The 72,089-nt window shown below is 43.2% G+C and overlaps 1 protein-coding gene across 2 annotated transcripts; it reads right to left on the bottom strand.

Annotated features, from left to right (window-relative positions):
• Nucleotides 1–47,102: 47,102 nt before the first annotated feature.
• On the bottom strand, nucleotides 47,103–58,168 carry SMIM20 (small integral membrane protein 20; the record flags this gene model as incomplete). 2 transcript variants are annotated; one of them, XM_079707178.1, is made up of 3 exons in its annotated part: nucleotides 47,103–47,140; nucleotides 47,905–47,961; nucleotides 58,060–58,168. In XM_079707178.1, the coding sequence occupies 3 exons, from the start codon at nucleotides 58,166–58,168 to the stop codon at nucleotides 47,103–47,105; spliced, it is 204 nt and encodes a 67-aa protein (XP_079563304.1). The 2 variants fall into 2 exon arrangements, with proteins under 2 accessions (XP_079563304.1, XP_079563305.1); XM_079707179.1 differs by lacking the exon at nucleotides 47,905–47,961.
• Nucleotides 58,169–72,089: the final 13,921 nt, after the last annotated feature.

The following is a 72,089-nucleotide window of genomic DNA, read 5'->3' as shown; positions in this document are numbered from 1 at the left end:
GAAAATAGAAGGAGTCACTTCCCTTCTGCAGGACTCCACACCCTCCCCAGCTTCCTCTAAGGAAAGGACTGTCCTATATTGCCTAAGGTTTAGAAGCCATAAAAAATTAAGTTGCCTTGGATTGATTTTTAAGTAATAGAGTTTGGATTACTTACATAAACCCCCATTCCCTCCTCTAATTCCCAATCACCATGCTGAGAAATTATGAGAAATTATGCAGAAGTTCCTCAGGTATGGGTTGAGAAGCCCTAAAAGGCTTCTATGCCTGTTTGCTGTCAATGCCACCATCATGACCTCATTGGACAAACATAATGATGTCTACTGTTTGCCAGACACTGTACTTAGTAGACATGACAGGACCTCACAGTGTAGCTCAGGGTGGACACAGACACTCCAAATTCCCTCACAATGTGGCAAGTGTTAAAATGGAGCTGTGCTCACAATGGTGGGGATCACCAGGCAGAAGAGATGAATTCTGCTTATGGGAATTAAAAGAGACTTCACAGAGAAAGAGGCTTTTGGACTGGGTTTTGAGGGGTGAGTAGAAGTTCACTGGGAGGTAGGGAAGGGAGACCAATTCAGGCAGGGAGTGTGGCCAAGCAAAAGCACTGAGCTAGGGAAGAGCCCGGTTGGTTTGGAGAATGGAGACAGCAAAGGATAAATGGGAGAAAAGACTAGAAAGGCCCCCAGACTGATTGTGAAGCGCTTACATGTCAGGCTGAGTTTTGATTTTATTCAGCAAACACTGGGGACCCACAGAAGGTTGTCCATGGGAACTATTAAAACGCAGAAGCTCTGGGAGGGTAATAATCATCAGATCACTTTCCCACTGAAGAGCCAGATAAACCAGGGCACTGGGCAAATGTGAGAGCCAAGTTTATTTCTTAATACTTATTAATGTTAAAATATAAACTGAAGCATATTAAAAATGTTTACAGTTTATTTGAACAAAAATCAATTTGAATTGGGGAACATCCTATCTCATAGATAGAAAGGAGCTCTGAGGAGCTGTACAAAATGAAAGACTTTTATAGGCAGAAGGGAGTAGGAACAATAAAGTTACACTAGGCAAACAAGGGATTTGGTTATTGCAAAGTTACTTTCCTTTAGATAATGGCAGGGGTCTATCAGGCAGATGACCTAATTAGTGCTGGTCAGGTGATTCCTGATTGACTGGTTTAAGACTCCATTTCTGGGAGAGCTCAGTTTAGTGATGTGGGGCTTAGCATAAGCAACTCTATTGTGGGCCTGTTGTCTTGTTTTTAACAATTAGTACCTACTATGGGCATGGCACTGAGCTAGGGACTGTGGGAACGTACAGGGTCATCATATACAATCCCAGGTGAAATGTCACTTCAGAATAATTGGGGAAACAAAACTGGTAGCCCTAAGAAATTAAAGAATTATGGTAGTGAGGAGAAAAAATATATTATTTTTAGAGTGAAAAGAGGAGTTCCTTTTAGGGAGAGAACTAGTCTTTGCTCAGCAAAAAAACCCTTAAAAACCATTTGTACTGGATCGAATAGTGTCTCCCGAAAGTTCCTGTCCACTAATCAAGAAAAGACGAAGTCATACTGGGTTAGGGCAGGTCCTAAATCCAACATGACTGGTGTCCTTATCAGGAGAGGGAGATTTGGAAATACACAGATGCATACAGAGGGAACAGGGCCATGTGATGTTGGAAGCAGAGATTGGAATGATGCAGCTGACGGCCAAGGAGTGACAGGATTGCCAGCCACCACTGGAAGCTGGGAATAGGCAACGAGAGAGTCTTCCCCATCCTTCATAGAGAGTACAGCCCTACCAACACCTGGATTTTGGACTTTGAGTCTCCAGAACTGTGAGAGAATAAATATCTGTTGCTTTAAGTCACCCAGTTTGTGGAATTTGTTACAGCAGCTTTAGGAACTAATACACCATTTGAGTGAAGAAAGATTCTTGGACAAAATTGGAAAGAAGAGGGATGAATAAAGAGAAACCTGAACTTCTCCGCAGGAGGAAAGGAAAATAGGAAAGTGGAGAGGTGGTGTGGGGGGAGATAAGGAATCCAGGGGAGGAAAAGGCCAGCAGAAAGCAGCATATGAGGGGAAGACATGGCAAATGTGGAATTCCCACTGGCAGAGATGGCAAAGGGGCTTTGAGAAAAGCATGCTTAATGTGTTTGCTAAATTTTAGGGTGGCAGAATAAGTGACAGTGTCAATCTCTTCTTGTACCCAAATCAACCTCAAACAACAAGGAAGGTGAAAACAGATACATTTGTGATGCACCTTTGTAACCTTAAACTATAATATGTGAAAATGAAAAATGGATGAAGGAAATAGAAGGAGGAATGGCCAACCACTTGGCAGAACCAGGGTGGGTAAACTTGAGTATCTGAGACGGGGACACTGAAAAGGATCCCATCCATTTGCCCACTCTGAGGTGAGAGTCGTTGGATGCAGGAAGGGAGGGTGTGACTGTGGGTTAAAGTGGGAGACACCTTTGAAAGCCAGAATAAGGAGCAGTTAGAACTTCCAGGTCCCCACTTCTGCCTGACTTGTCAGGCAAACAAATCCAGTCTCCCCTCCAGCATATATATGAGATATAAATTCTAGAAAAAATTAATCAGAGAGGCCCAGGAAACCACCTCCAGCCCCACCTGAAGTGTAGACATGAGATATAAATTCTAGAAAAAATTAATCAGTGAAGCCCTGGATTCAAGGACACCAGGCATAGAGGGTGGGGCTGAGATGCTGAACTAAAAACAGGGAGAAAGTGAAAATCTGTTGAATGGTGATATCCACAGCCCCTTTTCTTGCTCAGTTTCAGAACAGGTCTACAGTTACTGACATTAGGGATTCTCCAGGAAATAATCAGCTAGCCCTTTAAATTACCCATGAGCTGAACCCACAAATAGACAAGTGCCCTTGCCTCGTTTCAGAAATTCTAATCATCTTTGAGCTTCCAATCAGCTTTGAGATTCTCAATCTTACGTAAAAACGGGTAGTCAAAGATCATCAGAACATTCAGAGGGAAAAAAAAGGAGCTCTAGGAAATTAAAACTATGAGAGCCAAAATATAAAATTAATTTTTAAAATTGTAAGAGAAAGTCAAATATGTTTATCAGAAAGTAGAGAAAAGGCAACATGATAAATAGAAGAAAAAAATTTTTTAATTAGGAAACTCACCCAGAATGATCATCTTCCAAAGAATAAGAATTCCAGATAAAGAGGAAATAGTGAATACAGTACAGTGACAATCACTAAAGCAATTATACAAGAAAATGTCCCCAAACTGAAGTGCATTCCCTAAACTAATAAGCTTCCTGATTAAAAGGACCCATGGAATGCCCAACAAAATGAATAAAAATAAATACCTCTTTGTGAAATGGCAAAACACCCCAAGACACTAAAAGCTTCCTGAGAGATGGAGGGGGGAAAAAGTCATACATTAAATATAAGGACTAACAAAGGCATCTGACAGCAACACTAGGAACTTAAACACAGTAGTATGGATACGTCTTCAGAATTGTGAGTTAAAAAAAGAATTTGCAACCTAGAATTCTATACCCAGCCAAACTGTCAAGTGTGAACATACATACATACATACATAAAGACATTTTCAGACATCCAAAATCTCAAAAAAGTTATCAGGAAACTATTGGAATATATTTCTTAGTCAAAATTAGGAAGTAAACAAAAAAGAGGAAAGTCAGGAAATGAGATTCACAGGAGAGAGTTAAAAGGAATCCCTGGGAGAATGGTGAAGAAAGATCCCAGATTTATATTTGGGCAGTTGGAAAATAGAGGATATCTGAGGGGAGAGGTGTGGTGTTATGGACCCAAAGTTTGTCCTACCAAAATTCATCCATTGGAATCCTAACCCCCAATGTGATGGCATTTGGAGGTGGAGCCTTTGGGAGGTAATTAAGTCATGAGGGTGAAGCCCCCATGAATGGGATTAGTGCCCTTACAAGCATACATGAGCGTTTGCTTTCATTATCTCTGTTTTCTGCCATGTGAGGATACAATGAGAAGACAGCCATCTGCAAACCAGGAATCAGAATCTCACCAGACCCAGATCTGCTGGCACCTTGATCGTGTACTTCCCAGCCTCCAGAGCTGTGATAAATAAATATTTGTTGTTTAAGACATCCAGTCTATGGTAATTTGTTATAGCAGTCCAAACCAGCTAAGACTGGTGGAAAATGACAACAATAAATTATCTGACTGCTATAACCAAGTGGAAGATTGTGTGAAAAGACATTTTGTACACAGCTGTGATAGGATGCAGGAAAGTTAATCATAGATTCAAAGAAAAGTGATCAAATGATGCAATTATTAACTACAGAAAAATTAAAATTTACACAAAAGTGAATATGTAATGTGGGGCACTGGATGTCTCTGCAGTGGGTAAGATTAATACAAAAATAATAAGATGAGTGAATAAACACTCCAGAGATGGAAGAAATAGAGAATTCAGTACAGAGGATGAAATTATTAAAGAAATAATATGAGAAAATTTGCCCAAACAGAAAGGCATATTCTTGATTGCAGGGATAACTTGAGTATTGAAAACACCAAATAATTGGTTTGACCAAAAATTGGGATAAAACTATATTTGGAAAATGGACAAAGGAATGGATTTTTAAAGAGCTAAATCCTCATGTATCAAAATAGGAAGCCAAGAGAAAAAGTTTAAAATGATTGAATTAAGAAATGGTGGTATATGGAGGTTTCCACCTGAAGAAAAACCTAGAAGAACGTTTGACTTGCCAGAGGGAAGTGGGGATGGAGGTGAACAGGGCTTTACTGTTTTTTAGTTTTGTTTTTGTACTTTTTAGTCTTCATTGACTTTTTGAACTCTGATGTGGTACTTTGATTAAAAATATAATTTAGGGAATTCCCTGGCAGTCCAGTGGTTAGGACTTGGTGCTTTTGCAGCGGCCCAGGTTCAATCCCTGGTTGGGGAACTAAGATCTTGCAAGGAATGTGGTGCAACCAAAAAATATATATATATATATATAAATAATTTAATATATATATTAATATAATATATAATAATTATATATAATATATAATAATTATATATATAATTTAATATATATAATTTAAAGTATAATTTTTTTTTTCTGTTCTGCCATGTAATAGCCCAGCCCTTCAGTAAAGGCTATATGTGCTGCCATGGGAAATTCAAGGAAGAGAGTGTGCTCTCAAGAATGGTAGAGCAGAAAGAGGACAGATGAGGCAGAGATTGAAAGTGTGAGATGAACTTCAATCCCATGCCCCAAAAGCACAATAATAGGAGGGCCATTCTCTGGGCACAGATGGTGAAGGCAGTTTCAGATGGTTGGCAAGGACCATGGGAGAGCAGTCAGAAGAGGAATCAGTCATGTAGGTCAGTGTCTCTCAAACTGCAACAGGCAAGTAAGTTACCTGGGGGATCTTATTAAAATTCAAATTCTGTTCAATAGGATTCTGCATTTCTAACAGGCTTTCAGGAGGTGCCAATGCTGCTGACCACAATTTGAGTGAAAACGCTGCAGGCTGAAGGGGTCTAAGTGGGGAGGAAGGACTTGGCCTGGGTACTTGATGGTTTGGGAGAGGAAGGAACAGGTTTGAGGCAGCCACGGCTGAGTTCATGGGACTAAGACCCTAGACTTGTGGGGCTAAAGACCAGGCAAGCTGGATATCGGTGCAGGGATTGGGGGGATACACATCAAAGATGAACCCACCTCCCATGGGGTTACCTCTGGCCAGGCCTGACAAAGTATTTTGTTCCGGACTAAGCTGCCCCGGATAGAGGCCAAATGAAAAGATGCTGGGAGTACCCTGGCCAGCTGGCCTCACCCACCCTTTACTGCCCGCACCAAGGAATGACACATACTTGATCTGTACTGATCCACGGCGAGGCATGGGGGCAAGTTCTCAGTCTGGCGTTCCATACCCCTCAAATCTGCCCCCCCAACTCTCAAACCTCAACCCAAGCTTGGTCTCCTATCTTCCCTACCCCATCAGCCCTTCAACAAGGGCTCCTGTGGGCAGGAAACAAGCTCCCTCCTGCCTTTCCCACAGAAACAGTCTGAAAGGTGGTGACACTGCTGCTCTAAGATTATTTAAAATAACAGACTGATAAGAACAATGACGAGGACTCCTATATAAAAGAGTACTTCCTGTGTGCAATCACTCACCTAAGCACTTTATGTATGTCAACTCATTTATTTCTCCTAAGGGTACTATTATTATTCCTATTTTATGGATGAGGAGACTGAGGCAAAGAGAAGTAACTTGGTCAAGGATACACAGAAAGTGGAGCTGGGATTCAGACCAGGCATACCAGTTCCAACATGTGTTCTCCTAAGAGGCTATGTTCCTTGCAAATAGTAAAATTACATCATATGTAAATTTTCATATCTATGTGATCAGAGAGAGAGAAAGAAAGAGAGAATAACAATTTAAATGTGTAGACAATTGCCTGCCATTCTTCTCAATTAGCCATGCCTCAGAGAGAGTGTGATACCCGTGAGACATAAATCTGGAGATCCCTTGGTCCATCTCAATTCCTTCTAGCTTCTTAGGCTAATGGTGCAAACATCTTGGTGCACTGAATTCCATTCTAGTTTAAAGACGTGTATTTTTTTTTTCATGCAGCACAAATCCTCAGACGCAAGCCAAATGTTTCATCTTGTGTTCCGCTAAAGAAATAGCTATCTGTTCACACTCTGGAAGAAAAACTGGTGCGTGGGACTCACTGAAAGATGCCGTGGATGCAACTCTACTATAGTATTATTGCTACTGTTATTCTTCATAAATGTATAGTATTTCAGGTCCATATTAAATTGCATGGGCTAGCCTGGGCACCTAATCTTCATGTAAAGCATCATCCTGCAGTCCCTCACCTTTCTGCCTTTCCCTGGCTGGTCTCTCTTCTTGGCTTGCCCTGAATACTTTTTTGACTAGCTAATATCTACTCATCTTTCAAAATCCAGCTCAGGCAGGCATTACCCCTCTTGGAAGCCTTCTTTTATCCACGCTGGTTGAATTGAACATCCTATCCTGTACCCCAGCGAATGCGTTGCTCTGTGTGGTCAAGGCCCCCTCACATGTCTGGTTCCTTCCCTGTTAGGGTCAATTCCTTGAGGGTAGGATAATGATTTTATCTCCATAATCCCTGAAAGCTAACCCATGCCTGGTTCCTAATAGACTTTGAACAAGTGTTTATTGAATGGATATGGAGAGTACCTGAGCATGTGCTGCCTCTCTACCTGGGATGATGTTCCCTTCTCCAATATACACAGGTTCTCGCTCTCACCCACCTCCCACGATCTAAATTATATTCATCCTTCAGTCTTCAGGTAGAGTCTCCACTCCAGGTCCTCCAGCTACAGTGCCCACACCCATACCTGTGCTTCTCTAAGACTCATCGCTCAAGTTACTATTTTCTCAACATTTATCTTCCTGGCCAGACTGTCAGCCCCATAGGGACCAAACTTCATCTGCTGCCCCTTCCAGCACCAACCACAACATTGGGCACCCAGTAGGCACCCAATCACTGTTTGTTTAATAAATGAACAAACAAAGGAGTCAGTGGACAATTATATTTTTTGAGTGCCCCAAAGTCAAGACTTCCGTTTGTGGCCAAATACTGGGATTTCTACCCAGGGCCAGGAAGAGTGAGGAAAAAGAAGTGCCAGGGGCACCAAATTTAAGAAGGGGCTCACATAAGATGCCAGCTGTGCAATTTCAGGAGCCAGAGCGAGGTCTCATTGCGCTGTGGGCCGGGGTGCCTCGCTCACTCACCCCAGCCCTGCGCTGTGCCCCTCCCTCCTTATATAGCTCAGGCCTCCCTTGATGTAGGCAACAGAAATCTAATATACTCATATCAAGCAAAATGCTGGAATTGATTGGCTCATATAATAAAATCAGAGGAGGAGAGGGCTTAGGCGTTCCTGGAACCAGGAATTCCAATGTTATTGGAACGCTGTTTATTTCTCAACTTCACTTTCCTCTGTTCCTGTGTCTCATTCTCTCAGGCCACCTTATTTTATACATGTAAAATCTCCTCTTGGTTCTGTTTCTCGGGAGGGCCCTGACAATACAATGCCGGTAGAAGTTTTTGGAGAGAATGGATTCATACTACCTCCTACTTAGCCACTCCTTGCCCGGCCTCACTGTGCATTTGGTGTGCGGAGAAAGTGGCAGGCAGCTTCCCAGGCCTCCCTGTGCTCCTAGGTGCTTCCTTCTGTATTTCTCATATCATGGTGCTAAGACCATCCAGAGGGCAAAGGGGGCCCTGAACCCCATGAGGGAGTGCAGTCTGTGGCTCTCAGAACGCCTGCTCCAAATAATTCAGGGAAGCTACAGGGCTGGGAGGGAAATTGTGGCTGAGATGAAATGGAACGGCTGGCCCTCTTCCCATCGGGAAGAAGCGGAACAGTTTAGCCTTTCTTAGCAACCCGCCCAGAGCCTCCCCGAGTGATGCTGCTCTTTAAAGACTACAAGGGCTTGAGGAGAAGACAGAACCTACCAATGCACAACCGTTCCATCCCCTCCTTTCCTTGCATCATCACTTGCGGGGGTGTTTCCAGATTGTTAGAGGGAAATAACCTCAGAGAGTGGCTGGGACCATCGGAGTTCTCTGCAGTCAGAACCCAGCTCCTGCTACTATGATTATTGCTCCAGAGGGAGGGCCATTCTGCGCAGAAGAGAAGCAGACAGATGGGTGGTCTTTTCTGCCACCAAAATGCAGTGGTTCTCGCACTTTGGTGTGTGTGAGAGTCACCTGGAGGACTTGTCAAAACAGTTCATCGGGTCCCACCCCCAGAGTTTCTGGTGCAATGGGGCAGGGCAGGGTCTGCGAATCTGCATTCCCACCAAGTTCCCAGGTGCTGCTGCTGGCCTGGGGGCCACACTCTGAGAACCGCTGGTGTCACGTGGCAGCGCTCGGGCCTGCCCGCACGCAAGACTCACCGGGGAGCTCTATACACACCCTCGCTGCCATTCTGATTCAACTGGTTTGGGGTGTGGCCTAGGCACTACATCTTTTAATGCTCCCCACCTTTTCTGCGTGTGCAGCGCTGGGGATCCCTGGCTCTCTGGCTGTGCGGGGGGCAGTGGCTGTGCACACGACGTCTTGGTTAGGAGACTGGGGCTCTGCCAGCTTAGCCTCGAGTCTTCCCGGGGAGGATATGGCCCAGCTCCCACACTCCGTTGAAAATTTTCCTCTCCTGGTGCCTTCACCTAGCCTCGCCTCCATTTCTCCACATTGGCATCTCCCACTGCCCATGTCTGGGTCCTGTGAGGTCGCCACCCAAGTCCGGGGCCCCGAGACCCAGGCCAAGGCTGACTGAGGTGGCAGGTCCTGCTGACAGGCTTCTGTCTCTGGGTTTGAATCTCTCTTGTGTTGAGCTTCCAGGGCCAGGAACCCCACCACTGACCACCGGGTACCCCCTGGACTCTGGGCTCTGACCTGACGCGGGCCGAGCTCTCCTATCACTGGGCCCGGCTGGGCGCTTGCCCCCTGGACTTGCCCCGGGGCCTCCTCCCTTTGGGCCCAGCTCATGCATCGGGGCTTCTGCTTCCTTTGTGAAGCCTGTGATGTTCTAGGCATTAATTTAAAACAGCAACAAGGGACTTCCCTGTGGTCCCGTGGTTAAGAATCTGCCTTCCAATGCAGGGGATGCGGCTTCAATCCCTGGTCAGGAAACTAAGATCCCACATGCTGCGAGGCAACTAAGCCCCCGTGCTTGGAGCCCACATGCCACAACTAGAGAGAAGCCCGTGTGCCACAATGACGATCCCATGTGCCACATCTAAGACCAAATGTAACCAAATAAATAATAAATAAATATTTTTAAAAAAAGAAAGAAAAAGAAAAACAGCAACAAGACAGGTAAAGCCTTACTTTTTTTTTTTTTTTGCGGTACGCAGGCCTCTCACTGTTGTGGCCTCTCCCGTTGTGGAGCACAGGCTCCGGACGTGCAGGCTCAGCGGCCACGGCTCACGGGCCTAGCCGCTCCGCGGCATGTGGGATCTTCCCAGACCGGGGCACGAACCCGTGTCCCATGCTTCGGCAGGCGGACTCTCAACCATTGCGCCACCAGGGAAGCCCGTAAAGCCTTACATTTAACTTTCAGAAGGCGACCCTCCTTACCCTTTGATGGTCCTGGTACAAACCGATCTGCAAAGGGTATAATATTTACCTCAGCACCTCAGCTCCTTAAAAGAAAAAAATGCTTTATTGTTGAAACACTTCATTTCTAATTAGAGCCTCAGCCAGGCTGAGGACTCAGGGGAAGTGCCCCTCCCACCTCCTGCCTCAATCCTCCACACCCAGGAGCCTCAGACCCTGGTCCACACCCCAGCAAGCACTGCACCTTCAGTCTCATCTCCCCACTCCCTGCCCCCAAGCTCTCCTTCTGGAGACCCGCTCACTAAGAGGACACAGTTAGGACTCTAGGAACCAGTCAACTTCCAGCCACCTTCTGGGATGGAGGTGGGTGGGGTGATTTTTTTCTTTTTAACTATTTTCCAACATATTTCCAAGTCTCAGCAGGGACTTCTTCTCCACTGCCTAGGGCACCTCCTGGCCTGGGTCATCTCCTTCCGTGTCGGTGAGGATGTGATAGGTTATGCTCCATCCCCAAATCTCAGAGGCTTACCCCACTCCTGGGGTTTCTTCCCACTTAGGCTAAATCTGATATAAGCTGGGCTTTCCTCTTCCATCTTGAAGCTGCACTGTCTTGAAACTGTGGCCTCCACAGTTTCACTGTGTGACAGCAAGAGAGGGATGGAGGAGGTACACTGGCTCCTAACCACTTGGGCCAGTACGTGACACATGTCACCTCTGCTCCCAGACCATTGGCCCAAAGTAGTGGTGTGGCCCTGAGCTGACCGTAGGACACACATGGAATTTGGGGTGAGCACCGGCTGCTACATCCTCTCTCCCAGTCGGTGTGACTCGGGGAATATACACCGCTTTCAATATATTGCCCTGGATTCCCCAGTAAGAAACAGTCTTTGGGGGGCAGGGGGCTGTGGATTCTGCATTTACCTTTCTAGATCCATCCTTTGTCCTTCTAGGCCCTGGAATCTGCTGGATTCCTCTGTCCTCTGACTTCCAGGTGGGTTCAGTCAGGGGAAAATTAGTGCTGGGAAATCACCAGCAGGAATGGGAAGTTACCAGCAGGAAATCGGGAAGCTGGAGGAGGGGGAAGGCAGAAGGCACTGTTCCTCCCACTTCTTCCCTGCCAGCCTTGCTTTGGCAGCGCTGCTTCTCCCCACAGCCACAGAGCCTGTAAGGCAGCTTAGGTCCCTATGACAATGCTCATCGGATTCCACTAACTCCCCTTGCTCTTCCTGACATCCTGCTGTTGCTGGTCCCTGGATGCTTCATCATCCTTTCTTGGCTCCCTTAACTCCACCTAAGCCTCTGAAAATATAGCATCTTTGTCTTCATTAACCTCTTCTCAACTTCCATTTGAATTAACCGTCTCTCCACTTGGAAAGGATCATCTTTCCCAGCCCTACCCAGGCACCATTCTGAGCTCTTCTTCTGGATAGACAGGTATAATCCTCATGATAACCTTTTGAGATAGCTTATATTATTCTCCTCAATTTTTGGATAAGGAAACCAAGAAACAGAGAGGATAAGTAACTTGCCTAAGATTACACAGCACTTGAATTTGAACCTAAATAGTCCTTGCTCCTAACACCTACCCTCCTATCCCACACTTCAATCCACAGATTAAAGAATAGGCTCTAGTACATGTTGGAACAGTGGATCTCACCCATATAGGTGGGATCATGTGGCCCCAATGTACCTCCTCCATCCCCTGTGGCCTTGCCAAGTGTTCCTGTGGCCTCCATCCCCTGGTTTCATTGATTACTCTGGCTCCCAGACCCTTAAACTTCTAGGCTCCAGGGAGGCTGCAGTTGTATGGTCTCTGGGCCTCTATCTAGTGTGAGGCCTCTGCTATCTTACGGTTAAATAATGCATTTTGTTTCAGCTCCCCAGTTCAGCAAAGTATTGCCCTTTGTTATGAGCTGAACTGTGCCCCCCAAAAAGATTTGTTGAAGCCCCACCCCCCATACCTCAGAATGTGCCCTTATTTGGACATGGGGTGGCTACAGATATAATTACTTAAGATGAGGTCATACTGGAGTAAGGAGGGCCCTTAACCCAATATGACTAGTGTCTTTATAAGAAGAGGGAAGTTTGGGCACAGACACGCATAGGGAGGATGCCATGTAGAGACAGAAGCAGACACTGGAGCAGTGTATCTACAAGCCAGGGAATGCTGAGGATTGCCCACAACCACCAGAAGCTAGGTGAGAAGCCTGGGATGGATTCTCCCTCACAGCCTCCAGAAGGAAATGACCTTGCCAACCCCTTGATGTTGGTCATCTAACCTCCAGAACTATAAGACAACAAATCTATGCTGTTTGAAGCTACCCAGTTTGTGGTACTTTGTTATGGTGACCTTAGTAAAGGAATACACATTTTACCACCACGGTTACTGCCTCTGTCCCCATCTCACACCACTGTCCTCTCTCTCAGCAGTGCTCCAGCCCCACTGGCCTCCTTGCTGTAGTCAGGAGACTCCAGGCAATTTCCTGCCTTAGGGTCTTTGCACTCACTATGCTCTCCTCCTGGAGTGATTTACCTCAGATGTTCACAGGACACCTTCCTTCATAAAACATTCTTAGGACGCCTTCCTTCATAAAACATTCTTAGGAGGTGGAAAGTTTTAAAGACAACCACCAACACTTCAGGCACTTGGAGCCTCTTGGAAAATACAAAAATCTGCCAATACTATAAAAAGCAATACCTAAAATCTCAAAAAATATTCACTAAAAGAACGCAAACCTATTGCAAAGATATCTCTGAGGAGCAGACATTCTAGAGCTAAATTGAATCAACTTTCCCACCTTCGCTCTTCTGAATCAACTATTCTACTGCTTCATGTCAGAAACTGACTCTCTAAATGGAAACTTTACAACATGTCTGTCAGAAAAGTCTTTGGCCTCCGAAATCTGTACAGACACAAATAATAAATGCATTGGTACATTTGGAAAACAAAAACCTTCAAGAAACTGACAGACTTGTTAAGGACTATAGCAACAGAGTAGGATTGAAGACAAGGGATCAAGTCAAGAAAAAGAAACTGACATCAGGGAAATGCACAAGGAAACCACCTCACACCCATGAGTATGGCTGCTACAGATAAATAGCCAATGACAAGTACTGGCATGTATGTGAAGAAACTGGAACACTGGTGCACTGCTTGTAAGAATGTAAGATGGTGTTGCTGCTATGAAAAATGGCATGCAGGTTCCTTGAAACCTTAAACATAGAATTACCATAAAATTCAGCAATTCTACTTCTGGGTATATACCAAAAAGAATTTAAAGAGGGTCTTGAGGAGATATTTGCACACCCATGTTCATAAGCAGCATTATCCGCAATAGCTAAAAGCAACCCAAGGGTCCATCAACAGATGAATGGGAAAACAAAATGTGGTATAGACACACAATGGAATATCAGCTTTAAATAGGAATGAACTTCTGACGTAAGCATGGGTGAATCTTGAAGACATTATGCTAAGTAAAATAAGCCAGTCACAAAAAGACAAATACTCTACGATTCTACTTACAGAAGCTACCTAGAGAAGTCAAATTAATGAAGACAGAAAGTAGAATGGTGGCTTCCAGGGGCTCTGGGAAGGAGGGAATGGGGAGTTACTGTTTAATGTACTCAGTTTCATGGTAGGAATGTAAATTGATGCAGCCACTATGGAGAACAGTATGGAGGTTCCTCAAAAAACAGAGTTGCCATATGATCTAGCAACCTCACTCCTGGACATATATCTAGACGAGGCTATAATTCAAAAAGATACATGTATCCCTATGTTCACAGCAGCACTATTCACAATAGCCAAGACCTGAAAGCAACCTAAATGTCCATCAACAGATGAATAGATAAAGAAGATGTGGTGTATATATAGAATGGAATACTATTCAGCCATAAAAAAGAACGAAATAATGCCAGTTGCAGCAACATGGTTGAAATTAGAGATTATCATACTAAGTGAATTAAGTCAGAAAGAGAAAGACAAATATGATAATGCTTATATGTGGAATCTAAAATATGACACAAATGAACTTATTAATGAAACAGAAACAGATTCACAGACATAGAAAACAGACTTGTGGTTGCCAAGGGGGTGGGGGAAGGATGGATTGGGAGTCCGGGATTAGTGGATGTAAACTAGTATATATAGAACAGATAAAATTGTCCTACTGTATAGCACAGAGAACTATATTCAATATCCTGTGATAAAACATAATTGAAAAGAATAGGAACATAATATATATAACACAACATTGTAAATTAACTATACTTCAATAAAAAATAAATTTAAAAAATGTACACAGGACCCTGAACCGAGATGGCAGAGTAGAAGCACGTGCTCTCACTCCCTCTTGCAAGAACACCAAAATCACAACTAGCTGCTGGACACTCATCGACAGGAAGACACTGGAACTCACCAGAAAAGACACCCCACATCCAAAGACAAAGGAGAAGCCACAATGAGATGGTAGGAGGGGCGCAATCACAGTAAAATCAAACACCATAACTGCTGGGTGGGTGACCCACAGACTGGAGAACACTTATACCACAGAATTCCACTCACTGGAGTGAAGGTTCTGAGCCCCACGTCAAGCTTCCCAACATGGGGGTCTGGCAATGGGAGGAGGAATTCCTGAAGAATCAGACTTTGAAGTCTAGCGGGATTTGATTGCAGGACTTTGACAGGACTGGGGAAACAGAGACACCAAACTTGGAGGGCACACACAAATTAGTGTGTGCATCGGGACCCAGGGGAAAGAACGGTGACCCCAGGGGAGACTGAACCAAACCTACCGGCTAGTGTTGGAGGGTCTCCTGCAGAGGCGGGGGGTGGCTGTGGTTCACCATGGGGACAAGGATACTGGCAACAGAAGTTCTGGGAAGTACTCCTTGGCGTGAGCCTTCCCAGAGTCCCCCATTAGCCCCACCAAGGAGCCCAGGTAGGATTCAATGTTGGGTTGCCTCAGGCCAAACAACCAACAGGGAGGGAACCAAGCCCCACCCATCAGCAGTCAAGTGGATTAAAGTTTTACTGAGCTCTGCCCACCAGAGCAACAGTCAGCTATACCCACCACCAGTCCCTCCCATCAGAAAACTTGCACAAGCCTCTTACATAGCCTCATCCACAAGAGGGCAGACAGCAAAAACAAGTAGAACTACAGTCCTGCAGCCTGTGGAACAAAAACCACATTCACAGAAAGATAGAAAAGATGAAAAGGCAGAGGGCTATGTACCAGATGAAGGAACAAGATAACACCCCAGAAAAAAAAACAAATGAAATGGAGATAGACAACCTTCCAGAAAAAGAATTCAGAATAATGATAGTGAAGATGATCCAGGACCTCGGAAAAAGAATGGAGGCAAACCTCGAGAAGATGCAAGATATGTTTAACAAAGAACTAGAAGAATTAAAGAACAAACAAACAGAGATGAATAATAAAATAACTGAAATGAAAAATACACTAAAAGGAATCAATAGCAGAATAACTGAGGCAAAAGAACCGATAAGTGACCTGGAAGACAAAATGGTGGAATTCACTGCTATGGAACAGAATAAAGAAAAAAGAATGAAAAGAAATGAAGACTGCCTAAGAGACCTCTGGGACTACATTAAACACAACAACATTTGCATTATAGGGGTCCCAGAAGGAGAAGAGAGAGAAAAAAGACCCAGGAAAATATATGAAGACATTATAGTCGAAAACTTCCCTAACATAGGAAAGGAAATAGCCACCCAAGTCCAAGAAGCGCAGAGAGTCCCATACAGGATATATCCAAGGAGAAACATGCCGAACATATAGTAATCAAATTGGCAAAAATTAAAGACAAAGAAAAATTATTGAAAGCAGCAAGGGAAAAATGACAAATAACATACAAGGGAACTCCCATAATGTTCACAGTTGATTTCTCAGCAGAAACTCTACAAGCCAGAAGAGAGTGGCATGACATATTTAAAGTGATGAAAGGGAAGAACCTACAACCAAGATTACTCTACCGGGCAAGGATCTCATTCAGAGTCGATGGAGAAATCAAAAGCTTTACAGACAAGCAAAAGCCAAAAGAATTCAGCACCACCAAACCAGCTCTACAACAAATGCTAAAGGAAGTTCTCTAAATGGGAAACAAAGAGAAGGAAAGAACCTACAAAAAAAAACCCCAAAACAATTAAGAAAATGGTCATAGGAACATACATATCGATAATTACCTTAAATGTGAATGGATTAAATGTTCCAACCAAAAGACACAGGATCGCTGAATGGATACAGAAACAAGACCCATCTATATGCTGTCTAAAAGAGACCCACTTCAGACCTATGGACACATACAGACTGAAAGTGAGGGGATGGAAAAAGATATTCCATGCAAATGGAAATCAAAAGAAAGCTGGAGTAGCAATACTCATATCAGATAAAATAGACTTTAAAATAAAGAATGTTACAAGAGAAAAGGAAGGACACTACATATTGATCAAGTGTTCACTCCAAGAGGAAGATATAACAATTATAAATATATATGCACCCAAAATAAGAGCACTTCAATACATAAGGCAACTGCTAACAGATATAAAAGAGGAAATCGACAGTAACACAATAACAGTGGAAGACTTTAACACCTCACTTACACCAATGGACAGATCATCCAAAATGAAAATAAATAAAGAAACAGAAGTTTTAAATGACACAATAGACCAGACAAATTTAATGCATATTTATAGGACATTCCATCCAAAAACAGCAGATTACACTTTCTTCTCAAGTGCGCATGGAACATTCTCCAGGATAGATCACATCTTGGGTCACAAATGAAGCCTCAGTAAATTTAAGAAAATTGAAATCATATCAAGCATCTTTTCTGACCACAACGCTATGAGATTAGAAATGAATTACAGGGAAAAATATGTAAAAAACACGGACACATGGAGGCTAAACAGTACATTACTAAATAACCAAGATACCACTGAAGAAATGCAAGAGGAAATCAAAAAATACATAAGGAAAAATGAATATGAAAACACGATGATCCAAAACCTATGGGATGCAGGAAAAGCAGTTCTAAGAGGGAAGTTTATAGCTTTACAGGCCTATCTCAAAAAACAAGAAAAATCTCAAATAAACAATCTAACCTTACACCTAATGGAACTAGAGAAAGAAGAAGAAACAAAACCCAAAGTTAGCAGAAGGAAAGAAATCATAAAGATCAGAGCAGAAATAAAAGAAATAGGAACAAAGAAAAAGATAGCAAAGATCAAGAAAACTAAAAGCTGGTTCTTTGAGAAGATAAACAAAATGGATAAACCAGTGTCCAGACTCATCAAGAAAAAGAGGGAGAGGACTCAAATCAATAAAATTAGAAATGAAAAAGAAGTTACAACAGACATCACAGAAATACAAAGCATCCTAAGAGACTACTACAAGCAACTCTATGCCAATAAAATGTGCAGCCTGGAAGAAATGGACAAATTCCCAGAAAGGTATAACCTTCCAAGACTGAACCAGGAAGAAATAGAAAATATGAACCGACCAATCACAAGTAATGAAATTGAAACTGTGATTAAAAATCTTCCAACAAACAAAAGTCCAGGATGAGACGGCTTCACAGATGAATTCTATCAAACATTTAGAGAAGAGCTAACACCCATCATTTTCAAACTCTTCCAAAAAATTGCAGAGGAAGTAATACTCCCAAACTCATTCTATGAGGCCACCATCACCCTGATACCAAAACCAGAAAGATACTACAATAAAAGAAAATTACAGACCAATATCACTGATGAATATAGATGCAAAAATCCTCAACAAAATACTAGCAAACAGAATCCAACAACACTTTAAAAGGATCATACACCATGATCAAGTGGGATTTATCCCAGGGATGCAAGGATTCATTAATATACGCAAATCAATCAATGTTATACACCATTGTAACAAACTGAGGTATAAAAACCATATGATCATTTCAGTAGATGCTGAAACAGCTTTTGACAAAATTCAACACTGAGTTATGATAAAAAACTGTCCAGAAAGTGGACATAGAGGGAACCTACCTCAACATAATAAAGGCCATATATGACAAACCCACAGCAAACTTCATTTTCAATGGTGAAACACTGAAAGCATTTCCTCTAAAATCAGGAACAAGGCAAGGATGTCCACTCTCACCACTATTATTCAACATAGTTTTGGAAGTCCTAGCCGTGGCAATCAGAGAAGAAAAAGAAATAAAAGGAATACAAATTGGAAAAGAAGAGGTAAAACTGTCCCTGTTTGCAGATGACATGATACTATACATAGAGAATCCTAAAGATGCCACCAGAAAACTACTAGAGCTAATCAATGAATTTGGTAAACTTGCAGGATACAAAATTAATGCACAGAAATCTCTTGCATTCCTATACCCTAAGGATGAAAAATCTGAAAGAGAAATTAAGGAAACACTCCCATTTACAATTGCAACAAAAAGAATAAAATACCTAGGAATAAAAGTACCTAGGGAGACAAAAGACCTGTATGCAGAAAAGTATAAGACACTGATGAAAGAAATTAAAGATGAAACCAACAGATGGAGAGATATATCATGTTCTTGGATTGGAAGAATCAATATTGTGAAAATGACTGTACTACCCAAAGCAATGTACAGATTCAATGCAATCCCTATCAAATTACCAATGGCATTTTTTATGGAACTAGAACAAAAAATCTTAAAATTTGTATGGAGACACAAAAGACACTGAATAGCCAAAGCAGTCTTGAGGGAAAAAAACGGAGCTGGAGGAATCAGACTCCCTAACTTCCGAGTATACTACAAAGCTACAGTAATCAAGACAATATGGCACTGGCACAAAAACAGAAACATAGATCAATGGAACAAGATAGAAAGCCCAGAGATAAACCCACGCACCTATGGTCAACTAATCTATGACAAAGGAGGCAAGGATATACAATGGAGAAAAGACAGTCTTTTCAATAAATGGTCCTGGAAAAACTGGTCCTGGGAAATTAGAACACTCCCTAACAACATACACAAAAATAAACTCCAAATGGATTAGAGACCTAAATGTAACACCGGATACTATAAAACTCTTAGAGGAAAACATAGGAAGAACACTCCTTGACATAAGTCACAGCAAGATCTTTTTTGATCCACCTACTAGAGTAATGGAAATAAAAACAAAAACAAACAAATGGGACCTAAAGAAACTTAAAAGTTTTTGCACAGCAAAGGAAACTACAAACAAGATGAAAAGACAACCCTCAGAATGGGAGAAAATATTTGCAAATGAATCAACAGACAAAGGATTAATCTCCAAAATATATAAACAGCTCATGCAGCTCAATATAAAAAATAACAAACAACCGAATCCAAAATTGGGCAGAAGACCTAAATAGACATTTCTCCAAAGAAGAGATACAGATGGCCAAGAAGCACATGAAAAGCTGCTCAACATCACTAATTATTAGAGAAATGCAAATCAAAACTACAATGAGTTATCACCTCACACCAGTTAGAATGGGCATCAGATGGAGCGGCTGGGCCCGTGAGCCATGGCCGTTGATCCTGCACGTCCGGAGCCTGTGCTCTGCAATGGGAGAGGCCACAACAATGAGAGGCCCACATACTGCAAAAAAAAAAAAAAAAAAAGATCTTGCTGTGATTTGTGTCAAAGAGTGTTCTTTGTATGTTTTCCTCTAAGAATTTTATAGTGTCCAGTTTTACATTTAGGTCTCTAATCTATTTTGAGTTTATTTTTGTGTATGGTGTTAGGGAGTGTTCTATTTTCATTCTTTTACATGTAGCTGTCCAGTTTTCCCAGGACCAGTTATTGAAAAGACTGTCTTTTCTCCACTGTATATCCTTGCCTCCTTTGTCATAGATTAGTTGACCACAGGTGTGTGGGTTTATCTCTGGGCTTTCTATCTTGTTCCATTGATTTATGTTTCTGTTTTTGTGTCAGTACCATATTGTCTTGATTATTGTAGATTTGTAGCATATTCTGAAGTCAGGGAGTCTGATTCCTCCAGCTCCGTTTTTTTCCCTCAAGACTGCTTTCGCTATTCGGGGTCTTTTGTGTCTCCACACAAATTCTAAGATTTTTGTTCTAGTTCTGTAAAAAATGCCATTGGTAATTTGATAGGGATTGCATTGAATCTGTAGATTGCTTTGGGTAGTACAGTCATTTTCACAATATTGATTCTTCCAATCCAAGAACATGGTATATCTCTCCATTTCTTTGTTTCATCTTTAATATCTTTCATCAGTGAATGAATTTCTCTCTATGAATTTCTTTCATAGTTTTCTGCATACACCTCTTTTGTCTCTCTAGGTACTTTTATTCCTAGGTATTTTATTCTTTTCATTGTAATTGTAAATGGGAGTGTTTCCTTAATTTCTCTTTCAGATTTTTCATCCTTAGTGTATAGGAATGCAAGAGATTTCTGTGCATTAATTTTGTATCCTGCAAGTTTACCAAATTCATTGATTAGCTCTAGTAGTTTTCTGGTGGCATCTTTAGGATTCTCTATGTGTAGTACTGTGTCATCTGCAAACAGGGACAGTTTTACTTCTTCTTTTCCAATATTTATTCCTTTTATTTCTTTTTCTTTTCTGATTGCTGTGGCTAGGACTTCCAAAACTATGTTGAATAATAGTGGTGAGAGTGGACATCCTTGCCTTGTTCCTGATTTTAGAGGAAATGCTTTCAGTGTTTCACCATTGAGAATGATGTTTGCTGTGGGTTTGTCATATATGGCCTTTATTATGTTGAGGTAGGTTCCCTCTGTGCTCATTTACTGGAGAGTGTTTATCATAAATTGGTGTTGAATATTGTCAAAAGCTTTTTTTGCATCTATTGAGATGATCACATCATTTTTATTCTTCAATTTGTTAATACGGTGTATCACATTGGTTTATTTGCATATATTGAAGAATCTGTGCATCCCTGGGATAAATCCCACTTGATCATGGTGTATGATCCTTTTAGTGTGTTATTGGATTCTGTCTGCTAGTATTTTATTGAGGATTTTTGCATCTATATTCATGAATAATATTGGTCTGTAATTTTCTTTTTGTGTAGTATCTTTGTCTGGTTTTGATATCAGGGCAATGGTGGCCTCATAGAATGAGTTTGGGAATGTCCCTTCCTCTACAATTTTTTGGAAGAGTTTGAAAATGATGGGTGTTAGCTCTTCTCTAAATGTTTGATAGAATTCACCTGTGAAGCCGTCTCGTCCTGGACTTTTGTTTGTTGGAAGATTTTTAATCACAGTTTCAATTTCATTACTTGTGATTGGTCGGTTCATATTTTCTATTTCTTCCTGGTTCAGTCTTGGAAGGTTATACCTCTCTGGGAATTTGTCCATTTCTTCCAGGCTGCACATTTTATTGGCATAGAGTTGCTTGTAGTAGTCTCTTAAGATGCTTTGTATTTCTGTGGTGTCTATTGTAACTTCTCCTTTTTCATTTCTAATTTCATTGATTTAAGTCCTCTCCCTCTTTTTCTTGATGAGTCTGGTCAGTGGTTTATCCATTTTGTTTATCTTCTCAAAGAACCAGCTTTTAGTTTTCTTGATCTTTGCTATTGTTTTCTTTGTTTCTATTTCTTTTATTTCTGCTCTGATCTCTATGATTTCTTTCCTTCTGCTAATTTTGGGTTTTGTTTGTTCTTCTTTCTCTAGTTCCTTTTGGTGTAAGGTTAGATTGTTTATTTGAGATTTTTCTTGTTTCTTGAGGTAGGATTGTATTGTTATAAACTTCCCTCTTAGAACTGCTTTTGCTGCATCTGATAGGTTTTGGATCGTCATGTTTTCATTGTCATTTGTCTCTAGGTATTTTTTTATTTCCTCTTTCATTTCTTCAGTGATCTCTTAGTTATTTAGTAACATGTTGTTTAACCTCCATGTGTTTGTGTTTTTTTATGATTTTTTTAATTCCTGTAATTGATTTCTAATCTCATAGCATTGTGGTCAGAAAAGATTCTTGATATGATTTCAATTTTCTTAAATTTACTGAGGCTTCTTTTGTGACCCAAGATGTGATCTATCCTGGAGAATGTTTCATGTACAGTTGAGAAGAAAGTTTAATCTGCCTTTTTTGGATGGAATGTCCTATAAATGTGAATTAAATCTATGTGGTCTATTCTGTCATTTAAAGCTTGTGTTTCCTTATTAATTTTCTGTTTGGATGATCTCTCCATTGGTGTAACTGAGGTTTTAAAGTATCCCACTATAATTGTATATTGTCGATTTCCTCTTTTATACCTGTTAGCAGTTGCCTTATGTATTGAGGTGCTCTTATGTTGGGTGCATATATGTTTATAATTGTTATATCTTCCTCTTAGAGTGAAGACTTCATCATTATGTAGTGTCCTTCCTTTTCTCTTGTAACATTCTTTATTTTAAAGTCTATTTTATCTGATATGAGTATTGCTACTCCAGCTTTCTTTTGATTTCCATTTGCATGGAATATCTTTTTCCATCCCCTCACTTTCAGTCTGTATGTGTCCATAGGTCTGAAGTGGATCTCTTTTAAACAGCATATAGATGGGTCTTGTTTTTGTATCCATTCAGTGATCTTGTGTCTTTTGGTTGGAACATTTAATCCATTCACATTTAAGGTAATTATCGATATGTATGTTCCTATGACCATTTTCTTAATTGTTTTGGGTTTGTTTTTGTAGGTCCTTTCCTTCTCTTGTGTTTCCCAGTTAGAGAAGTTCCTTTAGCATTTGTTGTAGAGGCTCGTTTGGTGGTGCCAAATTCTCTTAGCTTTTGCTTCTGTATAAAGCTTTTGATTTCTCCATCGAATCTGAATGAGATCCTTGCCGGGTAGAGTAATCTTGGTTGTAGGTTCTTCGTTTTCATCACTTTAAATATGTCATGCCACTCCCTTCTGGCTTGTAGAGTTTCTGCTGAGAAATCAGCTGTGAACATTATGGGAGTTCCCTTGTATGTTATTCATTGTTTTTTCATTGCTGCTTTCAATAATTTTTCTTTGTCTTTAATTTTTGCCAGTTTGATTACTATGTGTTTGGCGTGTTTCTCCTTGGGTGTATCCTGTATGGGTCTCTCTGTGCTTCCTGGACTTGGGTGGCTATTTCCTTCCCCATGTTAGGGAAATTTTCAACTATAATCTCTTCAAATATTTTCTGGCGTCCTTTCTCTCTCTCTTCTCCTTCTGAGACCCCTATAATGAGAATGTTGTTGTGTTTATTTATTTTTATTTTTTTTTATTAGTTTCTGCTTTATAACAAAGTGAATCAGTCATACATATACATCTGTTCCCACATCCCCTCCCTCATGCATCTCCCTCCCTCCCACCCTCCCCATCCCACCCCTCCAGGCGGTCACAAAGCACCGAGCTGATCTCCCTGTGCTCTGCGGCTGCTTCCCACTATCTATCTACCTTACGTTTGGTAGTGTATATATGTCCATGTCTCTCTTTCCCTTTGTCACAGCTTACCCTTCCCCTTCCCCATATCCTCAAGTCCATTCTCAAGTAGGTCTGTGTCTTTATTCCCGTTTTACCCCTAGGTTCTTCATGACATTTTTTTTTTTTTTAATTCCATATATATGTGTTAGCATACGGTATTTGTCTTTCTCTTTCTGACTTACTTCACTCTGTATGACAGACTCTAGGTCTATCCACCTCATTACAAATAGCTCAGTTTCGTTTCTTTTTATGGCTGAGTAATATTCCATTGTATATATGTGCCACATCTTCTTTATCCATTCATCCGATGATGGACACTTAGGTTGTTTCCAGCTCTGGGCTATTGTGAATAGAGCTGCAATGAACATTTTGGTACATGTCTCTTTTTGAATTATGGTTTTCTCAGGGTATATGCCTAGTAGTGGGATTGCTGGGTCATATGGTAGTTCTATTTTTAGTTTTTTAAGGAACCTCCATACTGTTCTCCATAGTGGCTGTACCAATTCACATTCCCACCAGCAGTGCAAGAGTGTTCCCTTTTCTCCACACCCTCTCCAGCATTTATTGTTTCTAGATTTCTTGATGATGGCCATTCTGACTGGTGTGAGATGATATCTCATTGTAGTTTTGATTTGCATTTCTCTAATGATTAATGATGTTGAGCATTCTTTCATGTGTTTGTTGGCAGTCTGTATATCTTCTTTGGAGAAATGCCTATTTAAGTCTTCTGCCCATTTTTGGATTGGGTTGTTTGTTTTTTTGCTATTGAGCTGCATGAGCTGTTTATAAATTTTGGAGATTAATCCTTTGTCAGTTGCTTCATTTGCAAATATTTTCTCCCATTCTGAGGGTTGTCTTTTGGTCTTGTTTATGGTTTCCTTTGCTGTGCAAAAGCTTTGAAGTTTCATTAGGTCCCATTTGTTTATCTTTGTTTTTATTTCCACTTCTCTAGGAGGTGGGTGCAAAAGGATCTTGCTGTGATTTATGTCATAGAGTGTTCTACCTATGTTTTCCTCTAAGAGTTTGATAGTTTCTGGCCTTACATTTAGGTCTTTAATCCATTTTGAGCTTATTTTTGTGTATGGTGTTAGGGAATGATCTAATCTCATACTTTTACATGTCCCTGTCCAGTTTTCCCAGCACCACTTATTGAAGAGGCTGTCCTTTCTCCACTGTACATTCCTGCCTCCTTTATCAAAGATAAGTTGGCCATATGTGCGTGGGTTTATCTCTGGGCTTTCTATCCTGATCCATTGATCTATCTTTCTGTTTTTATGCCAGTACCACACTGTCTTAATTACTGTAGCTTTGTAGTATAGTCTGAAGTCAGGCAGCCTGATTCCTCCAGCTCCGTTTTTCGTTCTCAAGATTGCTTTGGCTATTCGGGGTCTTTTGTTTTTCCAAACAAATTTTGAAATTTTTTGTTCTACTTCTGTGAAAAATGCCAGTGGTAGTTTGATAGGGATTGCATTGAATCTGTAGATTGCTTTGGGTAGTAGAGTCATTTTCACAATATTGATTCTTCCAATCCAGGAGCATGGTATATCTCTCCATCTATTTATATCATCTTTAATTTCTTTCATCAGTGTCTTATAATTTTCTGCATACAGGTCTTTTGTCTCCTTAGGTAGGTTTATTCCTAGATATTTTATTCTTTTTGTTGCAATGGTAAATGGGAGTGTTTTCTTGATTTCATTTTCAGATTTTTCATCATTAGTGTACAGGAATGCCAGAGATTTCTGTGCATTAATTTTGTATCCTGCTACTTTACCAAATTCATTGATTAGCTCTAGTAGTTTTTCGGTAGCATCTTTAGGATTCTCTATGTATAGTATCATGTCATCTGCAAACAGTGACAGCTTTACTTCTTCTTTTCCAATTTGGATTCCTTTTATTTCCTTTTCTTCTCTGATTGCTGTGGCTAAAACTTCCAAAACTATGTTGAATAAGAGTGGTGAGAGTGGGCAGCCTTGTCTTGTTCCTGATCTTAGTGGAAATGGTTTCAGTTTTTCACCATTGAGGACAATGTTGGCTGTGGGTTTGTCATATATGGCCTTTATTATGTTGAGGAAAGTTCCCTCTATGCCTACTTTCTGCAGGGTTTTTATCATAAATGGGTGTTGAATTTTGTCGAAAGCTTTCTCTGCATCTATTGAGATGATCATATGGTTTTTCTCCTTCAACTTGTTAATATGGTGTATCACATTGATTGATTTGCGTATATTGAAGAATCCTTGCATTCCTGGAATAAACCCCACTTGATCATGGTGTATGATCCTTTTAATGTGCTGTTGGATTCTGTTTGCTAGTATTTTGTTGAGGATTTTTGCATCTATGTTCATCAGTGATATTGGCCTGTAGTTTTCTTTCTTTGTGACATCCTTGCCTGGTTTTGGTATCAAGGTGATGGTGGCCTCGTAGAATGAGTTTGGGAGTGTTCCTTCCTCTGATATTGTTTGGAAGAGTTTGAGAAGGATGGGTGTTAGCTCTTCTCTAAATGTTTGATAGAATTCGCCTGTGAAGCCATCTGGTCCTGGGCTTTTGTTTGATGGAAGATTTTTAATCACAGTTTCAATTTCAGTGCTTGTGATTGGTCTATTCATATTTTCTATTTCTTCCTGAGTCAGTCTTGGTAGGTTGTGCATTTCTAAGAATTTGTCCATTTCTTCCAGGTTGTCCATTTTATTGGCATAGAGTTGCTTATAGTAATCTCTCATGATCTTTTGTATTTCTGCAGTGTCAGTTGTTACTTCTCCTTTTTCATTTCTAATTCTACTGATTTGAGTCTTCTCCCTTCTTTTCTTGATGAGTCTGGCTAATGGTTTGTCAATTTTGTTTATCTTCTCAAAGAACCAGCTTTTAGTTTGGTTGATCTTTGCTATCGTTTCCTTCATTTCTTTTTCATTTATTTCTGATCTGATCTTTATGATTTCTTTCCTTCTGCTAACTTTGGGGGTTTTTTGTTCTTCTTTCTCTAATTGCTTTAGGTGCAGGGTCAGGTTGTTTACTCGAGATGTTTCCTGTTTCTTAAGGTGGGATTGTATTGCTATAAACTTCCCCCTTAGAACTGCTTTTGCTGCGTCCCATAGGTTTTGGGTCGTCGTGTCTCCATTGTCATTTGTTTCTAGGTATTTTTTAATTTCCTCTTTGATTTCTTCAGTGATCACTTCGTTATTGAGTAGTGTATTGTTTAGCCTCCATGTGTTTGTATTTTTTACAGATCTTTTCCTGTAATTGATGTCTAGTCTCATAGCATTGTGGTCGGAAAAGATACTTGATACAATTTCAATTTTCTTAAATTTACCAAGGCTTGATTTGTGACCCAAGATATGATCTATCCTGGAGAATGTTCCATGAGCACTTGAGAAAAATGTGTATTCTGTTGTTTTTGGATGGAATGTCCTATAAATATCAACTAAGTCCATCTTGTTTAATGTATCATTTAAAGCTTGTGTTTCCTTATTTATTTTCATTTTGGATGATCTGTCCATTGGTGAAAGTGGGGCGTTAAAGTCCCCTACTATGATTGTGTTACTGTCGATTTCCCCTTTTATGGCTGTTAGTATTTGCCTTATGTATTGAGGTGCTCCTATGTTGGGTGCATAAATATTTACAATTGTTATATCTTCTTCTTGGATCGATCCCTTTATCGTTATGTAGTGTCCTTCTTTGTCTCTTCTAATAGTCTTTATTTTAAAGTCTATTTTGTCTGATATAAGAATTGCTACTCCAGCTTTCTTTTGATTTCCATTTGCATGGAATATCTTTTTCCATCCCCTTACTTTCAATCTGTATGTGTCTCTAGGTCTGAAGTGGGTCTCTTGTAGACAGCATATATATGGGTCTTGTTTTTGTATCCATTCAGCCACTCTGTGTCTTTTGGTGGGAGCATTTAGTCCATTTACATTTAAGGTAATTATTGATATGTATGTTCCTATTCCCATTTCCTTAATGGCTTTGGGTTCGTTATTGTAGGTATAGTCCTTCTGTTGTGTTTCTTGCCTAGAGAAGTTCCTTTAGCATTTGTTGTAAAGCTGGTTTGGTGGTGCTGAACTCTCTCAGCTTTTGCTTGTCTGTAAACGTTTTAATTTCTCCATCAAATCTGAATGAGATCCTTGCTGGGTAGAGTAATCTTGGTTGCAGGTTTCTCTCCTTCATCACTTTAATTATGTCCTGCCACTCCCTTCTGGCTTGTAGAGTTTCTGCTGAGAGATCAGCTGTTAACCTGATGGGGATTCCCTTGTGTGTTATTTGTTGTTTTTCCCTTGCTGCTTTTAATATGATTTCTTTGTGTTTAATTTTTGACAGTTTGATTAATATGTGTCTTGGCGTATTTCTTCTTGGATTTATTCTGTATGGGACTCTCTGTGCCTCCTGGACTTGATTAACTATTTCCTTTCCCATATTAGGGAAGTTTTCAACTATAATCTCTTCAAATATTTTCTCAGTCCCTTTCTTTTTCTCTTCTTCTTCTGGAACCCCTATAATTCGAATGTTGGTGCGTTTAATGTTGTCCCAGAGGTCTCTGAGACTGTCCTCTGTTCTTTTCATTCTTTTTTCTTTATTTTTCTCTGCATCAGTTATTTCCACTATTTTATCTTCCACCTCACTTATCCGTTCTTCTGCCTCAGTTATTCTGCTATTGATCCCATCTAGAGTATTTTTCATTTCATTTATTGTGTTTTTAATCGATGCTTGATTCATCTTTAGTTCTTCTAGGTCCTTGTTAACTGTTTCTTGCATATTGTCTATTCTATTTCCAAGATTTTGGATCTGGGAAATAGAATCTTGGATCAGCTTTACTATCATTATTCTGAATTCTTTTTCAGGTAGACTGCCTATTACCTCTTCATTTGTTAGGTCTGGTAGGTTTTTATCTTGCTCCTTCACCTGCTGTGTGTTTTTCTGCTTTCTCATTTTGCTTATGTTACTGTGTTTGGGGTCTCCTTTTTGCAGGCTGCAGATTCGTAGTTCCCGTTGTTTTTGGTGTCTGTCCCCCGTGGCTAAGGTTGTTTCAGTAGGTTGTGTAGGCTTCCTGGTGGGGGGGACTAATGCCTGTGTTCTGGTGGTTGAAGCTCGATCTTGTCTTTCTGGTGGACAGGTCCACGTCTGGTGGTGTGTTTTGGGGTGCCTGTGGCCTTATTATGTTTTTAGGTAGCCTCTCTGCTAATGGGTGGGGTTGTGTTCCTGCCTTGCTAGTTGCTTGGCATAGGGTGACCAGCACTGTAGCTTGCTGGTCGTTGACTGAAGCTGGGTGCTGGTGTTGAGATGGAGATCCCTGGGAGATTTTCGCTGCTTGATATTATGTGGAGCTGGGAGGTCTCTTGTGGACCCGTGTCCTGAAGTTGGCTCTCCCACTTCAGAGGCACAGCACTAACTCCTGGCTGCAGCACCAAGAGCCTTTCATCCACCCGGCTCAGAATAACAGTGAGAAAAAGTAGAAAGAAATAATTAGTAGAAGAAAGAAAGAGAGATTGAAAGAAAGGAAGAAGGGAAGTAAGGAAGGAAGGAAGGAAGAAAGAAAGAAAGGAGGGAGGGAGGAAGGATGGAAAGAAAGGAAAGAAAGGAGGGAGGGAGGGAGGAATGAAAGCAAAAGGAAGATTGAATGGAAGAAGAGAGGGAGGGAGGGAGGAAGGAAAGAAAGAAAAAGACAGGAGGGAGGGAGGGAGGGAGGAAGGAAAGAAAAAGAAAGTGGAAAGAAGAAGGGTGGGAGGGAGGGAGGGATGGAGGAAAGAAAAAGAAAGAAGGAAAGGAGGAGCGGAGGGAGGGAGGGAGGAAGGGAAGGGAGAAAAAAAGAAAGAGCAGGTAAAGTAAAATAGAATAAAGTATGAAATATAGTAGCGTTATTAAAATTAAAAAGCAATTATTGAAAAAAAACACGGACCGAAAGAACCCTGGGACATATGGTGGAAGCAAAGCTATACAGAGAGAATCTTACACAGAAGATTACACATACACATTCACAAAAAGAGAGCAGGGGGAAAAATCAAAAATCTTGCTCTCCAAGTCCACCTCCTCGATTTGGGATAATTCGTTGTAAAAAGAGGAAAAGGGCGAAAAGTCTGAAATCTTGCTAAGTCCACCTCCTTAATTTGAGATAATTCGTTGTAAAAAGAGGAAAAAAAAGGGGGGGGAAAGTCTTAAATCTTGTCCTCAAGGTCCACTTCCTCAATTTGGGATGATTCGCTGTCCATTCATGCACTCCACAGACGCAGGGCACATCAAATGGACCGTGGAGCTTTAATCCGCTGCCTCGGAGGCTGCACAGAGAGATTTCCCTGTCTCTGCTCTCACAGCTCCCGGGTCTCAGCCTTGGACCTGGCCCCGCCTCTGCGCGTAGGTCGCCGGAGGGCGTCCGTTCTTCGCTCAGACAGGACGGGTTTAAAGGAGCCGCTGATTCGGGGGCTCTGGCTCACTCAGGCAGAGGGGAGGGAGGGGAATGCCCTCTCCTCGCGCACCAGGCAACAAAAGGGAAAAAAGTCTCTTGCCTCTCCGGTAGCTCCAGACCCTTTCCCCGGACTCCCTCCGGGCTAGCACTAACCCCTTCAGGGTCTCTTCCTGCCGCCAGCCCCAGACCTCTCCCTGCGCTCCGACTGAAAGCCGATACCCGAGCCTCAGCTCCCAGCCCCGCCCGCCCCGGCGGCCGAGCAGACAAGTCTCTCGGGCTGGTGTGTGCCTGAGGGCACCGATCCTCTGTGCCAAAATCTCTCTGCTTTGCCCTCCACACCCCTGTTGCTGTGCTCTCCTCCGCTACTCCGAAGCTTTCCCCCTCCGCCACCTGCAGTCTCCGCCCTCGAAGGGGCTTGTAGTGTGTAGAAACCTTCCCTCCTTCACGGCTCCCTCCCACTGGTGCAGGTCCCGTCCATATCCTATTGTCTCTGTTTATTCTTTTTTTCTTTTGACCTACCCAGGTATGTGGGGAGTTTCTTGCCTTTTGGGGGGTCTGAGGTCTTCTGTCAGCGTTCAGTAGGTGTTCTGTTGGAGTTGTTCCACGTGTAGATGAATTTCTGATGTATCTGTGGGGAGGAAGGTGATCTCCGCGTCTTACTCTTCCGCCATCTTCCTCCCTCCCTCTTGTTGTTGTGTTTAATGTTGTCCCAGAGGTCTCTTAGACTGTCTTCATTTCTTTTCATTCTTTTTTCTTTATTCTGTTCCGTGGCAGTGAATTCCACCATTTTGTCTTCCAGGTCACTTATCGGTTCTTTTGCCTCAGTTATTCTGCTATTGATTCCTTCTAGTGTATTTTTCATTTCAGTTATTGTGTTATTCATCTCTGTTTGTTTGTTCTTTAATTCTTCTAGGTCTTTGTTAAACATTTCTTGCATCTTCTCGATCTTTGCCTCCTTTCTTTTTCTGAGGCCCTGGATCATCTTCACCATCACTATTCTGAATACTTTTTCTGGAAGCTTGCCTATCTCCACTTCATTTAGTTGTTTTTTAGGGCTTTTATCTTGTTCCTTCATCTGGTACATAGCCCTCTGCCTTTTCATCTTTTCTATCTTTCTGTGAATGTGGTTTTTGTTCCACAGGCTGCAGGACTGTAGTTCTTCTTGCTTCTGCTGTCTGCCCTCTTGTGGATGAGGCTATGTAAGAGGCTTTTGGAAGTTTCCTAATGGGAGGGACTGGTGGTGGGTAGAGCTGGCTGTTGCTCTGGTGGGCAGATATCAGTAAAACTTTAATCTTCTTGTCTGCTGATGGGTGGGGCTTGGTTCCCTCCCTGTTGGTTGTTTGGCCTGAGGTGACCCAACACTGGAGCCTACCCCAGGCTCTTTGGTGGGGCTAATAGTAGACTCTGGCAGTGCTCATGACAAGGAATACTTCCCAGAAGTTCTGCTGCCAGTGTCCTTGTCCTCACAGTGAAACATAGCCACCCCCCACCACTGCAGGAGACCCTCCACCTGTAGCAGGTAGGTCTGGTTCAGTCTCTATGGGGTCACTGCTCCTTCCCCTGGGTCCCAATGCGCACACTACTTTGTGTGTGTCCTCCAAGAGTAGGGTCTCTGTTTACCCCAGTCCTCTCGAAGTCCTGCAATCAAATCCTGCTAGCCTTCAAAGTCTGATTCTCTAGGAATTCCTTCTCCTGCTGCAGGACCCACATGTTGGGAAGCCTGACGTGGGGCTCAGAACCTTCATTCTAGTGGGTGGGCTTCTGTGGTATAAGTGTTCTCCAGTTTGTGAGTTACCCACCCAACAGTTATGGGATTGGATTTTGTTGTGATTGCGCCCCTCCTACCATTTCATTGTGGCTTCTCTTTGTCTTGGATGTTGAGTGCCTTTTTGGGTGAGTGCTAGTGTCTTCCTGTTGATGACTGTGCAGCAGTTAGTTGTGATTCCTGTGCTCTCACAAGAGGGAGTGAGAGCACATCCTTATACTCTGCTATCTTGAACCAATCACACATGTAACTCTTATTTTGTATAAATGTATATGGTATCTATGCAAATCTTAGTATACAAGAATGTACTTCCCTAAAATGGCTAGTGGAATATTCCAGCCTCAGGTTAGATATGGTAGAAGTGGTTGGGCTAAGCTCTTCCCTCAAAACCTACAGTTCCAGTTTTGCAAAATGAAGCGTTTGGTTGCACAATAATGTGGATGTGCTAACTACTGAATTCTACACTTAAAAATGGTTAAGACAGTAAATTTTATATTATGTACATTTTACCAAAAGTAATTAAAAGTTTTTTAATTAAAAGAGGAAAGAGAAGGAGGAGAAGGGGAAGGGGAAAGAGAAGAGGAAGAAAAAGAAAAAGAAGGAGAAGAAGAAGGAGGAGGAGGAGGAGGAGGAGGAGAAGAGGAAGGAGAAGAAGAAGAAGAGGAAGAAGAAAAGGAAGAAGAAGAAGCAAAAAAAGGAGAAGAAGAAGGAGGAGGAGGAGGAGGAGGAGGAGGAGAAGAGAAAGGAGAAGAAGAAGAGGAAGAAGAAAAGGAAGAAGAAGAAGAAAAAGAAGAAGAAGAAGAAGAAGGTGGAGGTGGAGGAGGAGGAGGAGGAGGAGAAATAAAACTGATGAGACAGAGCGAGAGCAAGAGCGAACACGCATGTGAGATCGCAAGGCCGGGTTTGGGGTGTGGGGGAGTTCCTGTTCAGCTGTGGTCAGTGAGCTGCAGCTGCCTTGTAAACGGTGTAGCCCAAGCCATTCCTTCAGCACATTCTGGGGGAGGAGTTTCTTGAAGAAGAGAGGCATAAATGAAGCAGATAACTCCCCAAACCTAAAATCCCTCAAAGGTTAAGACCTGCTCTAGACTAGAAATGCCCTGCTTAAAATAGAGGGATAAAAGCAATGCTCCTTTTTGGTTGTTTTTCTTTTCAATTGTAGTTTTGAATGAGTAATACATGCATACTGTACAAAATCCAAAAAGTACAGAAGGTACATTGTATACAAGTAAATTTTCCTTCTCCCCTGGCCCAGCCACCAGTTTCTCTTCTTGGAAGCAACAACCATTGATTTTCTTTGCATCCTTCCAGAGGAAGGTAGATTTACACCCCGCCACCAAGGCCCCCCCCCTTTTTTTAAACTCAAATGGTAGCATTCTAAGCCCATTATTCTATCTCTTGCTTTATCACTAAAAATATACCCTGGCGATCATTATATCCTGTATATGCAGATACGCCTCCTTCTTCTCCTTGCCCCTCCCTCCTCCTTTTCTTCTCCTCTTTCCCTTGTAAAGAAATATGTTTAATTAATTGACATGGAAGAGACCACAGACAGCCTGTGGTCTGATCCCCACACTTAGGAAGACAAGCGTTTGAAAGTCACCCCCACTTCCTCCTCCCAGTGTTTACTTTTTTAAATTTTCAACAAAAGTAAGGAAACTAGTACAATGGAGCCCCATACACCCATCACTCAGATGCAATCATTATTAAAATTCTGTGACATTTACTTTATCCATTTAAAAGTTCACTTTGTCTTTTGTTCTCGGTTGATGTAGTCCAAAGCAAAGCTGTCATCGGATCATTTCACCCCTGTGTTCTTCACTGTGCAGCTCTAAAACATGTCAACACCGTTTCACAAAGTTATGACTGCGCTGAACAAAATTAACAATAATTCTCTGATATGGCCTTATATGCGGTCCATAAGCAAATTTCCCCAATTGTTGTAAACCTGTCCCCTTTATAGTTGGTTTGTTCAAAATGATTCATACATTTAGTTCTTATGTCTCTTCACTCTTTTAATCTTTTTTTCCCCCCGTTCTCTTTTAACCTTAAATATTCCCGCCACCATCTTTAGGTCCCACCACTAACTTGTAGTAATTGGGCCAGTTGTCCTAAAAAATGACCCACATTCTGGATTTGTTTTTTGTCTTCTTGTAGTGTCATTTAAGTTATCTTACTTGTTCTAGTCCTCCATAAGTCCTGTAAATGGAAACGAGCTTTAGGGGCACAACTGGCATTTGTGGCAGGAACCCCTTCTGGTGATGCCGCATGCTACATATCACATCACATTGAGAAACACACAATGTCCTCCTTTCAGTGATACTAAGATTAATCATTGGTTCAGGAAGTGACAGGCTGATCCCTCTGTGGTCAACTTTCCCACCAATCTTTCATCTAACGAGTTCATGCATTGATGACCATTGTCTGAATCAATGATTTCCCTAGGAGTTACAAAATGATGATTTTCTAAGTCTCTCATGCCTTCCACATTCATCAGGCAGAATTCTGCCTGTTTCTAAAGAGCTGGAGAATCCACTTTACCCACAAGTCTTGCTCTGAATTACATAAGGCTATTTAGACTCAAAATCACTCCTAAAATACTTTGTTTCTCTACCATTGAGGAAATTCCAGAGACTGTGACTTCGACTCAGAGAGCAAGAATGAAAAGGGAATTGTCAAAATTGTTTCCCCAGGGGTGGCATCGTTGGGATAAGTACATGGCTGTTCAAGGTGCCTGATTTTTTGGGCATATAACTTCTAAAAGTTCTCTTTAAAACAGAAATCAGTCACATTACTTAACTACCACACCCTCATGCACACTCATGCATGCACACACACACACACACACAAATATTGCAAACGGATCAGGAATTAAATCCTAATGCAAAATTTATTTTATGCAGTGTTTTTTTTTCAAAAACCTATGTTTCTGGGACTTCCCTGGTGGTCCAGTGGTTAAGAATCCACCTTCCAATGCAGGGGAGGCAAGTTCCACCCCTGGTCGGGGAAATAAGATCCGACCTGCCACGGGGCAACTAAGCCAGCATGCCACAGCTACTGAGCCTGCACGCTCTGGAGCCCACGCCACACCTAGAGAGAAGCCCACGCACCGCAACAAAATATCCCATATGCGACAAGGAAGATCCCGCGTGCCGCAACTAAGACATGATGCAGCCCAATAAATAAATAAATAAATAAATATTTTTTTTTTAAAAATTGAAGCAAACAAACAAAAAAACCTATGTTTCTGCCCCTGGAGCACCCACCACCCCACCATGAGAGACGTCAGGTTGGGGTAGAGACATGAAATCCTGCTAAGAGTTCTGGGAAGGTCATGATCAGAAACAAGACACCCCTGAAGCAGTCTGCTGTCTTCAAAAAGGAATCTAAAAACAAGGCTTTGAGGAAATCCATATTTTAACAACCCTCTAGCTCATAAGCTTGCCTGGGCTTTATCAGAGCAAGGCCTCTGGTCTTCCTTTCCTACCAGCTAGCACACTGGTGAGAGTAAGTAATTGCCCAACGATCACCTTTGGCTGAAAGGAGACAGGTTTCAGAACACCCCTGCTGTGATTGCCCTCACTTCCATTTGTCTACTTGACACTTCTTTGCTCATCTCTGAGCTGCTTGCTTGGGATTAGCCCGACTGAAGGGGAGGTGTCATTTCATTTTTACTCAGGCTAAAAAAAAATCAATCTCAGAAACAAATCAATTCTAAATCCAATACAATCAGAGATTGTGAGAGTTGGAAAGGGATGTGTGAGGACATTGAGGCCATCAGACTCAGAATTTTTGAGCTAAAAGACATGTTAGAGAGCTTATAATCGATTCTCTCTATGCAGATGTGGAGACTGAGGCTCAGATGGATGGCGTGATTCACCCAGGATCTCATGACAAAGTTAAGACTGGAAACCAGGTCTTCCCACTATATCATGAGCTCCCCCTCCCCATTTTCCGCATTAGGAGAAAGAGGTCTGGAGGGGGTCATGTCACTTGTCCGAGGTCAAAGAGTTAAGCACTAATTGCCTACTATGTGCCAGGTACGTGCCAGGTACGTGCCAGGCATGTAATTACACCACACTGCTTCTGGAATGAGTGAATGTGTTTTTAGTACTAGTCTTCGGATGCCATGCAGCTGTTTCCCACAGAGAAGCTCATTTGCTGTCGTAAATATTCAGCATTTTGTCATTGTGTCTAATTTATCTCCCAGTGGGTAAAATTCATTTACTGTGCTTTTTAAGGAAAATTTTAGCTCTGTCAAAATATTCTCCAGATGAAACAACAATCCCAGATTCTCCACAGTACACCATTCTCTTCCTGTGTGAAGTGAGCAGTGTGAAAATAGGAGTCTAGAGGCCCACTTGTAGCCCTGGCCCTTCATCTTGAGCTGAGTGACCTTGGCTAAGCCCCTTGGTCTCCCCTGGCCTCAGATGCCTCCTGTGTAGAACATGGGGTTTGGGTTAATTTAGTGGTTTCCAACTGTGCTCACACCAAAAGCCTCTGCTTAGAAAGATTCCTTCAAACACCAATGCCCTTGATGAAGTAATAAGGTGTTTCCCCTCTTTGTAGAAATTAATCACAGATCCATTATTGTAATCACTTTTGATCAGCATAATACTGTATGCCATAAGAAGGAGAGAGGCCTCCAGACCCCAATAGTGAACGTAAGCATTTACCCGCATGGTTTGGTCATTGGTAAATGGATGATTTCTCTCAGGTTATCAGAATGTTGAGGGCAGTTTGTAGATCTCCCCTCCTACCTTGATGGAACTCCATCTCTAACCCATCCCAAGAAGTCTTGGGATCCACTGGGTTAAAACATTCTTTAGTCCTCTGGTTCTAAAATTATTACAGGGGTGAATACTGTGATCTTCCTCAGGGGTTAGTATTTGAGTTTTCACCTACTGGTCAAGCTCAAAGCTTGTTTTTAAGAAGATGGCTTGCAACCTTAATACTTCAAACCAGGAAACTGGTTTAGGTTCCTTTAGGCTAAAGGCAGATGCTGAAATAAGGGTTTAAAGACATGCCATTTATTTGGAAGGTGATGTAAGAAGAGAGAGATGGAACAGGGAAAAGAAGGATGCCAGTTAAGTGGTGGCAGTGAGTGGACTGCTGCTATGTACATCTGGGGCTCAGTCCCATGGTGGGATAAGAACTCTGGGGTGTTTCTCCACCAACTGCCATCCCCTTCTACTGGGGGTGCTCCTTGGGGTCAGCTCCCTGACAATTCTGACTTGCCCCATGACTCAGGATGCATCTGCTTGCTGGGAACTATCCGTAGGTGACCTCTAGGGTGGGCAGAGGACCATCAACAGTGGGCCATCAACAGCTTTCCCAGGGAGACTAAACAGAAAGCATCCCACTGCTAAAAGTCACAACAATATCCATCCATTCTTTCAATAAGTATTGATTGAAAAGTATTGATTGATGTTAGATGCTGTTTTAGGCACATGGATATATCAGTGAACAAAAGTGACGTGGATCTCTGCTTGTGTGGAGTGTATATTCCAAAAGGAGAAGAAGAAAACACATACTGTACGTGATAAATAAGTGAATTATATGCAGAGTATTACAGAATAATATTCACATGTTGTTTACTGTAAAGTATACAGTGCCAGTGGAGGGTGGGAGGGATTGGGAGTGCTGGGTTCTGTGAGGAGAGGCTACAGTTTTAACTGTGGGAACGAGGAGACCCTCTCTGAGACAAGGTTTGAAGGAGGTCATGGGAGGAGCCATGGGGAAATCTGGAGGGAGAGAATTTGAGGTGGAGAGAACAGACCCATTAAGGTGGAAGCATGAGCAGGCCCGGTGTGCTCCCCGAGTAGTGAGGAGGCTGTTGTGCCTGGAGCAGAGAGAAGATGAGAGAAAATAAGAAGACATAAGGTCGGAGGTGGGGAGAGGCCAGATCACGGAGGGTGTCCTGTGGCTTTTATTTGAAGGGCAATAGGAGACACTGGAGGCTCCGGAGAGAAAGAGGGACACGCTTTGCTGTGTGTCCCAAGAGGATCCCTCACTCTGACCAGTGCGGGGAGAATAGACTGAAGTGGGGTGTATCAGTTATCCATTCTGCATAAGTAATGACCATGCACTTAGCAGCTTAAAACAACACAGATTTATAGTCTCTGTTTCCTGGGTCAGCAGTAGTCCAGTTTTGGGTCAGCTGGGTCCTCTGCTAACCATCTTGCCAGGCTGAAATCAAGGTGTCAGCTGGGGCTATGATCTCAGGATCCTGAGCTCAGTGTCCTCTCCCAAGCTCACTGGTTGTTGGCAGAATTTACATCCTTGTGGTTGCAGGACTGAAATCCCATTTTCTTGCCAGCTGTTGGCTGGGGGTGGCTCTTAGAGGCCATTCTCAAGTCCTTGCCGTGTGGTCCCTTCTGCAGACAGTTAACAACATAGCTGTTTGCTTCTTCAAGGCCAGAGGGGAATCTCTCTTACGTTTCAAATCTCTTCCTTCAGGAAGAACCCAGCCCCCAAAGGGCTCACCTGTCTAGGTAAGGACCAACCAAGATATCCCTCAAAGTCAACTGATCAGTAACCTAATCACAACCTGACATCCATCACATCTACAAGTCCCACCTGTACTCAGGGGAGGGGAGTATGCAGGCCCAGCGTAGAATTCTGCCTACCACAGGGGACAAGGATAGAAGCTGAGGGTGCTGTTAGGAGGCAGTTACAATAATCCAGGCAAGAGCAGATGGTGGCTTAGACATTGGTGATGTAACAGTGGAGGGGATGAGACAGTTCAGAGTCGGGAGGTTTTGGATGGGTGAGTCCATTGGTTTCTTGTCCAACTGACTGTGAGAGAAAGAGAGTAGGCAAGGACGATGCCAAGGATTTTATCCTGAGCTGAAGGTGGGAGGGAGTTGCCATCTGCTGGTAATAAAATCACAGCCCAAGGTAGCCATGCCACTTTATGCTGAATGAACAGTGTGAACCAATGAGACAAAGGAGAAAGTAGTCTCTCCAGACTGGTAATGTCAGGGAAGCCTTGGGGGTGGGGACAAATTTAAAATAGGTCTGGAAACAACTGCGGTGTTTAGATGGGTGAAGAGAAGGGAGGAGGGTGTTCCACAAGGACTTAAGGTGAGCAGAGGGGTGGAGGGGGCAGGAGGGCACTAATGGTATTTTGAGGGTCATGAATAGATTAAGGGGGCTAAACTGGAGGGTCCCGTGGGTGAGCAATATGGGAAGGGAGGCAGTGTAAACCTTGGAGGAAATTCAGCCTCAAACTAGGGCTATGATTCTGTAGGACAAAGAGATTTTATTCTAGAGAACTATTCACAAGAGATGATAAAACAACATCCAACAAGTGTTTACTGGCCAACTACTGTATTAGTTTCCTGGAGCGGCCATAACAAAGTACCATAGACTGGCTGGCTCAAACAGCAGAATTTATTTCCTTGAAGTTCTAGAGGCTGGAAGTCCAAGATCAAGATTATTGCAGCGTTTGTTTCTTCTGAGGCCTCTCTCCTTGGCTTGTAGATGGCTGTCTTCTCCCTGCGTCCTCACATGGTCCTGCCTCTGTGTGGGTCTATGTCTTAATCTCTTCTTATTAGGATGCCAGTCATATTGGGTCAGGGCCCACAATATGACCTCATTTTATTTTATTTTTTACTTTTTTGCAGTACGCGGGCCTCTCACTGTTGTGGCCTCTCCCATTGCGGAGCACAGGTTCCGGACGCTCAGGCTCAGTGGCCATGGCTCACGGGCCCAGCCGCTCTGCAGCATGTGGGATCCTCCTGGACCAGGGCATGAACCCATGTCCCCTGCTTTGGCAGGTGGGCCCTCAACCACTGCACCACCAGGGAAGCCCTGACCTCATTTTTTTTAATCATCTCTCTAAAGACCCCATCTCCATACACAGTCACTTCCTAAGGTGCTGAGGGTTATGACTTCAACCTATGAATTTTGAGGGGATGCAATTGAGCCCATCATACCTACTAGTCCGTGTAATCGTGTTAGGCATCTAGAGACTAGAGAAGCAACCATCGTCCTTGTCTTCCCATCCCTTTACTGGAAACACATCCAGGAGGCCAGGGCCTTGGGGACTGGCTGTCCTGTGTTCTCTGACACTCGCTCACTGCAATCACTCTCATCATCACTGAAAACTACTGTGTTTCGCAAGAGCTGGTGCAAACGTTAATGGGGAGCCCCAACGGGCTGAGGAGTCACGTGTTCAGTTAGTGAAGAACAGGAGTCACCCTTCTGGAGTCTCAGTCTGCTGCCTAACTTGTTCTCCAAAGCTGCAGACTGAATGTTCAAAAGGCAGGGACTGGCAAAAATTAAGTCCTGCTCTTTTCGTTACAGAAACCAAATAATGGTTTTGTGCTTCGGTATTTTGTGTCTGTAATGTGAGTCCACATCAAGTGGCAGCACAAATAAAAATAAAAATAGCCATTTTAGAAAGCAGATTTTGCTTATTCCGCAAGATAAATCACCAGAGCTGCCATTTTCCTAGTAATTTCAAAACCAGACATTGGTTATATTTTTTTCCAAACACAATTGTCTTCATTTGAACTTCTCAGAAGGAGTGTGCCCCTTGGGGTTTTCACTCAACTTTGCAAGGGCAGCGAGCTGTGTGCCCCCTACACGTTTACGCTGTATTCCAGCACCACATTTATGAGGTTTAAGTGACTGATGTATTCCAGGGTGCATGTACTTAGCAGCAAAGTTCAGAGGCTGGCAACTCACATTTGCCCAAATTGATTCCACATCTGCTTTAAGTAAACCTGCTCCTTCTGATACAAACATGCTTGTTTTTTTTTTTCCTCCCCTTGCAAGTCAGCGTATGCTATTAGAGGTTGAAAATAAGGAGGCTATTTTAGAAAAGAAGAAAAACAAGTTAAAAGTCAGCCTGAGATTCATAATATTGCTGTGTATTACTGTTCCCTCTTCAAAGAAACTAAGTAACTTTGCTAAGTTATAAGACATTTCAACCCTAATTCATTTGCTCACATGGCACAATCCTTTAGTGTAATAATTTTGTTATGGGAAAATTCTCAACCAACAGAAACATCAAGAAACCTTATCCACTCAGAACAATGCAGAAACAGAAAGCAAATACCATTAAAGAGAGAGAGAGAGAGAAGAAAGAAAGAAAGAAAGAAAGAAAGAAAGAAAGAAAGAAAGAAAGAAAGAAAAAGAAAAAAACACCTCAGGGCAGCCAAAATGTCACAAGGCCCTGCCATTATCCTTACCAGAGCCTCTAAATCCACATTAAAGGCATTTACTTTCATTTGATGCCAGATTCCTGAATTTTGGCTAATGCTTTCCAATATCACTACAGACTACAAGCAGCAAATTCAAGGTGAAGCCAGAGTCTGCTCCTTATAGCTGTGAGGCAAGGCAGAGATAAGAAAAATAGAAAAGCCAGAAATCTCACAAGCACAGCAGGTAAATGTCTGACCCACCCCAATAGCCCCTTAGGGACAACTGTATAATAATAATAAGCCCAAGTCATAAAGGGAGGCTGACTTATGTTCAACATGCTTTATTTAAGGTGGAAATGACATGTGGAATACATTTTAGAAAAAAAAATGATTAAAATATGAGGTTGAGATGCCTTGTCAAGATTCTCCTGGTTGCATGTGACAAAACCCAATCTAAACTGGTGCAGAAAGGGAATTTACTAACATTATTTATTAATCCAGAGATATCCTTGCTTCAGACACAAATGAACTCAGGAAGTATGAACAACATCATTAAGACCTGGTTTCCATCTCCTCTTGTTTCCTTCTACGATGGTGTTAGTCTCAAATCAGCCCTCATGGTGGCAAGGTGGCTGCCAATAGCTCCAAATGTGGTGAAAGAGAGACCCTCCTCTAGTTTGACCACACAAGCCAACAAGCAAGATTAACTCTACTAGCTTGATTAAGTTGACTAGCTTGGTTTGGGCCCCATGCTCATCTCAGATCCAATCTCTGTGGCCAGGAGTTTGCCCAATGTTCTGATTGGCCAAACTTGGACCAGACGCCTGTTCCTGGTGCATGGGATGAAGTCAGCTCCATCCAAAACAGGGAGACAGAGTGGGAGGAAGATGAACAAAACTTAGAGTTGGGAGTAAATGTCCCTATGAGAGAGGGAGTAAGATGTTGGACAGAGAGAGCAGCTAATGTCAACCAGAAGAGAAAACCTGTAGCTACTGAAGATATCCAGCATGACTCTTTCTTGAAGGCGCTGGATATAATTGCATTTTACATTCACAAATGATTGTGACTTAATGACCTTTACAGTTTAAGAAATGATCGTGACAACAGAAAATAATTGTGACCCTGGAGTTTTCAATTACATGACTGAATTCTCTTTTTGCACTATTTGGAGGTTGGTTTTCTGTCACTCGCAACCAAAAAGGTCTGGATAAAGCATCCCATTTTTTTTTTGGCATTTATTTTAATCACATAAGGTGACACACAGAACCCCAGGCAGAGACTGCAGCGCACCGTTGCTTGACTCTTATAAGAAGCAGTGACTCCTCGTTTCTCCCCATCGTGTTCAAATGATCGGAGTCTGGGTAACACCACTTAGCAGAAGTGAGGAGTGAAAGGCACCCTGCTGCTTCCAGTCAGCTGGGGGATCCTCGGGGAGGGCGACCTACTGCCACTGCCTGGCTGTCCTGCTCTAGGGAAGACGATGGCAGAGTTAATGTCCCTCTTCAGGCCACATTCAGTGGAGCAGCAGGCCCCCCAGTGCTCCTGCTACCTTCCCAGGCACAGGGGTTGCCAGTGAACTGTGTATTTTGTTACCAACAGGCTAGAATAAACTGCAGGAGGCCTCCCACACTCAGCAGGTGCTAGTGAAGTCTGGGAGAGTGAAATCACTTGTCCGTGGAGGCCGGCCCTGGGCTAAGAAACCAGGGTGTTTCATCTGCTGATGCCTCAGAACCCAGAGCCGCCAGCAGGCAGGGGGTTCTTTCACCAGCTGAGCACACAGGCTTCTGAACCTCAAGGCCGGACCCGTGAACACCCTCTCAGTTCCGTCCTCCAGGTCAGTGCTTTTCACACTACCTGGGGTGAAGCCCAGTTGTTTGCTTCTAACCACCAATCTACTGAAGACCTATAAAATACAATAAAATTAATTTTATTAGAAAATTTTAAAAAGCAAAAAAGTACAAAAGGAAAGCCCAATTTAAAAAAAAATTGAAGTATAGTTGATTTACAATATTGTGTTAGTTTCAGGTATGCAGCAAAGTGATTCGGTTATACAGATACATGGATGTATCTATGTTCTTTTTTTTATTGTTTTCCATTATAGGTTATGACAAGATATTGAATATAATTCCCTGTGCTATACAGTAAATCCTTGTTAAGGAAAGCCCCATTCTTAAACATCAGATTCAAAAGATAAAAACTACTCTGTCCAACTGCTATTGATGTTTCTCACTACTTATTCTTTGTTTCTGTACCTTCCTCACGCGGACAGGTAACAGTCTTGCACTGCTCCGGGGAGAGAACTCTGGCTTTGTTGGAAAGTTTTCAGACCACTGCCTGCTTCCAGTACTCCATGTCTGTAAATTAAGTAAAGCTTGTCAGCTTGACATTTAAGGGTGACCGCCACGTGGTCTTAAACACCATTCCCTTCATTTGTTCCCTCAGTCATTTTTTCAATTACTCATTTGATCCATCCAAATACTGACGAGTGCCTGCTGTATGTCAAGCCCGGGCCGGTGGTGCACAGGACGGGCAACGCCCCTGGGTCAGTGGTCTCCCCACACACCGCCACATCCCAGCCAAGCCATCCCTCAAATGCTTAGCTTTGCTGCCTCTGCACCTGTGACTCTCACCGCGTGTCTGAGTCCCAGGCATTTTTTCATAGCTCTGTTTAAATGTCAGCTACTCCATCAATGATAATAGCTATCATTAATCTGACCTCTGCCAGGTCCAGGTATTTGCTAGGCATCTCACATACAGTATTCCTAATTTCCCCAACAACCCTCAGGGGTACGTTTTATCAGCCCTGCCGAAACCCACGTTCCTCCCACCAGACAATGTGCTTCTCTGGAAAGTTTCCTGATTCCACAATCTTTGCATCTCTTTTTAAAAATTTTACTGAAGTACAACATACACTTAGAAAAGTACGTGAACTTGTGCAGCTCAAGGAAGCACTCAAAAACTCAATACACCTGTGTACCCTGCTCCCGGATCAAAAAGTAGCATATCAGCGCCTTGAAGACCCCCTGTATCCCTTGCCAGTTGCTACAGCAACGCCTCTTCCTAAGAGTGGTCACTATCCTGACTTCCAACTGTATGGCTTAATTTACCATTTTTATTCTTTCTCTAAATGGAATCTAAAAGTACTCTTGCAACTTGCTTTTGTTCATTCTGTATTGTTTGTGAGATTCACTGCATTGTTGTCCATTTTCATCGCCATATTGTATTCTATTGTGTGAATATATCACAGTTTATTTAGTCATTGTACTGTTGATGGGCATTTGGGGAGTTTCCAGAGCTGCTGGGAACCTTCTAGTCCATGTCTTTTGGTGGATTTATGGATGCATTTCTGCTGCATAAATAACTAGTAGAACTGCAGGGACACAGGGTTTGCATGTGCCCAGTGTCAGTAGACACTCCAAACCTCCTTAAAGGTCCTTCTAATATTCCACATTATTTTAATCTTATCTGTGAATGTACATCATTTCCCTTACTAGATTATAAGTGGTTTTTCAATTGAATGAACACTGTCTGTGCCCTGGCTCATTTTTAAATGATGGGTCTAACATACAATATAAGATGGGAAACTGAAGTGAGAAAGCAGAAAGGAAAATAAGGTCAGGGGAAAAAAAGAATGAAGGTAATGTAATGGCCCAAATTCATTCCACAAGGTACTTTTTAAAAATCTGGACCACAAATGTGGTTGAGCTTCCTATCAGCCAATACAAAGAAGGAAACAAGTTACGCAAATCAATGTTCACGGGATAAGTGTATCAACTGTTCAGCAGTGTGGCTATTTCCGGTACTGAGATTAAAATAAAGTCAACCAGAGTCTTCCTAAAGAGGACATTGAAAATAAAGGATCCAACAACTTCATTTTGGCAAAAAGGATGGGAAATTTTGTCCGTTTCTCCTCTCCTCTTGTAATTTCCCTCAACAGGCAACTCTGAGGGTTAACTAATGCAAACAGATGAGACTCAAACTGTGGTACCTGGAGGTACCTGGAAGGGTCTCTGGAATCTTTTTAGGGGGGTTGCATGATCAAAAGTATTTTTATAATACTGTACTATCAAAGGCTTTTTGCCTATTTTTACTCTCTTCTTATGAGGGTGTACAGTAGTTTTCCGGAGGCCACAAGACATGTGATACAGTAACAGATCAAATGCAGAAGTAGATATGAGAATCTAGCATCTTCTACTAAGCCAGACATTAAAGAAATTTGCAAATTATGTTTTCATCTTGGTAAATAAATTTTTCACACAAAAATATGTCATAGTAACCTATGGGTTTATTATTGATATTCTTAAATGAAAAATTTGTTTTAATTTCTAATACAGTAAGCATCTATAGATATAACCTACCTAAGAAGAAACACTTTGGAGTTCTCAAAAATTTTTGGGTGTTAAAGGGTCCTGAGACTATTTGGAGAATGTTCCCAAAAGGATGTTGTTGGTCACTAGGCCCAGAAGATAATCGGTAAAAAAATGTTCTGTGATCAAATACACTTGGAAATTGTCAAATTAGAAGCAAATAAACCTAATTAACTTGAACTCTATGTTTCCTAACTGTATTTGACTAAGATCCCCTCTTTCGAGTGCTTTCCTCATCATCCTGGAGACACACCTGGGAGGAGTGTGGATGAACCACCAGGCCCTCAGTCAGTCCTCACAAGTAGCATCTCTTACAACCTGGCTTTTGTCAAGTGTGGGCAGCAGACTGACACTACAGCTCTGAGAACATCAAGAGCAATCCTTTTATAAGCATCAAGGCAGCTGAGCAGGACAGAAAGCCTCTTTATCTCTGCAAAGAGGTAGACCAAGAGTAGGGTCAAGGCCAGGACACAGGTCCCAGGAGACTAAACTGAGTCTGTTCCAGCCGACAAACAGGCCATCGAGGCCCCAAAGTTCTTGTCTATGACATGCAGACACAGTCATTTCAGCCTGGGTATCTTCCAAAGCAGATGTATAGGCACTGGCCTCAGTCACAGAGGAATCTCAATTAAGCACCCACAAGAGGCTTGACTCTAAGTCACACAACCTTTTGGTGCCCCCTCCAAGGAAAAGAGTGGTCAAATGTACCCCAGATGAGTCAGTTCTTTTATCGGGTTGTTAAGTCAATTAAGTCAATTAAATGTTAGGGAATGCCTACCAAAAATGATGACTTTAGTTTTGGAACTATCAATTTTTTTTGGACAGTAATTAACATAATTATGCCAGTTGTCTGTTAAGCCATCTCCCAGTTCACAATAATAAAATTACGTCATCAGGCAGCTCATCTAAAAGACAGCATACAGTAATGTGCAAGGCACTCTGGGAAATGTAAAAATGAAAAAGATGTGTCTTTCCAAAGCACATAATCTAGTAAGGGGCCAGAGAGAGCACTAGAGAAAGAAATTCGTATTCTCATGTTCATCTTTGCAGCACCTGGTGAGGTATCTGGTAGAAAATCTCATTCAGTAAATATTTGTCTCAACACATTTGCTATTTACCTTTAAGATTTTTACTTGTATACAATCTGACAAACACCAGTCAAATACCTAGTCAAATATAATGTAGTCAAATAATACTTCTGGGTATCATTTAATACGCATACAAAAAAGGATTTACAAAAAATCTTACACCATTGTGAAGTAAAAAGAAATCATTTTAATATACGTATTTTCACTCAGTTAATTCAACATGATTTCTACTAGGCATGCATACCCATTTAGTTTGATTTGCTTCATAGTTATTTATTTTTCAAAATGCAGCAACCCTCCCAATGAGACAGTTGAGTTGAACTCTTTATTCTTAAAGAGTACAGTGTACCTTGTCCTCAAAGAGTTTTATCAACTTTAACATTTTCAGAGAGCCCTATGAGGCTGCTCAATATGGTGGTTTTTCGCTGAAACTTCTTATTTGGAAGATGGCAAAACAGACTAGGATCTTCCCAAGTCTACTGGTTGCTTGTATTCATATCACAGCTCAGGTGGGTAAGAGGTAGAGATTGAATAATAGGCAGATCACCTCCAAATGCAGCTGGGTGAGAAAGCTTCATTTTTAGAAAGGAAACCAAATCATGAAAACCTTCGTAATGGTGTGATTTGTTTCAGGGTTCTTTTGATACTGAGGAAGGGAATTAATCCTGGTGCACACTACTCTTCTTTACAGCCTTCTAGAGGTTTCTTCTCCAGACATCGTTCTTTAGCCAGGTGATTTATTGTACTTGCTGCAGAACTGAAAGCATGAAGACTGTCTACTTTCATAATCAGAGGTGGTGATAGCCTTTTCATTTCCTGCCAAATGGATCCGACCATACTTTTAACCCTATAGAAAGAAACACGAATAAAAACAGGATTCGTTTTTAAATTTCTTACCACTTCCCTCAACCCCAAACAAATAAGATGACATCAGAATGAAGTTGTGCAATTTCCATGTAGTTGGAGTTAGTGCGGGCAAGCTGCCGGAACCCAGGAACAGGACGGCTGGGAAGCCGTGGCAGCTGACAAGAGACTTTTAAATGGCTCAGAAATTGCCCCACAGCAGGGAGATATGTATTTGGCCTAGTTAAAAAATAAATGAATAAAAAGAAGACCGCTGCCACAGATTACAAGAGTTTTGACTAATAAACTAGAAACCTCTCATTCTCAGCCAACTTGGATCGTCTCAAAGTCACTAACCATTCAGCCATACAGGGAACTTCTGAGCTTCTGTATAAAGCAGAATCCCACATCGATTAAAATAGCTCATAAGTAAACAGTATTTTCCCATGAGGGTGGTGTTTAAATAGGTGCTTGGTAAATACGTCTGCAAAACATCTACTTATGCTTCATAATTAATTGCACACTTGTTACACATTTATGCCCACTTATCAAATGCAGAAGAGAAACGTGCAAACTTGCAAAAACTCTTCTGGAGTGACATATTAAGAGGAAGTCTTGGGGTGGCAACCTCTAAAACGGCAACTGCTGGGAAATAACAGCACGGTTAACAATCTGGCCTTGAAGCGAAGATTTCTCCTGCTGCAAAGCACCACTCCCAACGACAACACACTAGTACGCGTGAGACTCTGTTTTGATTTTTACGTTTACCTGGTGGCTGCACGTCTTCTTGGACAATACCAGCTCGATTTATGGCTTGTTCCTTCTCTGAGAAACACAACAGAAAAATTACTCATTAGAGAGGGGACTGTGGGGCAGGGCAGTGGAAATCTCTGTATCTGTGTGGAACAATGACACGGGACAATTAGGAAACAATATATCTGAGTGCTGCTAAATTCAGAGCTGCCATTGCCCAAAGCTTTTAGCTTACAGAAGTTAGATCCTATCAAGCAAAAAGACTGGATATTTTCAGTGAAAGAAAGCAAGCTGCACTTCAGAAGAAAAGCTCCTAACGACCATCTTTTCCCGGTGATCTCAGCAGTTTGGAAAGGCAACAAAAACAACAGCGAAAGAATAATTTTGAAAGAACTGGTGGTGGTGGTGGGTGCGATACGAGGAGAGCAAGGCTGCTGAATTGCAGGAACAAGTACAATTCACGAGAAAACGATGCAGTTTAGGTGTCTAAAATGTACTCCACTGAGGGCCTAGACCCAGAGCTAAATATGCTATGTTTTTGATAGGAAATAGAGCAGAAAATTAATCTTTGGGTGGGTGGCTTTGGTTTGGATAATTGAAGCTTCCCTAATTGACTGCAGGTGCTACGCCAATTAGTAAGCGCGTTTTAGCGACAGCAGCTTAGCCAGTCTCTTTGGAGATGTCCCACAGGTGAAGGCCAAGAGAAACTGGGCATTTTACGTCTGTGGGCTTCAAGCCCTCACACATCTTTCTAAGTGGTGTCGAATAAACCTAAGGCCTGTGAAAACAAAGACTTTTTAAGTATCTTGAAAAACAAATCGTGGCTTTTCAGCAGAAAGACTTGCAGCCAAAGGATGTTTACTACTATATTATAGTAATTAAGTGTTGTAATCAAACCTTTGTTTTAATCAGGCTGACAGTGTTTCTTTAAATCCACGTTTAGCTCTTATTTAATATTAGGCAGTTTTCTTTATTCTCATAAAGATACACAAGCATAAAGGTATAGGAAACAGGGCTTTTCCAAATCAAATATTCACTGAACTTGCTTCTCCGGTGATGTGACGGAAAGTCAATCCTAAGTGACCTGTCTGAGAGTTTTATCAATGTTAAGTTTTGCTTTGGCAAATAAAATACCGGGCAACAGGGATTATCTGAATCTTGACATCCAATTCTAAGCAAGACAGAGAAGACACAGCACAAGGAAGCTGCTTATACAGAATGGTCTGATGGCTCCACTGGGCCTCTCTGAAAAGTAGCAGGTAAACAACAACCAAGACCCTGTGGACCAAGAGATGCCAAAAGAGTGGGTGACAATGGGACCTCTGAGGTGTCAGACTTCCTAAAATAACACAAAAGGCGATCTCATTTCCTAAGAAGTTAAATTCCTGTAGGAGTGAGCCCTGCCATGCTGGCACCATGTAAGGCTCCAAGTATGGATGTGTCTCAAACATGCTCTTAGAAAATGCCAACTAGTAAAAGACTACAGTCATCGATCGTGCCAGGAACAAAAACAGATATCATTTTTCACACCTAAAAGGTCCATTCTCCAGCTTCATGGAAGAAGGAAGAGATGAATTTTTAACACATGCTTGATTGCCAGAAAGCATTCTAGATGTCCAGGTTTGAGAGAATCAGACAACCTGGTGAACGGAACACATTCTCCAAGAGGCAGGTCCTGCAAAGCCAAAGAAGCTGGCAGGCTGCCAAGCATCAAAGGAAGTTGACTTCTGGTGGCAAAGGAATGCCTAATTGTGTTCTCACCTCTTACAATGAAATGGAGAACCAAGTGAAAAGAATCCCTGTCTTCACACTTCCTTGCTAATTGCTAATGGGGTTGGAGAGAGGCTGAGGATTTATTTTAAATAGACCATAATCTCTTTATAATCCTTATCCTTATGCAACCCCCTTTTTTGGCTTGGATGGGCAATTTAAACCGATTTGCAGAAGGAGTTCCTACCAAGTGATAACCGGTATTAGCATCCTATCTACATCCCCTGGTTCTTTAATCCATTAATGTTTTATAAATACTCTAAGGCCAAAGCAGTCTTATATAAATTCATGATATGACACAAAGACACTTTATTTGTGAATGCGAGATATGCTAAAGGGAAAACAAACTGGTCCCTTGGGACTCAGCAAGCACATCTTGATGAGGTTGACAGTAGGTTTCTGTTTTGCTATCATTAGAGAAACAGCAAATGTCTCTCAACCTCTGGAAAAAAGGGCAACACAGAAGTCAGGGGTTTAACTATGTGGGCAAATCAGGATAAGCTAATTACTGACCTTTTAGTATTGAGCGTGCTTCTATCAGGAACAAAATGATTGAACCGCAAATATGCAGCATGGGGCCTGGAGCTTTGCGATGCCTGTTAGAAGTTCCCTCTCCAGTGTCTCAGCAAGCCCGACTCTGCCCCCTGGTGCTAAGGCAGTGAGCTGATTTGCAGTTTTAATTGAGGAGCCTTAGCTCTACTCAAAGGGCCAAGGTAGATTATTTAAAACTTAGTAATACATGCAGACGGGCTCACTTTTGTATGGTAGCAGAAGAATCTACCTCGTAATGTTTAAGTCTTTGAACATGAAACCTATCCTTATGTTAAATGTCCATACTGTGAAATCTGTGTGACTTGCTACTTTATTTAACATTCACAGCAAATTGATACAGCATGCCCAAACGCCAGCCCCCTCAGTGGTCTTGTTACTGACTAGTTGAGGGTGCTCTTGGGGAGGACCAGCAGATAAAAACCTAAAAGCAGGTGCAGAATCTGACCTCGGGGGACCTACACAGTGAAACCATCACCTCGGGAACACCCCTCCATCTCCTCCTGCCAATGAACAGTTAAAATAAAAGCAACTCACAACCTGAGGTAATTGGACAAATGTCAACATTTGAATATGGACTGTATATTACATAATAACATTGTGTCAATATTAAATTTCCTGGATTGGACAATTGTGATTATGTAAGAGAATGTCCTTGTGCTCAGAAAATACATGCTGAAGTGTTTAGGCATCAAAGCTCACAAGGTCTTCAACTCACTCTCAAATGGTTCAGCAAAATAGTAGTAACGATGATATATGTAATGTAATTATATATGAACATATGCGTGTCCATATGTATGTATGTATGTATAGATGTGTAACATATATATAGCGAGAGAAAGCAAATGTGGCAAAATGTTAACAACTGGTAAATCTAGGTGAAGGACATAAAGGGATTTATTGTACTATTCTTAGATCTTCTCTGTCGGTTTGGATTTTTTTTTTTTAACAACAAAAATACACAACTGCAAAACAAGTATAAGGAAGTCCAACAGCACTGTGACTATTCCATGATGATTAATTGAAAGTCTCTTTTAAAAATAGCAAAAATAAAATAAAATAATACTTTTCTAGTGCTCCCACTTTGCTGCAGTCTGACTTCGGGGTGATCAAGAACTAGATGTGTGTATTGGGGGTGAGTGTGAGCCAGCGGCTGAGGGGACCAAACGGCCATCGGAAGCATGGACTCCTTCCAATACCATGAACACTTTAGTTTCTCACCAGGGTGTGTGGTAGAATCCAGGCAGCTTTGTAAGGCCTGTTAGAAAATAAGACTTTAGTCTGTGCATTTCATTTGACTCTAAGGTGAAAGGAATAAAAGGCATATTCTGAGCACTTGCCATATAATCGGGAAAATGCCCTTCCAAGGTAAGAGGCATTTCTGAGTCAAGTGATTTCTCGCAGGCTTGCTCTGACTCTGTACCACACACTTGAGGTTGGGGGCAGAAGGGGAATAGGAGAAGTGAGGTATCACAGCTCTCCCACGTAACCTTTGGCTTTACTGGCAGACACTCTCCCCTGTCCTAAAAGCAGGTGAAACAGGGCATCATTAAGCAGCAGACAAGGCTGGGGAGTTAGGGTCTAGTGTCTATCCAGGAATAAATGTGCTAAGTGACCTTGGACAAGTCACCTAAATGAGGGGACTGAATGAACACAAGATTTCTGGCAAAACCCTTTGTGCTTCTACACATCTAACTAAAGTTAAAATTGAACAGGATCACAGAAAATGATCTTATTCTGTCTCATTTCACAGGATGCCCTGAAATGCTGTTATTTTTTAAAGCCACATTCAGGATCACTGTCTGGTTCCAGGATGCAGAGGCAAAAGGCAGACCAGGCTTCAAGTTATAGCACCTGAATGTGCGCTTTATGTATAGCTTCAAGTATGCTTCCTTGAATGTGGGCTCTTCCTACGAACCATGCTGTGCCGATAGGCTGAAAGCTAATAAGCAACGTCTGGATTCCCTCCAGAAGCACAGCAGAACTGTCCCCATACTTCTGGGGTGGGACTGACAACTGCCAATGCCAACTGCCATCTCCCCAGTGCTCATTTCAGCACTCAGGTATCACGTGTGGAACTGACCCTGTATTCCCCCTAATACTTGGTAGAGTCTGGCTGAGTTAGTGGTAAATACTTGGTAAAGTCTGGCTGAATTAGTGAAAGAGCTAGAGATCACACTGAATGTCAAAATGAAATTCAACACAGCAGTCTTGTGATAATGGCCTGTCTGCTTTTAAATCATAGAAGATCTCCTTGGCTTTATTTTACCTAAGCAGCCTTGTGCCTCTTTTCTACTGCCTTGAGGCTTATTCCAGCAGGGGCCCTAGAGCCTACCTGTCCCCATACCCAGGCCGGCCAGCATCAGTCAGGCTGGCCCAGATGAAGGGTCAGCAGTGTCTCGACACTTGGGCCCTACATGGCCTGGGCTCCTTGGCTAGCCTCTGGCTCCCCTTCTCAAGGACTGGGTGTCTGCCCGGCCCTTCCAAGGACTGTGGGCTTCTCCTCGGTCTGCCCAGAATTCTGGGGACCATAAATGTATGAAGGACGCTCAGACGAGAAACAGCCAACAAGAGAGGCTAAGGAGTGGATGAAAGGCAGGAGCAAAAGGGCAAAGCCAGGAGTACTGGCGGAGGGGCAGTCACGAAGCTCAGGGAAGAGAGTGTCTCAAGGAGGGAGAGTCTGGCTGGGGCTTGTGCCTCTCACGCATAGTCACCTGACCTCCTGCGTCACAAAGAGAACAGAAGCCACAACAAACAGGAAGCATCTACAACCTCCCAACATCACAGCTACATCTAGCGGTATCCACACCTGCCCTTCCTCCTCAGTTGCTGGAAGAGGTGTCCTGCCTTTGGTCCAAGTCTCCCTCCTCCATCTGATCTCAAGATCCCATGCCACCTCCCCCTCTATGGATTGTCTTCTCTCTCCAGCAGTCTTCTTTGTCCAGAGGCTCTCTTGGCTCTCCCACTGCTCCCAGCCAAAACGAAAACACAACAGCCCCCTTGATCGGCTGCAAAATAATTCGTCATTCCCCTCTCCATACAGCCCAACATCTTTAAACAGTCAACCTAATATACGATTTACTCTTCAATCCACTGCTATCTGCTTTCTGCCATCAAACCATTGCAAGCACTTCTAACAAAACAATGAGCTTTACCTTCGTTTTGCTAAATCCAATGGATATTTTCACGTTTTTTCTTTCTTACCGTCTCCAAGCAGCCTAGCCCTGCTGACCACACCCTTTTCACGAAGAGCTACCTTCTTGGGGCTTGAGACTGCAGCCTCTTCTGGTTTTAATCCTCGTGCTCTGGCCACTCCTTTGAGGACCCTTCCTCCTCTGACCACTTGCTCTTCAGACCCTCAAATGCTAGTGTTCACCTGCATTCTGCCTTGGACCAGCTTGTCTTTTTCAATCTCTGAATGCTGCCCGGGAGCCCCACCTACTGCAATGACTCTGCTTCCCATCCAATGCCAGTGACGTGCCATCTCTAGCTCCAGCTCAGATCCTGTGGCTCAGCTCCCATCGCCTATAAGGAAATCTCCAGGAGCACATCCAGGTACCTGAAACTCAATACACCCCAAGCCGAACTAGCATGTCCTCTCGTCCCCCAAACAGACTTCCTGTATTTCATAATGCCTAGTACCATATCTCCTCAGCTGCTGGACCCAGAAAGCTGGGTGTCAATCTCTTTCCTCTGCTTCCCTCACCCCTGAGCTAATCAGTCACAAATCCCTGTAGAGGATTTATTTCTTAAATCTGGCTCCGGCATTCAGTCCTTCTCCCCAGTCCCATAACCACCACCACTCTGGTTAAGGCTACAGTCACCTCTCCCTGAGGTCACAGGAAGCACAGCCTTCCCGTACTTGGCCTTCTTACCTAAAACCTTGACCCTCCCAGCCCCTCTGTCACACACAGTCAGAGATTCCTGGAAAGAGTGAATCTGATCACCTTGCACTCCAGATTCAAATTCTTCAATGCTTTTCCACCGGCTGGACTCTGAGGACAGCAGAGGGTTACTGAAGTATTTTGACTAAGCGAGTGAGAAAGAGCAAACAGCACAATAGACTTTTCGACAGCCACAATGGAAGACCTGGAGTTCTATACATCATTCTCTGACACACAAGAATGGATATTCCCAGTTACAAATTCTCAGCAAAGAAACACAAAGATGTATTTCAGAATGAAGAAAACTGAAACTAGAAAGGTGTGAGATGAAAGAAGGATCAGTGAGTAAAGAATGAGGGTAAAGAGAAACAATCAGTGACTGTATAAAACACTGATGGTACTAAGTGATCTGGGGAGTCATAAACACAAGCCAGGACAGGTGGGGCGTCTGGGACAGGAGCTAAGGCATTCTAAGGTCTTTGTATATTTCATAGGAGGTAAAGATATTGACTAACTTTAAACTGTCACCACAAAAGAAAAAGAGAATGTAAAACTTTCAAACTAGTAGGGGGGAAGAGAATTAAATAAAGAAGCCTTGGAGGCAGAAAAGGAGAAAAAAGGGAAGTAGAGAAACAGAAGAATAAATAGAAAACATAAGATAGGAAAAATAAATGTAAATATATCAGTAAACATAAGTGAAAATGATCTCAATCCAACAGTTTAAAAAGATTATCAGATTGGATTTTTTAAAAATCCCAGTTTAGGCTGGTTATAAGACTTAAGGACAAATAAAGGCTAAATATAAGAGCATATCTGTATCTATATATATATACACATACATATAGATACACACACACACACACCAGGAAAACACTAACCAAAAGAAAGCTGGTAACTATGATAATACCAGATAAAACAGAGTTCGGGAGAAATGTTAGGGGTAAAGAGGACTCATATAATAATAATTGAACCATCCCCCAGAATATTCTAGATTGTGTGCACAGAATAATATGGCCTCAAGATATCTAAGTAACAGAATTAAGAATGATCTGGAACCATCATATACAGAACTCTGTATTCCCAAACAAGAGAATATACATCATTCCCAGCACACAGTGAACATTTGCAAAAACTGACTTGTACCAAGCCACAAAGCAAATCTTGACCTATCAAAAAATCAAAATCATATAGTCTGAGTTCTTTGACCACAAACGCAAAGAAGGTAGATCAGCAGCAACACACTAACCAGAAAGACCACAGTGGCTGCTGGGTAAAGAATGGGTGGTCCTGGGGACCAGTGGAGCAGGGAGACCAGCTCAGAGTGCAGGGAGTGGGTGGGGGACTAGGCACGTGTGAGGACAGTGACATGAGAGAAGAGCTCTGACCGTCTTGTCCGGTCACATACATCCGGCACCTAACACAGTGCCAGACACACAGTAATTGCTAAAATCCAGGTTTAAAAAAAACGAAAAGGAAGCTAACTAAATGCTAGCTGAATGCGCTGAAATGAACTGAAGCTCCGTCCCCACAGGGGGTCCCCATGACCCGGTCACGAATGCCTCACCTGGGTCAGTCCACCTGCTTAAATCTCCTTGTCTCACTTCCCTGCCCTTGTGGTTCCTTATGTTTGAAATGTTTTTATGGGATGCCTAGTGTAAAAATATACTATGTGTTTCTACACCTGTTATTTAATTCACCCCAGAACATGTAAATTCAGTCCTGCAAATTCCACTGTTATAGATGAGGAAACAGGCCAGGCTCAGAGAGGTTAAGTAACGCACCTTAAGGTCCTCTTCTAGTAAGGGGTTTAGACCCGCATCTGACTTACTTCTCTTACCCTCTTAGAGAGGCAGTATGGTGCCCTGGTGTCACGATTAAGGGCACTGGTGCAAATTCCAGATCTGGGACTCATCGGTTGTGGCTCCTTGTACAAGTTAACTGTTCCATACCTCAGTCTGTCCACATATAAAATGGGGATGATGATCACACAGCAGCTACAATGAAGGGCTGTTATGAGCACCAAATGGATTGATATATAAGAAGTGTTTAGAAGAGTGTCAGACATATAATAAGCTTTCAATAAATATTAGCTATTTAGTATCATTACCTGTTTAAGGAATCAGTTATGACTCTCAGATAAGAGTGTCCAAATTAATTAAAACTGAACCAGAAAAGTGGGCAGGTGTTGACTGCCTTACAGTTAAAAATGCAGATATTGTAGCCACACGCACTAAATGTTCACTTAAAAGGCCTAATCTGTTTGTCTCAAGGCGACTCAGACAACCATAGACTCCGGACTACCCCTATAAGACTGTTGTTGGGAGACACAGTGCAAACCGACACCCTGAGCATCTGACCCAGAGGAAGGTTTCTCAGCCTTGGCACCATTCGCATTTTGGGCTGGATAATTCTTTGTCAGGGGTGGCTGTCCTGTGCATTGCACAAAGTTTAGCAGCACCCCTGGCCTCTATGCACTAGATGCCGGTAGCACACTCACACCACCCCGCCCTATGCCGCCCATTTTGTGACAAGCAAAAATGTCTCCAGATAGAACCAATTGTCCCTAGGGGGACAAAAACCATCCCCAGTTGAAAACCACTGCTCTAGTCTTCGTGACTGAAACTTTTCTAGTGGGATCCAAAGCAGACCCCCTTGTCCCAAGTTCAACTCTAGAGGCTGTCAAAAAACAGCGTGGGGCAAGGATGCAGTAAGGATGGATAATGCAGATAGATTATGCACGGCTTCACACAGCCCCATGTTCACCCTCATGCATGGTGCATGGAGACAGCCTGGAAGGCAGAATGTAGAGGTCATTTCAATCTTGGCTGATGAAAAGAAGCCACAAGGAAATCTGTGTACTTAAAACACTCTAACTCAGAAACCAAATGTTGTAGCATTTGTAATGGGCAGAGCATTTACACAGAGCTTTCGCCTTCAAAATGCCAAGCCTTCAGCCTGCGCTAATATTGTCAAGGGGCACAGTTGGCCCTCTTCCATCTTCAAGACGGTTCAGGTTTCCTGGAGAACAAAATGAGCCTCTAATGCCTAATATTTTCTCCCTGACAGATGGTTTCAGACGTATCAAAGTGCTAATCCTTGCTGGGGTATAGGTCTCAAGGAAGGAGAGCTTGGCTTTTAGAATGATAGGACTTGAATGATTAAGGAAGAAAATTACTCGCAGGATACTGACCATTGTCATGTGAGCAACCAGCTTAAAATGAAGACAGCAGAATCTGAAAAAATATTTGAGGAGAAAGGAGAGGAAAAACTCAAAAACCCAGGTTAACAGTTTAGGTCTGAAACATTTCCACTCAAAGACATCTTTGGGAGTGGAAATGAAGTGCAATAAAAACACCTTCAAGCTCAGGATAATTAGGGTCTATCTCCCTCCCCTCAACATCATCATTCCCAGCTTCAGTGTCTGGAAGGTCTGGAAACAGAGGCGGGAGTAGGAATACTTGTCTTGCCACTTACTAGCTGTGTGTCCTGGGGCATGTTGAACAACCTCGCTGAGCCTCAGTTTCCCCATCTGTAAAACAGATAATAATACCTACCTCAAAGTGAGGTTGTGTAAATTAAATGGTCCAATGTGTGCCTAATGAGATACATAAAGACTTCAGTGACTACAACTATGAGTATGAACTACTATTTAGTGTCGACCTACTATGTGCAGATTGCTTTCATTACCACCTTTGAGTCTCACCGGAGGCTAGATGATTTTATTATACAAACAGATAACTACTAAAGGGGTTGCTGAGATTCTGAGAGATTGAGTCATTTGTCCACTGTCACAAAGCTGCACACAGCGAGATTCGAACCCGGGTCTCCCTGACTGGCGAACCAAGCTCTGACCATGGCCCCACGTGGGGAAGGGAGGGGAGTTACTGAGGCCAGGCCACCGCGTGGGGTCAGAGGTCACTCTCAGTTACTGGGCCCTGGCCACCGCGTGGGGTCAGAGGTCACTCACGGTATTCCTCCAGCCGCATTAGGGGCCGGAAGTAGATGGGGTAGAAGGCGGCGCCGATCAGGGAGATGAAGCCGCCGAAAATGAGCGCGGTGCGCAGGTTCGAGGTCATGGCTCCAGCCGGTGGGCACCCTGACACGCCGAGCAGCCCTCACTCTCGGAAACCCGGATCCCGCCGGCGGTATCGTGACCCCGCTCGGGAGAGGAGGAGTTGCTTTCGCTTCCGGGCCTTGGGGGCGGGGCTAGGAGGCGGGCCGGGGCCGGGGCCGGGGTGGGGTTGGGGCCGGGGTGGGGCCAAAGGCGGGGCCTAGGACTGGGTGGAGCTAGGGAGGGGCGGGGCCAGGGACCCGGTGCACCGCCTCCCGGGCTCTCCCTGGCAGCTCGTAGCGCGGGGCGAGCGCGAGCCGCGGCCAAAGACTGGAGCTTTAATTGATTCCCTGTTCTGCCCCCGACCCCCCAGCCTGGTTTTTCTCTCAGCCGCTCCACCCACCAATCTTCTGACCTCGTTTACCACCCCCTCCTTTACCAACCACGTTTTTTCGTTCTTCCCCCATTGGTTTGATTTTTGTGACTATACCAGGAGGTGGATGCTCTCTATGGCTCGTTGATTTAATCCTTGTATTTTTTACGGGTGAGGGAATCCTGGCTTGGCTGCGCGGATTTGGACAAGTCACTTGGCCTAAAGGGCGGTTTGAGGGGATTAGAGACAAAGGTGCAAATCGCCTGGCCCAGGATGGCCCGCAGGGGATTCTGAAATCGGGACCACAGGGGCTTATGAACCACCTGGGAGGATGGTTTCAACATCCAAGCTACATCGGACTCTGATTTTCCATGCCCTCCTCTCTCGTTCTTCCCTTTGCTGGATGTCAGGGTTACGAATGAGGGTGGGGAGTAGAGATCAGCACAGGTCGGGGAGCCAGCAGCCAGTCCCACTGATGGGACCTTGGGGCTCTGCCTTGTGGCCTGAGGTGGGAACCACTGAGAACAGACATCTGCTTCCTTTTCCTGAGATTGCCATCCTCCGTGCTTTCAGGTGGGCTGTGCCGGCATACGACCCACGCAAGGGTCCTGGGCCTCTGAGACTAAGATTCCTTGGGCCTTCATTCAGTCCTTTATTAAAAAGAATGATACCAGTGGCTGGGGGCTGCAGAGGAAAAAAGACCCCAGCACATCTTGACCCCAGCATCACTAGTTAGTCCAGAAAAGATCTACGACCTTTCAGAAATGGTGTAGAGGACACAGGTTTCCTCTTTCTTTGTAGTTTTGTAGTTGAGTCAAGCTATTTACTTCCGTAGTTCCAGAAGCATATAAACCAGGTGTTTGATCTGTCAGCAGATTTAGGGACTGTCTGCTATGCCCCAAACATCAGGCAAAGTGCTTTGGGTGACACAAAGATGAATAAGACGTGACCCTTGTTCTCCAGGATCCTGCTGTATGGATGAAGAGACAGGACATGTACATTCAAAGATAACTAATGACCCGACGCCACCTGTTGCTGGTGGGTGATACGGTCCTGTGGGCTACCAAGTTCAGAGGAGGAAGACAGATGACTGTAGGGTAAGACAGCTGCTCCTCAGGCGCTTGCAGGAGCTTGTTAGGGGGAAGACAAAAGACTTCATAGCAAAGAGGGAAGCTGCAATGCATGCTTTATATCACGTGATATAAAAATCCCAGATGTAGGGCACATTTGTTGTTTTAGCCACCCAGCATCCACTTCTCTTTCTGTTAATAGTACCCCAAATATCTTTTGGCAAACCACTCCTCTCCCGATTTGTGAGGTAAACTGGGGCTTCTCCTCGCAACCCCAATCCTTATTCTTTCCCAGCTCTGAAGGTTATGCATATAACCAGGCCTGACCAAGCTCCCTCACTCATCATGGGGATGATGGGCACTGGACCCAGGCCTGATTGTCCAGTGTGGCTGCATCCAGATTGTCCAGCCTGGCCACATTACCCATGTTGAGCCAACCATAGTCTATCCCAGCTGCTGGGAGGCTGGATTTGAACTTGAAGGGATGAGACTCTGGAACTGCTGGGGACCATGGTTTAGAGACTGAGAATGAGGACATTATAGCAGAAGGAGAGCTGAGAGATGGAGAGAAATCAGATGCTGACACTACGTTTGAGCCCCTGAAGCCAGCTGTGCCCCAAACTGGATTTCTCAGTAACATGAACCAGTAAAGTCTCCTCTTCACTGAAGCCAGTTTGAGTTGGGTTCTTTTTTTTAAATAGATCTTTATTGGAGTATAACTGCTTCACAATACCGTGTTAGTTTCTGTTGCACAACAAAGAGAATCAGCCATATGCATACACATGTCCCCATATCCCCTCCCTCTTGAGCCTCCCTCCCACCCTCCCTATCCCACCCCTCTAGGTCATTGCAAAGCACCGAGCTGATCTCCCTGTGCTATGCGGCTGCTTCCCACCAGCCAACTATTTTACATTCACTAGTGTATATATGTCGATGCTACTCTCACTTCGCCCCAGCTTCGCTCTCCCACCCCATGTCCTCAAGTCCATTCTCTATGTCTACCTCTTTATTCCTGCCCTGCAACTAAGTTCATCAGTACCATTTTTTTTTTTTTAGATTCCATATATATGCGTTAGCATATGGTATTTGTTTTTCTCTTTCTGACTTACTTCACTCTGTATGACAGACTCTAGGTCCATCCACCTCACTACAAATAACTCAATTTTGTTTCTTTTTATGGCTGAGTAATATTCCATTGTATATATGTGCCACATCTTCTTTATCCATTAATCTGTCAATGGACATTTAGGTTGGTTCCATGTCCTGGCTATTGTAAATAGTGCTGCAATGAACATTGTGGTGCATGACTCTTTTAAAACAGAAGGAGTTCCAGATGAAATCACCACAGGTGTGATTTCATTTGCTCAACATCTCCATGAGCTCCAAGTCAAGGATTACTCTATGATTTAGATCAGGTCACTGAGAGCAAGAGACCTCACACCATTGGCTGAGCCAGGACCAGGACTGAGCTCTCATGATTCCTAATCGAATATGCTCCTCCATGACATCCTACTGTCTTTGCGAGCAAGCTTGGCAGATGGCTGGCTGAGCCCTATCCTCAGAGCCTCTGAAAGCCAGTGTGGAGGGTGCCAGGGTGTCCTCCTGAGGTACCAGCAGTGCCTCCAAGGCAGGGACAGGACCAATGTGGGACAGATGAGCCACCCCCTCTCCAAGGTGATGAGGGAAGTAACTGGTGGTTTCTCTGTCCCCTCATGCTGATCTAGAGGTTTTAGACTGGCCAGCAGCCAGCCTATAATCTATACAAATACACTAATCTATACAAACTATATAGTCCATCTATAGCTTATTAGCATCATTATACCATCACTTGTCTGCCACTGAGTCCTATTAAATACAAGTTCATCTCTTTGATCCCAATGTTCTTCCCCTTTCTAAGAATCCCACTGACCTATAGATTCAATCAGCAAATACTTATTGTGTGCAGGCAAAGCACTGTGCTGGTTGATCAGGAGCACAAAAAAGAAGCAGTCAACATTTGTATATTTGACAAAGGTTCACTGAGCCAGGCACTTCTCAGGTGCTGGTGGATGCAGCGGTGAATTAAGAAGAGAGTCTGCTGCCCTCATGGTGGCTACAGTCTGGCGGAGGGATAAGATATTGGCTGTGGATAGTAATTGCTTTGTGGACACTCAGCCTCCCCTAATAATAGCTCCTGGTTCCTTTCAGAGAATGACCTCTCATCTTGTCATTCTTGGTTGGACCTGGTTCCTTTCAGAGAATGACCTCTCATCTTGTCATTCTTGGTTGGACTGTAAATCCAGGGACCCTGTGCGTTCCTAGCAGTATTAGCAACAAAGCTGTAGAACACTTCCTTTGTGCCAGTCACTCTCACAGGTTTACCCAGTTAGTACTCACCAATCCCCAAGGATAGGCATCCCCGTTTACAGAGAGGGAAGCTGGATCATTGCAAAAAGGACTACCTCAAGGTCACATGGCTAGTAAGTGGTAGAGCCTGGATTCAAATCCATGAGGCACCAGAGACCCGCTCTCACCATCAGTCAAACTGCTTTGCAAAGTTAGTGAGTTCATGTTGTCTGAGTATGGGTTCAATTCCAACCGGGTCCAATTTTTCTCTTTCTCCCAGAAATAAGGATCATGAGGATGGTGACACAAGGACAGACAGCACTGTTGCAGTGGATTTCTTCCATTGCTAATGTTCTGGTAAGATTAATGCATATCTCCTGCTTGCCTGGGGTCCTGGAGCTTCCCTTGTTTTCCCGCCTTGCAGCCTGACTCTCGATTGTTCGTTGTATTCTTTCTGCAGGTCACCCCGTATGCTTCCAGTAAACTCCCTTTGGATTTCAGGTAGTCAGAGTCAGTTTCAGTTGCATGCTATTAGGAGCCCTAATAGGTAAAGAAATTCCCACATTTATTTCCAACACATGACATAGATGAAGGGCTTGGGGCTTCATAGCTGTGCTAATGTTTGTGAATGCCAAAGGAGGTTCGGGTCTGGGGAAGGTATTCATGTAAAGGGAGAGAGAGCTCAAGGGACGTAGGGAGATAGGATGCAAATCAAATATGTCAGGAGTCCTAGGGTGCATATTTTCATCTCAGTCACTGAGAGAAAAATTGCTTTGGGCTCCTATCCGCCACTTCCTCCTTCTTCCCTTGGATGTGAAGATTGAATGCTTGCAGGAAGCAGACCACCAGTGGTGTCTTGCAGAGTTCAGACAGACCTCAAAGTTAATCTGCTCTTTGATCTAAGCAAAATGTGATGAGGGTTTCCTGGGACAGCAGCTCCACTAATTGTGGCACTGCAGCCCAGCTGCTGTATTTTTAGACTATTGTGGATTCCCAAGAAGTATCATTGCCTTCTGCGGGAAAACAGACTAGAAGCTTGGGGTTTGGAGTGGGGCGAGATCTAATACAGGACCCTCTGGACCTGTGCTTTTGAGAATATGAGAGTAAGCTGGGGAAATGCTTCCCTATTTCTCTTGGGCTCTGTGACTCTCTGAGTCCCTACCCATCTGTATAAATATTTCCAATTTAGATTACTTGTCAAGTTTTTCTTCTTTGATCTGTTTTTTACAGCTAAGAGATCTCCCCAAATGTCCATGTTGGCTTATCTCTTGCCACACCATCCACCCTACAGTTTTAACTGGTATCTTTATGATTTCCAGGTGTCTAGATGCAGCCTTTCTGCTAAACTCCAGCCTCATGGGCCTGATGGCCATCTTCAGGTCCAAGACCCACATGCTTCTGCTCCCTCCTCCTCATTTTCAAGGTCACTGGCTTGGTTTGAGGCTACACCTGCTCACTTGGCCAATGCGGCCCAACCTGTCTTGCATGCGTCATCTTCTTCAGTCACTAACTGTCTCATTTACAGGGCAGCCGAAGTTATTTTCTGAAACCATAGATCTGGTCAATCACTGCTCTTCTCAGAAGCCTTCAGTATCTCTCTAAAGGATGAATTATTCATCCTGGACCCCAGGCTCTGGTCAACAGGCCATTAAAGGCCACTGCTGCATCCATGGGCTTCTGCTGCATGAAAGTAGTGCTCTATGTCTTGGTTGCCATGTTCTGTGCCCATGGCCATGGCTGATTGAATCAGCAGGTATGTAAGACCCAGAACATAGTCAAATGCCCCAAATCTCTGCCTAAATGGGGAATGGGCTGACCCAGTCAGACTCTCTGCCTCTGGAATTTCAGCTGGAAGGTCAGGGAGAGTTGGGAGGTCGGCAGAGAGAGCAGAGGTTGGACAGATGCACAGGCAGAGGCGGTAGCAACACGAGAGGAACTGTGAGTAAACCATGGTGATTAGTTAGCAGAAGCTGTGACAGAAAAGCTGGGCTGAGTAGATGGAGAAGGAATTGCCTGGGAATAACAAGAAGTGGAGCACAGTGGAGGAGAGTGAAACCCAAGATCCACAAATCCCTGCTGCTGAGAAGTAACGAGGTACCTTAAGCCTGCGGACTGCCTGGGATTCATTTATTCATCCATTGATTTCTACCAGTTTTATGGAGCACCTGTTATATACCAGACACTATTCTAAGCTTTAGACAAAGTCCTTGCCTTCATGGTGCTTGTATTCTAGTTGGGGAGGTAAATAATAAATAGATTAAAAAAATAAATGGGGACAGTTTGGCAATTTCTTACAAAGCTAAACATACTCTTCCCATAAAATCTCAAAGGAGTGTCCTCTCAAAAACCTGCACATGGATGTTTGTAGCAGCTTTGTTCAAAATTGCTAAAACTTGGAAGCAACCAATATGCCCTTCAGTAGGTGAATGGATAAATAAACTGTGGAACATCCAGACAATGGAATGTTATTCAGCACTAAAAAGAAGGAGCTATCAAGACATGAAAAGACATGGAGGAGCCTAAGTGAAAGAAGTCAATCTGAGGGCTTCCCTGGTGGCACAGTGGTTGAGAGTCCGCCTGCCGATGCAGGGGACACGGGTTTGTGTCCCGGTCCGGGAGGATCCCACATGCCGCGGAGCTGCTGGGCCCATGAGCCATGGCCGCTGAGCCTGCGCATCCAGAGCCTGGCTCCGCAACAGGAGAGGCCACAACAGTGAGAGGCCCGCTTACCGCAAAAAAAAAAAAAAAAAAAAAAAAAAAAAGCCAATCTGAAGTCTACATACCATATGATTCCCACTACATGACTTTCTGGAAAAGGCAAAACTATGGAGACAGTGAAAAGATCAGTATTTGCCAGGGGCTAGGGCACAGAGAGGGATGAACAGGCAGAACCCAGAGGATTTTAAGGGCAGGGAAAATACTTTTTATGATACCATAATAATGGATTCCTGTCACTATACATTTGTCCCATCCCACAGAGTATGCAACACCAAGAGTGAACCATGACTCTGGACTATGGACTTTGGATGATAACGATGTGTCAATGTACGTTTATGGTTTGTAACACATGTTCCACTCTGGGGGAGGGTGTTGAGAGTGGGGGAGGGTATGTGTATATGGGGGCAGAGGGTATATGGGAACTCCCTGTACTCTCGGCTCAGTTTTGCTGGGAACCTAAAACTGCTCTACCAAATAAAGTCTATGCAAAAACAAAGTCCTCTTCCCCCACCCCCCAAAAAGTAGAAGAGGTTTAGTAAGCTCTGGCATCATGGAGCCATAGGAGGAAGGAATGGATTCTGAGGAGGGAAAAAAATCTATTTCGTAACAAAACACTGTGGGGAGGGGTTACTCCAGATTAAAAGAAACTAAAGGAACAATCATAACTAACTACCTAGAAAGATAGATAAATAAATAAACAAATAAATGGATTAGTAAGTGCTGGGAAGAAAAGCAGAGCCAGCAAGAGGACTGGGGGCCAGGTGGGGGACAACTGTTTTTATTTAGGTGTCAAGGAAGGTCTCTCCAATAAGGCAGCATACCCCTGAATGAACGGAAGGAGTGGCCCATGTGAATATCTGGGGTATGAGCCGTCCATGTGGAGGGACCTACCAGTGCAAAAGTGCTGAGCCCAAGATGTGCTTGCTCTTCCAAGAGCAGCAAGGAGGTGGTGTGGCTGGAGCTGAGTGAGTGGAAGGGACATGGATGCGGCCGGGGCAAGAGCACCGTGCCCGGGACCTCGGAGGCTGTGGAGCGCTCAGGATGTCACTGTGCGTGCGGTTGGGGTCGGTGGTGGGGCGGTAGAGAGCCACTGGGGGATCCGGAGCAACCTTCCAGTGCCAGGGTCTCTGGGGGAAGTCCATCTGTTCTGCAGTTTGCATTCTTCCCGCAGACGCCTGTCTCCCTTACCCATGGGGCCCCGTTGTTTCCCACAACGCCCCTTTACTCAGGAGAGAAGGAACAAGTTTTCCTTCCTGGCAACAAAGTGAGCGCGTCCCCATGATTTGACCCTGAACGATGCTCTGGGTTTCTCTTTCTCTGTCTCACCCATCTGTCCCAGGGCCTCACTTCAGCCGGGGATCTGTTTACCAGGTGCTATATGCAGCCCGCCTTTGCCTGCCTCCAAGCTTTGCTTTAACTCTTCCCTGTCTCTGGATGACTTTCTCTCCAGAGCCCCTTGTCGCATTCCTTCTCTCCTAGGACGTTCTCAAATCCCACGTCTTTTAGGAAACCTTCTAGATCACTTGACTGGAAATGGACTCTTCTCTCCTAAACTCCCATGGGTATTATTTTTGGCTGCATAACTAATGACCCAAAACTTAGTGCTTAAGAATTAAAACAACAATTTACTATCTCTTGAAATGCTGTGACTTTGCTAGGTGTTCTTGCACATCACAGGTGTGGCTGGGCGCTGGTACAGCTGAAGTCGTCTGGGAGCCTAGCTAGACTGGACCATCTAAGATGACTCACTCCCATGGCTGACAGCTGATGCTTAGCCCGGGCCGATGGGAGCACCCATAGGTGGCATTTTTCAGATGGAGGCTCTGTTGCAAGAGGGAGCATCCCAAGGAAATCAGGAGGGAGCCACAAGACTTCTGATGGTTTAGACTTGGAAGGCACCTGGAGTCATTTCAGCTACATTCTATTGGTCAAAGGTCATGGCTGGACTAGTTTTAAGGGATTGGGGGTGGGGCATGGGATGGGGGCTAGTCCCTAGCTCTGCAGTTTTTTTTTTTTTTTGCTGTACACGGGCCTCTCACTGTTGTGGCCTCTCCCGTTGCAGAGCACAGGCTCTGGACGCACAGGTTCAGCGGCCATGGCTCACGGGCCCAGCTGCTCCGCGGCATGTGGGATCTTCCTGGACTGGGCACGAATCCGTGTCCCCTGCATCGGCAGGTGGACTTTCAACCACTGCGCCACCAGGGAGGCCCTGCAGTTATTTTTAATCCACCATAGCTCGCATGGTGATTTTCCCACATACTGATTAGAATGTTTATCTCCTTTTGCCTATATTAAAATTATTTAAGTGTCTTTTACCTCACATACTAGATTTTAAGTCCCTGCTGAGAGATTACATCTTATTTAACCCAATTCTTTCAATATAATAACCACAATAGCAATAACAAATATTAAGTGCCTGCTATGTACTTGATCTCATCTAAATAAGGATATAATCTCATCTAATCTCTACCCAGATATGGTAGACGTTATCTCCATTTTACAGATGGGGAAACTGAGGCACAGAGAAATTCAGCCTTGCTCAAAGCCACATAGTTGGTAAGTGGCAGAGCCAGGATTTGAACCTACTGAAGAATCTGTGTTCTCATTCTCTGTTCTATTGTCATCTTACAGTTTTGGCACCAAGGAAATGTGCTCGAGTCAATCTGTGTTGGCATTACAGAAGTGTCGCTGGGCAGAAGAACAAAAGGAAAGAAGAAAGGAAGCAATACAGAAAGTGAATGATGGCATGGAATTGTCATCAAGTGCTCCAGGTGGCTCCAGTCAATATGTGGTCCAGGAGTCCAGTGCTGAGAGTCCTTTGCAGCCTGGTAGACAGAGTGCAGAGCGTTTGGGATCTCAGCAAGAAGCGGGAGTATTTATTCGGTCTGAGCACCTGATGCAAAACTTTCCTCCCAAATCTCAATTTTCTGTCTGCCCAGATAAGTGATGGAGGTTTATGGTTCCCATTCTAGCATATCCACCCAGCCCAGGGACCTACAATTCTGAATTTCTAGCCTGCTTCCTTCTAGCTAGAAGTGAATCTAGATTTACTTCCCATCAGGAACAAGACAACCTCCGTGCTCCATGAGATCCTAGTTTTAGAAGACTCCACTTTTATCCTGGGAACATCAATCTATGTGTAGAAGGCCCCTCTCTGTGGAAGAAGAGACACTGAAACAAAAAATAAGTGGAAACTTCATATCCAGGGAGATGACAAATAAAATTTCAATATTTCTTACATTAAACCACCTCTTACACCTCTGTTCTTTGTGAACATAAGGGCATCGATGGGCCAAAAGTCCAAAAAACAGCCTTAGTTCCTGTCTTGGTGCATTCACGCTACTGTAAAAAAATACCATAGACTGGGTAGTTTATAAACAACAAGCATTTATTTCTCACAGGTCTGGAGACTGAAAGTCCAAGATCATGGTGCCAGCATGGTTGGTATGGGCCCAAATTCTGTATAAGTTGGGTCCTTCTTGCTGTGTCCTCATGTGGTGGAAGCGGGTAGGGATCTCTCTGAACCCTCTTTTTTTTAAGGCACTAATCCCATTCATGAAGGCTCCACCCTCCTGACTTAAGCACCTCCCAAAGGCCCCACCTCCTAATACCTTCACCTTTGAGGGTTAGGATTTCAAAATATGAATGTTAAGGGGACACAAACATTCAGACCATAGCAGTTCCTCAATGAGAATGTGAACAGTCGGTGCAGAAAACAGAGACAGATTTTTTTAGCCTCTCTCTCCTGTCACTCCCACATTCATAGAGCTGATGGTCCCCTGCCCACAGGCTCACCATGCCTGAAGAACATCACCTTGGAAAGTTCTTGGACATCACAATGCAGGCGTGTCTGTACTGCTTCAAGGACACAGTCATGCAGCCTCTATGTACCTTGGAAATGAAAAAAGAATTTCACTGGTCGGCCTGGTCAGCCGACATTCTTAATCCTTTACAGTCAATTCTCCTTGTTCCAGGTCCACCCCTGAGCCCCGAGAAGGATAAAAGGGTAGGTCAGCTTATAAAAATACTGCCTTAAGACCCTAGAAAGTCTGAAATGATGGAACTCTGCCAAACAACAGAGAAAATTTGTCCTGAAAATACCAACTAGTTGTGTAGGAAAGTCAATAGAAAATTGGGCTCTATCAGAGGCAATATGATCTAACATGGACTGTTGGTCCCATTGAATATTTTTGCCCCCTTTATCCCTGCCAGTCACCTGCATAACAATTCTTCACCTATAAGCCAGAGCTAACTTTGACAAGTTGAAATCAGATTGTATGACCTCTTGCAAAAATACCCACAAGTGTTCCCAATCACTTAGAATAGTATCCAAACATCTTACCATGTCCTTAGAAGGTTCTAGATCACTTGCCCCTGCCTACCTCTTCCAATCTCATCTCCCTCCATTCACCCTCCATTCGTCTCCTTGCTCTCTTTTCTACAGTGCCCTCAACCTACCTGTTGACACATTCACCATCACCCCTTACTCTAAAATGTAAGCATCATGAGTGCAGAAACGTTATCTACTTCCCCACTGCGTCTCTAGCACCTTCCAGAATACTTGGCACATAGTAGATGCTCAATAAATATTTGTTGAATGACTGAAGATATCTGTTTTCTTATGTTCTCCAGGCATTTTAGAAAAACTCTTGTACAGGGAAGATAGTTGGAAATTTAACCTCTCTTGGGAAGGCAGGGAAAGTTTTGCTTCTCATTAATTATTTAATTACCTTCAAAGCTTGGGATTTCAGGAAGATTAAAAAACCCCCCTATTCCTCTTATCACAGCTATATGCTCTCAGGCCTAATCATAGCACCTGTGACTCTTTTACTGCTTGGTGGTGTCTGGTCTCCTGAAAGGATTAGTACAGCAAGAAAGCGTCTGCAGACTGTTACTATTGGCACCTTTTGAGATTTTAATTAATGGAGTATTTTTTTTTCTTTCTCATTCATGGTCAGGATTTTGATTATACTGTGACTCTATACTGCTTGGTGGTGTCTGGTTTCCTGAAAGGATTAGTACAGCAAGAAAGCGTCTGCAGACTGTTACCATTGGCATCTTTTGAGATTTTAATTAATGGAGTATTTTTTTTTCTTTCTCATTCATGGTCAGGATTTTGATTAACTTGTAAGTGGGAGCTTTTCATTTAGAGGAGTCTGGAGGAGGGTGCTTAGGGCTGATGAGAGATGCCAGGGCTTCCCTTAGCTGCTGGTGAAGGAATTGGTGTGTTCTAGCTGCTTCCACCCTGTATCCACGTGGTCCACACCCCACGTGGGAGGATGGACACGCACACGATTGTTGGCTGCAGTGGGTGGTTGGACTTGCTGGGACCTGTGCTGATCAGACATTTCTTTCTGTCTACAGCATCCTTGTGGATGTGGGGGTCCCCAAGTTTTCACCGGTGAGACTAGCAGGCAGCAGCTCACTCTGACGCTTTGTCATTTGGGCACCTTCGTCTCAGTGTTAAGACCTCCATCTAGGCTGCCTCAGCACTTCTGAATGAGCAATGTCTGGAAATAGTTCATCCACAGACCCGGCTTGGCAGGTGAAGGCTTCTCAGTGGAGCATGGGGTAAATCTGACCACTCCCTCTGGCCTGTTCTGTATTTGGATGCAGCTTTGCAGTGAGATAGATCTGGGTTTGCATCTTACCAATTTTATTTAACCTTCTAAGCTTCAATTTCTTCATCTGTCAAATGAGGACGATAACTATAACCTACCACACAATTTTTTAAAGAGGGTTAAATGAGACACTGCATGCAATTGTTTAGAATAGTAAATGTCAGCTGATATTATTTGGGTTCAAGTCTGTGTATGACACCTTAACAAGCTAATTTACGTCTCTGGACCTCAGTTTCCTCATCTATAAAATGGGGATAATGTGATTGTGAGACGATGAAATAAGAATGCAAGATAAATAGTCAAAAGCACTGTACAAATCCTAGCTAATTTCATCAATGAGTCATCTGCATCTACCCCTGGCCATTAAGTTAAGTTGACTTTCTCATGAAACCCTAAACATGGACATGCTGTCTCTCTTACTCAGTTTTTTAAAATGTAGAAATATAAAATGGGGAGGGCTATATGCAAACACTGCTGAAAATTTTTTAAAAAAAAAGAAAAAGAGAAAAGCAAATAGCATTTAAATGATTACTGCATGGGTGGCCGGACTATCGTCCCTCAGGGGGAAATATTTCCCAGTTTGCTTAGAGCAGCAAAAAGAGGAGAAAAAAACCGATTTGATTGTTATTTCAAAATCTGTCTCCCCCAGGGAAATTAAACCTGAGTTATGGGGTATTTTGCATAAAGCAAAGTCTAGTATAAAACTAACAAGTTAAAAAAACACTGTGAGGTAAATCTAAGTGGATTCAGGCAGGGCTTTTCTGAGCACACCGGTACTCCTGCCACAGAACCTCTTCTTATTCTCACCCCACCCCACGTCCTCAGCCTGGGGAGACCTCGGTGTATTCATAAGGAGTTGCCTCACCTGGCTGTGGTCCAGTCTCCCTAGCAGGGACATCCTAGTGTTAACAGCTGATACGTTGATAGGCCCTCTCACTCTATGTCACTCCCAGCAGCCCTCCTTATCCCCAGCAGTAACTGATGTGCTATGAGGACCACAAAGGCAGTATTTTTATATTGAAGCAGCAAGTTATTATATACAAGCTATGGTTTCTGTTTTTATTTTTTTCAAAAACTACACCGGGTACTTTTCCAGAAGCCTGATGGTTTTTAGCCTCATTTAAAATTTTCCGTTCTATGGGCAATTTTAAGGATCAGGGGCATTTCTTATTTAAATCTTTTCAGCATCTCTTTCTGTAACAGAACCTTTTTTTCTGTAGGGACTCCATTTCAAAGGAGTCTGGCACTGCCCAATTCGCGTATCCTACGCTCTTGGATAATTAACCAGTCATTAGACTGGTTCTGACAGGCACATGATCCAAATCAAGCAAATTGGGATATTTTTTGGATCTTTTCTGATGCTGCAATCAGGAAAGGCCATGTCTTTCCCCTGGGGTTGTTAGGCTGGGAGGATTTCAGTCTGAGGCTCTGCTAGCCACAGAACGAGGGCCTCTTGGAGAAACAGGAGATCCCTGATTGCATTGTTTGCACTCTGGATCAAGCCTTGCCTGAAGCCAAACAGTAGGGTATTATGTGAGCTAATAAATACCTTCCGTTCTGCTTTTTGAATGGAGTTTGAATGGAGTTTCTGCCAGTTCCCACTGAAAGCATCCTGAAAAACACAGTTAGATTAGCATGTATATTAGGCTTTTTGAAAATCTTGAAGAATTGATACGATGGAATGAATGTAGTGGAAAGAAATGTGAACTAGAGGGTAGCATGTAGGGTTAAGTTTGGAATTTCCTTTAAAAATAGTGTCTCCCATTTACTGAACACTTACTACGTGCCAGCTGTTTCATATACTCTATCTCTTGGCTTCTCACCACCATCCTGCATGTT

The sequence above is a fragment of the Hyperoodon ampullatus genome (assembly GCF_949752795.1).
Source record: "Hyperoodon ampullatus genome assembly, chromosome: 1".
Lineage (NCBI taxonomy): Eukaryota > Metazoa > Chordata > Mammalia > Artiodactyla > Ziphiidae > Hyperoodon > Hyperoodon ampullatus.
This window is presented reverse-complemented; position numbering and strand designations above follow the sequence as displayed.